Source organism: Triturus cristatus, chromosome 4_1 (genome assembly GCF_964204655.1).
Source record: "Triturus cristatus chromosome 4_1, aTriCri1.1, whole genome shotgun sequence".
NCBI classification, from domain to species: domain Eukaryota; kingdom Metazoa; phylum Chordata; class Amphibia; order Caudata; family Salamandridae; genus Triturus; species Triturus cristatus.
Window position 1 is genome coordinate 1,346,416,114 of NC_140585.1, and position 72,089 is coordinate 1,346,488,202.

A 72,089-nucleotide genomic window follows, 5' to 3' on the forward strand; every position below is an offset into this window, starting at 1 on the left:
AAGAAATCCTTTGAGGAAATCTCCTCCCTCTTGTCCTGCTGTGTCTTTGGAATCAATAATTCCTCTGCCATATCTGTTTCTATGATGATTTGAAGAGGCAGTGTATGTAGGGGGAAGAAGGAAAGCTAAATAGCATGTTCCAGAGAAACCAGTCGGCAACCACGTATAGGCTCTATCGTGGCAGATAAAATACGTGCCCTGAGATGGTACTAGCGGCGGCGAATTCTGAGATGAGTGGATGTATGTGTGGGAACAAAAGCGTTTTCTTTGTTCGGTGTCAGCAGTCTTGTCATTTATTTGCAAACAGAAATTGCCTTGATGAGGCACAGTCCATATTGCTGGAGATTTTCCCTGTTTAACCTTATCACTAAGGCTAGTGATGTAATGAGTGGCGTTCCAATCAGTATATGCTTTTCTCTCATCAACAGAAATTTTACTATTCTCCATGATTTTAGCCGTAGCTACCATTCCCTTTATCAACGAACTATGACTAAAATCTGGTCCACCAATATATGAATTGACAGGTCGTTTAAATCGGCTCTGATATGCGTTAGAGAATATTACAAAATAAGCCCAAGCGGAACCTTCATAAGAGAACGGAAGGACTAAATATGGCATCCCTTTATCTGTGGTATGAGGCATAAGTCCACACACCCAACAGTTGGTTGTATTGATTACTAATTGGTGCTGGTGCAATAACTGGACAAATGAATTATTGTAGTATTCGGTTCTTCTCATGAGTTCATGCTGAGGAAGTGTATGAAATAGATGTGGAGAGACAGTAGAATAAGAAGGCAAAGAGATAGAAGTAGGGACAACTTTTTGCTGCATAGCATGAACAATCCAACCTATACACGCCAATAAAATACACAATAATATAAACACACATAACGTTACACCACAACGACTGTACATTAGTTTACAATACTTTTCTCTCATCTCTTTCTTCTTATCTTTCTTTTCTAATTTAACATCCATCCTCTATAGGGGTTGCTCACGGCAATCTTCCTCACTCACTTGGCTGTGATTATTAGCCGTCCTATGACACTGCAAGTCCTGTGGGCCTAGCCACTATACAGGTCACAAACCAAGACTCCTACCGTGACCCTGCAACCTGGACAGATGATAAATGTAACAGAAGAGATGGGAATCTTAGGTGTCTTTAATCAGTCTAGGTCTTAAATTGTACCTAGTTTTATTTGGTATAGTTTGATCTTGAAACAGTGTCCGTGGCTCTGTAGTGTTCAAGCGGAGATGAGACGGTACAGCTTCTTGTAGAATGTCGTCATCTTCTTTCTCCGACCGAGTTCCATTCAGGCGTGCATCACTAAAAGGTATGAATCGGGGACCTTTTCGCCTTCAGAATCATCTATACCCTTACGGGCCCACTGATCAAAAGGCAAGGGCAAAGGTACTTTCTTGCAGTGCACACCGTGAATCTAGTTCTTTTTCCCTTCGACTTTCACTGCTGTACGTGTAGTTAGGAGCACCTGTCGAGGCGCCCTCCAACGAGGTTCCAAATTCTTTGTCCTCTGAAAATTCTTCACACAGGCCCAGTCCCCGGGTTGGATAGAATGACCTGGGTCTGTGGAGGCCTCTGGCAAAGTGTTTTGAACCTGTTGGTGAAGAACACGCAATTTAGTGGTGAGGTCATGTAAATAGTCAATCAACATTGGATACTGTATGTCAGAGTACTTTCTAGGACGAGGGACTCCCCATACATTAGCTGGGTGCCCGAAAACAACCTTGTATGGGCTGAGTCCCAAACGAGAATGCACAGCTGTTCTAGTGGACAGGAGAGCCAAAGGTAAAGCATCGGGCCAGGCAAGACCTGTGCTGGCTTGTATCTTTGCAAATTTAAGTTTGAGAGTGCCATTATAACATTCTACCAAACCCGCTGACTGTGGATGGTTTGCCGCATGGAACTTCTGCTTTATACCAAGACCTGCACAAACTTTTTGCATGACTTGGCCCACAAATTCACTCCCATTGTCACTCCAGACAATGCGCGGCAAACCAAACCTAGGAAAGAACTCTTTCAGAAGAACCTTGGCAGTGGACAAAGCAGTGTTGTCTTTCAGAGGGTAAGCCTCTATCCATCTGGAAAAGGCACATACCACCACTAGAACATATTTGAGATTGTTGCATCGCTCCATGTGAATATAGTCGATTTGCAACACCTCAAAAGGATATGTCGGGGGAGCAAAATGACCTGCCGGAGTTGGGGTTCCTTTTCCCGGATTGTACATCAAGCAAATGATACAATGCTTCACCACATTATCTGCACATTTTGGAATTCCTTCATTCAGCCACACTGGAGCCAGAAGTTTACATATTCCTTTCGCACTGATGTGGGCTGGACCATGCGCCACAGTAACTACAGGCAGTACATAGGCGTCTGGTAACAGCCAACGCTGGTGTTCTGACAATTCTATCCAACATTCTGTTTCGTCTAACATTCCTGTACTCTCTTTCCACTTTCCCAACTCTTTCTCTGTAGCATCTCCCTGAATCGATTTCACACTTTCTATTGTGTCCTCACACATCCCTCTTTCCCTGACTCAATTCGCAGGGCCCGCAACATACATGCGACTTGTAGCATCTCTGGCTGTACTTTTTGCTACCTCGTCCGCAAAAGCATTTCCGGGACCAACATCATCAGTAATCTTCTTATGCGCACTACATTTCACAATTGCTATCTGGGTAGGCAAGGCAAGTGACTCAAGAAGATCAGTTACCAATTGACCATGCTGTATTTTAGTACCGTGGGAGGTAAGGAATCCTCTTTCCTTCCACAAACGTCCGAAGCTATGCGCCACACCGAACGCATACTGGCTGTCGGTATACACATTCACTCTCTTTCCTTTAGATAACACACATGCTCTGGTCAAAGCTATCAGTTCGGCCGCCTGAGCTGAATTATGTCTAATGCGTGCTGTCTCCACAATTGTATGCAAGGTAGTAACAGCATAAGCTGAAGTTGTCTCACCATTCGGGAGTTTGAAACAAGACCCATCCACCCATAGGGTCCCATCTGGATCCACTAGCGGCGTATCTTTCAAATCAATTCTACCTTTTGTCTCCTCCTCAGTACGGAGAAAACAATCATGTTGTTCTTGAATACCTTTCCCTTCCGGAAGAGGTAACAAAGTGGCTGGATTTAATGTGTTACATCGTTTGATGTGCACATGACTAGCCAAGAGCGTCAGCTCATATCCAGACAAGCGAGCACTTGTAAGATGCTGCGTTTTCGTCCTATTTAGAAAGGTATCCACTGCATGTGGTACCATAACAATGAGAGTATTATCTAGCACCACTCCAGCAGACTGACGAATAGAAATCGCTGCTGCTGCTGTAGCTTTAAGACAACTAGGCAATGCCTTGGCTACTGGGTCTAATGTAGCTGAAAAATAGGCACATGGCCGCTGTTTATCTCCAAATCGTTGTGTTAAGACTGACAACGCACAACCCTCTCTTTCATGGACTTAGAGCGTAAAGGGCTTACTGTAATCCGGAGTACCCAACACAGGAGCAGAACACAGAGCAGCACGTAAATCAGTAAAACTCTTCTGACATTCGTCAGTCCAAGGAAGGGGTTGGGGTGTGTCTTTCAAAGTGAGTGCTAACAAAGGTTTAGCCAACAAAGAAAAATTTGGGATCCATTGCCTACAATAAGAGGTAATGCCCAAAAAGGCATGCACCTCTCTTTGTGTGGATGGCACAGACATTTGCGCAATTGCTTGAATTCGTTCTGGGGTTAATCGCCTTCCCTCCTTTGATAAGAGATGACCCAAATAGGTAACCTCTCGACGGACATATTGTAGTTTAGAAGGCGACACCTTATGATTAAGATCAGACAAGTGACGTAACAATGCAACAGTCACATTCCTGCAGACACCCTCTGAATCAGCAGCAATTAACAAATCATCCATATATTGAATAAGAGTAGCACCTGGGGGCAAAGGGAAAGCATCAAGCTGACATTTCAGAGCTTGACTATAAATGGAGTGGCTTTCACGATAGCCTTGGGGTGCGCGCTTGAACCGGAAACTTCGGCCTCCTAGAGAGAAACCAAAAATATCCCTACTCTCTTCGGCAATGGGAATGCTGAAGAAAGCATTTTTCAGATCAATAACAGAAAACCAAGCCGCTGAGGCAGGTATCATAGTTAACAGGGCAGTAATATCTGGGACAACAGGAAACTGTGGTACAACAATTCTATTAACCTCCCGAAGATCAATCACAAAACGATAAACAGAAGGCTGAGAAGGGTCAGTGCGTTTAAGAACAGGAAGAATAGGACTATTACATAAATTTCCTCTCGTTTCCTCAATCACACCCTTATGAACCAAATTATAAATGATATCCAAAAGCGCTCTTTCACCTTCATTGGAAATTCTGTATTGAGGAATGCGTGGCAATTTAACATTGGGCTTGAGAGTAACAACCTAAGGCGGGATCTCAAGACAACCAACATCATTTGGACCCGTAGCCCAAAGCGTTGCAGGAAGAGAGAGCAATTCAGGTGGGAATTGATCTTTAGACAAATACATTGGAGAAGTAAATTTCTGCCCCAAAGTAAGATGTACACCAGAAGGAGAACAATATATCGTTGCATGCATTCTTTTCAATAGATCCAAACCCAACAGATTCTCGCCGCAACCAGTTGTTAAAAGAAGAGGAGCTTCCAAATCATAAGGGCCAATTGAAATAGGCAGAGGGCTAGAGACCCGATTACGAACTGGGGCGTCAGAAAATCCTACTGATACATTCGTTGAGCCGGACCAAGGTGCCCCAGGGAGTTTAGAGTGAATGATAGAACTTCTCATCGCACCAGTATCTAAAAGAAATGGCTCTGAAACACCCATTGTGGTGACATTAACATAAGGTCCACTCTGATCTACTGGAATCGATACAACTCCCTCACTTTGTCTATGGCTGTCCTAGTTAGCGTGAAGGCTTTCATTTTCACCTTCAACATGATAATCATCATTGTAATACTGTGTAGACTGAGTATTTTGTTGATCAAAGTAGTTCATAGAATTTGGAGGGGGAAGGGAACGCTGTTCTTGGGTCAACACACCTCAACCTCTACCCCTGGGTGCTAACTGATAAATACCTCGACCTCGTGGAGCAGATAGTCCTTCACTACGCTGTAATAAAACCGGGCAACTATTCTTAAAATGACCCTCCTCTCTACAATAGGCACATTGGTTAGGACCTAATAAAGGTCGCGGAATAAAAGGCTCAGGCTTTTGATACACCCTCTGAAACTGTGGAGGCTGTTGAAACTGGCGCTGAGCAAGACGAGGAGGATAAGCCTGTTGCAGAAGAACCATCGTTTTTAATTATTTAGTCTTTTTCTCTTGCTTATCTTTCTCCTCTTTATCCCTGTTCTCATAATATTGAGCAGTAGCCAATATCTGAGCAGAGGAAGAAACAGCCCATGAACTTTCAGAGTCTTTCAACTTATGTGACAACTCGGGAAGCAAATTAAATACAAATTTATCTACAAATAATCGCTGTCCACCCTCCGTAGTCATATCCTGACCACTGTGATCAATAAACGTCTCCTCAAAACGAGTGAAGAAATCAGAGACACTCATCTTTCTTCTGTTTACACGCAGTTAGTTTATCCCAATTAACTCGCAAGGCGAGCATCATCGTTTTCATTAAAGTAATAATCCTACCAGGTAGTTCTGAAATCAAAGCATCAGGCTTAGCACCACCCACTGGGGCTCTATCTGCGGCAATTATAGCATTCCAATCACCACCTAATGCTTGGGCGTGATCCTCTCTCCGAATTCGAGCCCATAATGCTTGTGGGACTACATTCCCCATCAACATATCACTATCGGCTAAATTCATAATGCAGGCATCAACAGTCTGGGACAACTCTTTATAATAACCAACAGGGTTTTTACGGGGATCTGGTAGAGACTGTTTAAGAGCCAAAACTTCAGATCTTTTCCAGGGAACATGTACCCATATACGCTGGAAATGCGCGGGAACAGCTGGATTAGCACCTGCTGCTGCAACCGCTTCTCTCCACACTGGAGGAACCTCTCTCATTAGATAATGTTTCAATGTCAGCCTAACAGCAGGATCGGAGTCAAGGAAAGTCTGCGAGGAAAATAGGGATCTAAAAGTGACAAGTGTCTTTACGGCGTCCTCAACCTTAGGACCCACAATGAGTCCCTTATCGAAATTAGCCTGAACATCCAACAGACCCTGAGGAACTGAACCCAAATCCATATCCTCCCATCCTTTAACAAGAGTGTCACACATAATATTAAAAACATATCTCTGCGTGGCCGCTTCCCACTGATAAAAGGTGGCCATGATATCATTCACACTATACTGGGGACCCTTCTCGATCCATTTGCGAGCGAGAGAGTCCAATACCATCCGTTCATCGAAGGCTGGAAGCTGACTACTAGACTGTCTTCGAGAAAAAGCCGGAGACATATTAAGAGTCTCAAAGAAAGGAGACAGAAACCCAGAGACAGTATTTGTGATCCGTTTACGGACAGTAGGAGAATTGGACATGAGGACAGGGGACAAGGTATTGGGCGAACTAATAGGAGAAGAACTGGCAGTTATAAGAGGAGCCGAAGGCAAAGGAGATTGTGGTTCAAAAGATGGAGGTAAAGCAACCGGTGGCAAAGGAAGTGGGGGTGGCAATGCTTGAAGGGGCAAATGAGGAAGAACCGGAGCAGGCGGAGGCGCAACTAATGGCTGAACTGGTTGTAATAATGGGGGTGCATTAGCACCTTGTGCATAGGGAGGAGGCAATCTCAATAAGTGAGACATCAAAGGGTCTTCCTCCAGTTCCTTACTTTTATCAGAAGGGGAAATAGGCAACACCGGATAGCATTTATCTATCGCCATACGATGCGGTCTCTCTGAAATTTCCATTTCACAATCAATCTCATTATCTTTAAACTGCTGGGCAGCCTGTATAATCGTTATACCTTGTGCTTTTTTATCTCATTTTGCCTGCTTAATTTCTCTCTGTTTGGCTTCCTTACGCCAGAGGCGGAAAGAGTCAAACATTGCCGGCCGGGCTTTTCTTTTAAACAAAATTGCTTCCAAATTATCTAATATGTCAGGCTCAAAGCTACCATTCTGTGGCCACTGCAAAACACCATCGTTCTTTGTGTATCGGATCCATGCCTCATTAAAGGCAATGGGGCCAACACCATGTTTAGAATAAAGCTCATAAGTGGGAGTTCCAACCGAAGGAATTGGACAAGAGTCCTCCAGCCGGGAATCCCTATCACAATCAAAACAACAAAACTTCCTAAACTTAATCAGACCAGGCATCGTTATTTCAATGGACTGTTCACAAACATCAAGGGGTTAAATTAATTAACACAGCACAAATGTACTCACCTCGGCTTCGGCTTTTGCAATAGCCGAATCAAAGACCCAAAGACAAAACAAAATAGTGGGAGCTACCCACCACCAATACTTAACTAAGTGTCTTCTTACGCCAACAGAGGCCCGTCTAACGTCTCGCATTACCATACATCACCAAAAAAGGGCCAAAGCAAGGGGGCAGTCAGGGCAGCAGTCATCAGCAGCCGTCAGGAAGGAGAAACCACGCTGAAAAATGCCTTCGGACCACTTCGACATACAGGGGTCGCTTGACGTGGTTCGCGATTCCTCCAGAATTTACTTGCGGGGCTCCTCACGACCTTCAGGCAAAACCGCTACCTCTGAAGCCGCCTCACAGAGGGCACCAATTGAAGAACCTAGGCCACTTATGAGCCTGGCGGCGCAGGGTACGCCTTAATCTTCTGAGTTCACCCGCTTTGTTGAACAGAGACACAGGACACTCTGTTGGGCGTAGAAGATCAGGTTTATGAGCTGCAGCTAAGTAAAGTTGTCCCAGAAGTACACTCGGTATGTTCTTAGGAGACTGCCACTTCACTCCGTGGCGCACAATCTTTTATAGCACATAGATAGTATAAGATTAACAAAGAACACTCCCAATACATACATGTTTAGCCAATGGGAAGAGTTTAAAAACAAGATATAACCAATGAGAAAAGTTTAAAAACAAGATATCAAGTAACCCAAAGCCTCTCCTCTAACTGTGTGTGTCACCCCTCCCCACAAGTCAATCAATGATAGTGTATTTGCAGGTGGCAGGACACATTTGTATGCCTTGGAGAACAGTTGTGAAATGAGAGAATACAAGTAGAGAATAGCGAAGGCCAGAAGATAAGATAAAGTCAGGAAAGAATGGTGCCACTATGGTACCAGGCGCCAGCCACAGACATCCGCCCCAGCAAATAGTCCACCAACACAGGGATGCTGGTCCACCACCGGTGCGTGGTGTGAAGAAAGCCGTCGGACCGAGGCCTACCGCCGCCGGCGCCGTCTTCACGCGTATCCTCCCTCAGCAGCACCACACAGACCAGCGTATGCCTCCAATTGGGTGTCCATCCACGAGTCTCAGGGCAACTACGGTAGCCCCATCGCAGCCAGTCGCCACCCGGCCAGGAGTCGTCGCCCCGGACACCCCTGCTACCATCCAGGGGGGTCCCCCACCACCAACAGGTACACAGTAGCCGTACCCGCCTGCGGGCAAGCAGTGGAGTCCGGGGGGGCCCCCCAGCAGCTCGTCCGATCACAGCAGTTCTCCGGAGGCAGCCACCATGGGCCCCCACAGGGCACCCGGCCTACCGCCACCGAGCCGTGGTGCAAAGAGGCCCCCAGGACCAGAACACCACCAGGGCCACCGCGGGATCCCAGGTCAGCACGTTGACAGGGTGCTCAGCTCGCCCGGGGGCATATCGATCCAGGCGGCCAGGACAGGTCCGACGGTGCACCCCTGCAAGCTGAGGCCCCCGGGCGGGTGTAGGCGCATTGGACACTCCAGCCGGCACCCAGGACGCCACACCGGAGGATTGACGGTGAATCAGCAGGCGGGCGCAGAGTAGGCACACCACAGGGGCCCGAGGCCGTCTGGGTCCAATCGCCGGCCGTCACTCACCAGGCCGGAGTCCGGGAGCTCCAGTGCGGGCCGCCGCCGCACGTCGCCTCACGTCAGGGGGGTTCCGCCGCACCCCAGCCCCGTGGATGCAGATCGACACCGCACAGCCAGGCCCAGAGCGGCGCGAAGCTGGAAACAAAGCCGCAGCCAGCGACGGTGAGCAGCACAGCAGTCGCGTGAACATCGGGCCAACCCACAGGCCCCCAGTGGCAGCGTCCAGGATTTAGAAGCTGCCCCTGCCTCTAGAAGATCAGCCAAATACAGGATAATGGTGCCCCCGGCCTGGAGCTCGTCTGCCAGACGTCCACCATCTTCGGCTGCTAGCCACGCCCCCCCCACTGGTAATTTCTGATATGAAAGGGGGAGCGTGGCCATGTTTGGTATGTTTGGAGTAGTATTGATAAATCCTGCTTATTGGTGAAAGCAGTTTTGTTATTACTATTGCAACTTCTTTATTCCATAGTTCAAATAATAGGCTGACATGATGTCAGACACATAATAAGACACAATCTAGTTATACTGGGTCAATGATCACATATTGACTTACAGACTCTCACAACGTGGAAAGAGAGGATACATCTGACAATATCCCACACAATAGGCAACAGCAAATTGGGTCTCCATCATTAGCTGGAGCCATTTTGCCCACCTCACAAAAGGAATTCTATATCAAAGTAACAAATAAACAGACACATGTCAGTACAACAGTTTCTGACCACAGGGTCTTTTCAATTCAATGTTTGCATCTGGTGGAAGGTCACAAACAAATGATAGTGATGTGCTACAATCACTTTGGCCTACAATGAGGAGACACATTAACAGCTACATCCAGTTCATAGACAATGAGGAATTAACCAATGTGAAGGCTGGATAATATGATTTGGTCACAACACAACATTGTGTTAGATCACATGATGGCACACATATTGCATTAGGACTAAAGCAGCACAAAGAACAAGTGCATTGGAAGCCAGGTAAATTCCATCCTATCACTGTGCAAACTCTCTTGGTACCAGCATGTACATTCAAACTCCGTGACACAGATTCCCAGGAAGATTCCATGTCCACGTACGTCTGAACAACATCATATACCTGCTAATGCCACAACTCTGAAATGTCCGCATGAAGATGACTTGGTGAAAGTACCTCTCTCTCAAATTACTTTATTTGGAAACTTTATAAAGCATATCATAAAAGCAAAGATCATGATTTGTACAATTTAAAAACAACAAAGAACAGTTTATAGCACAATCATATCATATCGCAATTGATTTCCGCAATTTAAAAACATTTTTTAAAAAGGCAGTAATAGAGGCAATTATAAATTCACTATCCGGGAATTGTAGTGCCAAGTGTGCAGGATGACATTGCCTCAATCCTAGTTTTTTAGGCACTGGTGCAATCCATCTTTTTCTAGGACTAAGATAAAATTTGCAGAAAAACTAAATGTGTATAGAGGATTGTGCAGAAAGGTCATCGCACGGGCATTTACATAATGTTCTCGACCAGTCATTCAATTCTGGGAAACTTATTGACCTAAATATGATATTTAACCTGAAGCGAGTTAACAAAAATCTATCGTAGTTGCTAGTGACCATTAGGATATATGGCTTCATATGCTCAAAGGCCAAAGTGAGATGATGGTATTGAACTGTAATTTTATCCATTTCAATCAAGATTCTCTTCTTGCTCAATAATCTCATACAACCAGACTTTAGGTCATTTCTAGACACATTGCGTAAGGTATGGGGATCGTTGTAATATTCCTGGTGGCCTAACTGGCCTAAGAATAATTTAACATATTCTAACCATCTCATACTTTTTACTCCATCGAGCCCCATAGCATCTTTTAATATGTGGTTCAAACCCTATGCCAAAGGAGGACGGGCTGGATCTTAATCACGTCCTCCAGATAGGGTAAACCCAGTTCGGCATGACAGATGAAATTAGACGTACTGTCAGGTACAGACAAAAGGTATTTAAGAAACATATTTTCCATCGTTTGCAATAAGTTAACGTTGGAAAAAACCCAAATTCCTGCCCCATAGGTACCTAAAACAGACCAACACAGTGAGATTAGCCAAGAAAACATACATATGGCACACATCACATTGTCAACTTCTAGCCCCTTCCGTGCATATGATGGCCAGGAGCCGTCCTACATCACGGTCAGAGTGTGCATTGGACAGCTCCTGGCTGTCCTAGCACTCACCCACGGGGAAGCACTTGCGCTCCCACCAGGAAAGGCAGTGGAAGACATTCCGCTGCCCCCCGCTCCCTCACATCATCCAATGACGTCAGCGCGTACAGCCCGCCCCCATCATTAGATGCAACTGGACGTGGTGGAAGCCTGTCCAGTAGAGAGGAGGTAAGTTTCTCCTTGGGGTAGGGGGATTTAAAAAAAGAGGCATTGGAGGAAAGGTAAGGGATTCCTTTCCTTTGATGTCTCTTCTGAGCATTCCTGCTGTACAATCACACATGGGCACGATCGTGCAGCAGGAATGCCCACTAGACAACAGGGATTTAATTATTATTTTTTTTTTACTATTGTAATATTTGAAGGGAGCAGCCCCTTGGGCAAGAGTCGCTCCCTTTTGGGGAGCAATTTGAGTGGCCTTTTCTTCCCCCCTAGGGGCAGACCTGACAATTTTTTTAAAATATTGTGTGCCCCACTAGTCCACCAGGGATATTTTTTATTTAGGGATAGGTTTGCGGGGAGCGGGCAAGGGTCGCTCCCCTTTGGGGAGCATTTATTTTAACAGTTTCTGCCCCCCTTGGGGGCACATTGGCTAATTGTTTTTTAGTTTTGAGTGCCCCACTAGGCCACATGGGATTTTTCATGTTGGGGAGCAACTCCTTGGGCAAGGGCCGCTCCCCTTTATGGGGAGGTGAATATATTGGCCATTTCTGCCCCGGGGCAGATCAGCCTTATGTTTTTAGGCCCATCTGTCCTTAAAGGGAGGCAGAAGGCATTAGACACCAGGGATTTATTTTTAAATGATGTTGGGGAGCGGCCCCTTGGGCAAGGGTTGCTCCCCTTTACGGGGTGATTATTGTGGGCATTTCTGCCCTCTTTGGGGGCAGATTAGCCATATGTTTTTAGGTTCATCAGTCCCCAAGGGGGGGGGGGGGCAGAAGCCACTGGACACCAGGTTTTTTTAATGTTGGTATTGGGAAGTGATCCCATTTTACGGAGGTGAATATAAAGCCTTTGATTCTTGTTTGCTGTTTCGGCAGTGGTTGATCTGCAGTTTGCGTAGTTGCATGTATTTGGCCCAAAAAAAAATTGTTGTATTTACTCCAAATAAGTATTATTGTCATGCATGAATGAATTTTTGTAAGTGGTGTCCTAATAGCAGCATATTTAGTTTGTGTTTTGAGCGTAAACTTCTTATTGGATGTGAGCATGATGTTTTTTGTGTTGTCTTATGTGTCACTTTCTTTTCTTTTTTAGTGGGATATTGTTGGTCTTTGCTGTGTCTGTGCAGAGTAGGTGTGGTGTGTTTATCTGTTTCTGACAAGTGAGTGGTATCGTTTTGGAGTATATAGGTCTTTGTGATAAAGCCACATTTTGTTTATTACTTATTTTACAAATTGTTTGTTGTTGTTGACTTGTTTGACACGTTACTTTTATTAATAAGGATTATAGCTAGCTGCAGAATTACTGCTCAGCAGGTGGTTGGTATGCTTTTTGAATCTTCCTCTGACCATGATTATGAGACTGACAGTGAGTCTGAGGGAGAGAAGGAAGTGCAAGATTCTGCCAGTGGGTCTTCTGTCCATGAGGAATCATCTGATGATGAAACTACTCTCAGTGTGGATGAAACTACTCTTGGTGCAGATTAAGTGCCTGTTTTAGAGGAGGACACTGATGTGTCAATGGTGCAGCAAGAGGCCTCTAGATTGCAGCCTGGGGCTGCAAGTCTTCCCATTGGAAGCGCTGGACTCTGGGTTGATCCAAACATGGTGCAGCTGGTGTTGCCTGCCTGCAGTGGTGATGCAGGGTGTAGAGTGAATTGTTATTTTTTTTGCCTTATCAGTTTTCTCAGTTGCTTATGGATGATGTATTTGTGGCTGAGATTGTTGAGCAGACTAATTTGTATGCTGAACAGTATTTGAGGGACAACAGTGCCAACTTAGGCCCCGCTCTATAGCTGCCCGGTGGACTCCCATAAATCTGGATGAGATGAAGAAGTTTTTGGGTTTAACTTTTTTGATGTGCTTGATAAGGAGGCCATCACTGGCTTCATATTGGTCTACAAGTCCCTTGATCGCAAAGGCCATATTGCCTGTAATTATGAGTCGTGATCGGTATTTACTTTTGCTGCGGATGCTGCCTTTTGTTGATAATGCTTCTGCGTTACTTCGAGTTCACCGTGACCGTCTTTTTAAGATTCGGCCTGTCCTTGCTCACTTTGTAGATCGATTTTCAGGGATCTATACTCCAGGGAAAGAAATAGATGTTGATGAGTCGTTGGTCCTGTTCAAGAGATGTTTGGTTTTTAGGCAGTACATTCCTACCAAGTGGGCACGTTATGGAATTAAGATGTATATATTGTCTGAGAGTAGGACAGGATATGTCTATAAGTTCCGGGTGTATTCTGGTAGAGATTCCACTATTGACCCCCGTGGTTGATCGTCCACTTTAGGAGTTTCAGAGAAAATTGTGTGGAAACTTTCCAGAGGACTTTTTATCAAAGGTCACCATTTGTACCTAGAAGGGGAAATTGCAGTGCCTTCCGTAGTGATGAAGTGCTAGCTGTGAAGTTTGTAAACAGGAGGGCTGTGTACATGCTGACTACCATTCATGGTGAAAGCACTTCACTTGTGACTGTTTGGGGTCAGGTTGCTGAAGTGCACAAACCTGTGCACATTGTGGACTACAGTAAGCACATGGGTAGTGTTGATAGAGTAGATCAGAGGTTGGAACCTTACACTGCTGTTGTAAGGCTTACATTTGGTATAAGAAGTTGGCCATCCATGAATTCAATGTAGCAACTTTTAATGCTTTTGTTGTGCTCAAGGAGTGTTCTCTAGCGTCAAGGATGACTTTTGTTCAGTTTCACGAGTCTGTGATAGGCAGCCTTGTTGTAGTGGAACAGGCAAGTATTCCTGAAGTTGGAGTGGTGGAGGATGTGGCTAGATTGAAAGATCGCTACTTTCCCGAATTAATTACTCCTACACCTGCAAAAAACAATCCCTGTAAGAGATGTAGAGTCTGTTTGCGAAGAGGTATGCGGAAGGAGAGTTGTATGCACTGTGCTAATTGTCCTTCTAATCCTGGGCTGTGTGTGCCCACATGTTTCAGATTGTCTCACACTCTAATGAGTTTTTGGGAGCAACTGTGAGTCTAAAAGTGTACTGCCTGGACTGTATATTTTTATTATTTGTTGTTCAGCTTCACGGTGGGTAATTAAATGATGTGTTTTGTTACTGCTGTTGTGTTTGTAGTTATAGTTTGCATCTAGTCCAATTGGTTTGTGTTTTGTTTTAAAAAAGAAATTGATGCCGGTGTGCATGGACTGGAGCTTGGCTGACAGTGTGGGTGGACTGGAGCTCGTCTGGTAGTATGCGTGGACTGGTGCTTGGCTGGCGGTGTGGGTGGACTGAAATTTGGCTGGCAGTGTGCGTGGACTGGCGCTTGACTGGTGGTGTGCGTGGGCTGACATTTGGCTCGAGGTGAGGGAGCAGTGACTTGCTGCTGGTCATTACACACACTGATAGCCAAACGACACTGCACACACTATGTCAACTGCCACCCGGTGTGATTGCTGTGTTATTCATGTGGGTGTAGCAAAGTGATGGGCCCTTGAATGGCGCTGTCTCTTGGTATGAATGTTGTAATGTGCTGGACCCGTGGCTGGCGGTGTGAATGCTCTTGTGTGTGGCACCTATGAAAGGTGTGTGAATGGCCTGTAAAGAGGTTGGTGCCTTGCTGTGGCTTTACAGCTCACAAGCTGTGAATCATTGGTTCAGGTTTTTAAGCTTTTAATTACCAACAGTGCATTTCCTTTTTGTGAAATCTCTTGTTAGTAATTTTACGCTCTGAACCTTCACTCACTCTCATGCTAAATTAAACCAGTATGTGTGTGTACTTAAGGAATAGTTTGTTTTGAAGTAATATTTGTCTTTTATGTCTTTCTCTGCCAGGGTGTACATTTTCTCTTCATTATCTTTGATGTGACGTTCTAATGTGCCGGTCCCACAGCTAGTAGTGTCTTGTGTCTCCAGTTTGAAAGGTGTGTGAATGGCCTGCAAGAGATTTGTGCCTTGATGTGGCTTTACAGCACATCAAGTTTTTAACCTTTTAATTATTAACAGTGCATTTCCTTTTTGTGAAATGTCTTGTTAATAAAATATACATTTTGAACCTTTCACTCACACTCGTTCCAAATCCAACCAGTATGTGTGTGTTCTTGAGGAGCAGATGGCTAGGCAGTCATATTTGTCGTGTCTGTTTTTCTTTGCTAAGGTTTATTTTGTCTCTAGGTAAAATCTAACAACTCAAGATATTTTTGTAAACCCCAAAAAATGAGGAGTACTGGATGGTTTGCCTCCCATGGATCCCAACAACTTTTTTTACTCACCATGCCATGCAAACCTCAAAATGTGACTATAGTCACACATTTTCCTTGCATTGCTGTGTCATAATCTTCTGGTATTAGAAAAACAAAGCATTCCCCCATGGTCTCCCGATAAAAATGGTGACTCACTTGTGTGAGTGGGCCAAGTACCCGGCGACAGGCAAGGGCCCAAAACCTATTGTGGAGAGATCAAAATTACCTATCATAAAACTACCTGGTTTTGCAAGAAGGGGGTCACTTGGGTATTCAGCCCCGAGCTCAGCGGCCACCTAGGGAAACCTAACAAACCCACACATTTCTGAAAACTAGACACCTGGGGGAGTCCAGGGATATATGGCTTGCATGGACCCCCCAAAATTTTCCTACCCAAAATCCCCTGCAAACCTCAATTTTAGCTGATAAAAATCAAAGTTTTCTCAAACTACTATATGGAAAAGTTGTGAGATTACTAGGCTGATACAAATTTCCTACCACCCAGCATTCCCCCAGGTCTCCCAATTAAAACGGTACCTCACTCGTGTGGGTGGGCCAAGTACCTGCAACAGGCAAGGGCCCAAAACGTATTGTGGAGACATCAAAATTGCCTATCACAAACCAACCTGGTTTTGTAAGGGGGTCACCTTGGTGTTTGGCCCCGGGCTCAGCGGCCATCTAGGGAAACCTACCAAACAAACACATTTATGAAAACTAGACACCCAGGGGAGTCCAGGGAGGTATGGCTTGCTTGGACCCCTCAACGTGTTCCTACCCAAAATCCCCTGCAAACCTCAAATTTAGCTGAACAAATCACATTTTCCACACATTTCTTATGTGAGGGATCACTGTGCTGGCAAAAATGTCCTACCACCCAGCACTCCCCTGGGTCTCCCAAGTAAAATGATACCTCACTTGTATGTGTGTCCAAAGCAGAATCACCTAAAAACGTATTTAAAAAAAAGAATTGCTCTTAGACTTTGCTGTGCTATACCATTAACCCCCATGTTTTAGGTACTTCCCAGTCACAGGCCCTTTGCCCACCCATACCTTCCTGGACTCCCCCGGTATCTAGTTTTCAGAAATGTGTGGGTTTGGTAGGGTTCCCTAGATGGCCGCCAAGCCGAGGACAAAAATTCAGGTGACCCACTTGCAAAACCAGGTCATTTTGTGATAGGTAATTTTGATGTCTTCTCAATACGTTTTGGGTACTTCCCTGCTACAGGCGCTTTGCCCACCCACACAAGTGAGGTACCATTTTTATCAGGAAACATTGGAGAATGCGGGGTGGGTGGAAGTTTGTGGACTCACACAGATTACAGAACTTTCCATCACAAAAATGTGAGGAAAATGTGTTTTTGTTGCAAAGTTTGAGGTTTGCAAGGGATTCTGGGTAAGAGAACCTGGTGAGGGCCACAAAAGTCACCCCATCCTGGATGCCCATGAGTGTCTAGTTTTCAAAAATGTATCGGTTTGCTAGGTTCCCCTAGGTGCCGGCAGAGCTAGGGTTCAAAATCTAGCTAGGCACTTTGCATAAAAAGGGTCAGTTTTAACTGTAAAAATGTGGTGTACCCACATTGAGTTTTGGCCCGTTTCCTGCCGCAGGCACTACCCACATAAATGAGGCACCATTGTTATTGAGAGACTTTGAGAAAGGTGGGGTGGGTGGAAGATTGTGGATCCGTGAAGATTCCAGAACTTTCCGCACAGAAATGTGAGGAAAATTTGTATTTTGTTTACAAAGTTTGAGATATGCAAGTGATTCTTAGTAACAGAACCTGGTGAGAGCTCCACTAGTCACCTCATCCTGGATTCCCCTGGGTGTCTAGTTTTAAAAAATGTACAGGTTTGCTAGTTTCCTTAGGTACCAGCTGATCTAGGGTCCAAAATCCACAGCTAGGCAATGTGCAAAAAGAAGGTCAGTTTTCACTGGAAAAATGTGATGTGTCTACGTTGTGTTGTGGGCTGTTTCCAATTTGCGGGCACTAGGCCTAACCACTCAAGTGAGGAACCATTTTTATTGGGATACTTTGGGGAATGCGGAATGGGTGGAATTTTGTGAAGCAACGCAGATTCCAGATTACTGTCGGTGTCTAGTTTTCAAAAATGTATAGATTTGCTAGGTTTTCTCTGATGCCAGCTGAGCTAGGGTTCAAAATCCCCAGCCAGGCAATTTGCAAAACGAAGGTCAGTTTTTGCTAGAAAAATGTGATGTGTCAATGTGGCATTATGGGCTGTTTCCTGTCGCGGGCACTAACCTACCCACACAAGTGAGGTACCATTTTTATTGGGAGACTTTGAGGAATGCTGGGTGGGTAGAAGTTTGTGGCTGCACGCAGATTCAAGAACTTTCCATCACAGAAATGTAGAAAAATGTTGTTTTCATTTACAAAGTTTGAGATTTGCAAGCGATTCTAGGTAACAGAATCTAGTGAGAGCCACTCAAGTCATCCCATCCTGGCTTCCCATGGGTGTCAAGTTTTAAAACATTTAGAGGTTTGCTAGGTTTCCCTAGGTGCCGGCTGAGCTAGGGTTCAAAATCCACAGCTAGGCACATTGCAAAAAAAGGGTCAGTTTTGACTGGGAGAATTTGATGTGTCCATGTTGTATTTTGGGCTGTTTCCTGTCGTGTACACTAGGCCTATCCACACAAGTGAGTTAGCATTTTTATTGGGAGACTTGAGGGAACACAGAATAGTAGAACAAGTGTTATTACCAATTGACTTTCTTTGCATTTCTGCCTTCCAAATGTAGGACAATTTGTAAAAAAAAGAACTCATTTTGAAAAATGACCTCTAATTCACGTGCTTGTATGGGTACCCACAATTTTAGCGATGTGCAAAAAAACACACAGCTTATAAACTCTATATGTTGTTCCCATTTCAGAAAAATATTGGTTTACTTGGTACCGATTTTTTACTCTTTATATTTTTAACTAAATGAAATGCAGCTCAATTATTGGCTCTGGGTTCCTCGGGTTCTTGGTGAGCCTACAAGTCCTACATATCCCCACAACCTGAAATATACAGTGGATGTAATGGTATATTGCTTTAAAAAATCTGTCATACTTAGAAGAAGTTACAGGTAAAAATGCTGGCAAAATGGCTGTTTTTTTCAACTCAATTTCAATATTTTCTATTTTCAACCGTAAGTTTCAATTTAAAAAAAAAACCTTGATGGATCTACACAAATGATGTCTAGTTTTCAGAAATGTACAGCTTTCTGGGATCCATTATTGTTTTCGCAACCATTTCTACCACTAACTGGAAGGAGGTTGAAAGCACAAAAAATAGGAAAAATAGGCTATGTCCCAGTAAAATGCCAAAACTGTCAAAAAGAAAAAATGGTTTTCTGACAAAAGTCTGCTTGTCTCTGAAAGCTGAGAAGATAGTGATTTCAGCACCACAAACCCTTTGTTGATGCCATTTGCAGGGGGAAAAAAACAGACGCTTCATTCTGAAGCAATTGTTTCCCATTTAAAAAAAATAAAAATTGCTCTATTTTGGCTAATATCTGAGTCCCCCCCCCCCCCCCCCCCCCCCCCAGGGGAATACACAAATCCTGTGTACCTGTCTTCAAAGGGTTGGACAAAAGGGCGCAAATGTGACGTGAATACCTTATATGGAAAACAAGTTACAGAGGCCTAAGCACAAACTACCCCAAATAGCGAAAAACAAGCTTAGCATGGGGGGGAAAGGCCTAGCAGCGAAGGGGCTAGAGAAAACAATCAAAAACAACATTATATCTGAACAAAGCTACATTACTATACCAACAACTTTTCCCAGATCTTCCCTGAGCTATATAATAATAGTATGTAGCATTAACATCCTCCTCACAACATCACTACAACATTTGCAAGAATGTTCAAAGTCATCACATCTCACACCATACTTACACTCAGGAAAAGATGTTCTGGATGAGATCATGACGCAAGTTAGCTACTTTGTTGTTACCCTATTATCATCTTCATTTGGCAATTCAGGGCCTCCACCCGGTAGGTCTTCATGGCCTGCATTGTTTGCGAAGTAAGCGATGTTCCGTCGCAGGGCAATGTGGAGTATGCAGCAGGTCAAAGTGATCTTGCACACCTTACCCAGCGAGTAGAGGAGGGCTCCCCCAGTCTTGTCCAGAAATCGGAATCTGGCTTTCAGGAGCCCAAAAGCCTGCTCCACTGGCTGCCTTATTCTTCCAATGCTCTTCATCGAAGCTGTCTTCCCCTGGATTTGTAGGATTCCTCAGCGGTGCCAACAACCATGGCTGGTTAGAATATGCTAAGACTCTTAGATGGAAGATAGACAGAAGGGCAACATTTAGATACACAATTTCAAATCCGGCTACCTGAGATTTCTGACTTAAAGTTAGGACAGATCACACTTACCTACAAGCCTGGCCCTCTCCAGTAGTTGTTGTGACATCAGCTGGAGTATTGTGCTGTTCCACAGTATGATGGAATCATGTGCAGATCTTGGGAACAGGGCACAGATGTTACAAATCTGGTAAGCAGACAACTTGCACGCTGATAGAATGGAAGCTCTTCCCGTTGCAGTAGACTTGCACCGTTTTGTGTGGTGGTACTAAACCAATATGGGTGTCATCAATAGAGTATTAACAAATATTGAGAGGTACCCTTTCCAATGTAGGGGACAGGGTGCACTATAGTGAAATCAAGAAATTATCCCCCACAAACACATCTATAAACCTTATTTATATTTTCATACTAAAAGTCAGAAACCCACACACTCTTTGATTTCATAACACTGAACCCAAATATAAGCAAAAGTGTCAAATATTTATTATATCAATTCAATGTACATATACACAACAGTTGAATTTAAAAACAATTGAAAAATCCTTCTATTGATGTTACCTATACACATAGACTCCTATATCCTTTTCTTGTCAATGTATTCATACAGTGTCATAGGAAAATCACAATATAATTAAAAACACTTTTGTTTGAATTTTTACTTTTTATACACAGTTTGCACATAGGCAAGATGAAATGAAAAGAAATTTTTCAGATAAGGATATCACATAAATTTAAAATGCTAAACAGCATGTAGTTGTTGATGCTCTGTTTCGGTGGGAGAAAATCGATAAACCACCTCCTTCAGGACTTTAGTTAATCACAAAAATCATCTATAAAAAAATGTACATATAATATAATTACAAATCTGATATATACATAACAATTTTGCATAGACAGAGTTCAGTACGATCTATCACAATGAGGTCCAATGAGGCCCAAAGACATATCCTCCCATTCATCCAGGAGTCTAACCTGTCAAACATCTGCAGAGTTCAGTGTGATCAATCACACTAATGTCTAACAAGATATAATTTCGTTCACCCAGGAACCTCAACTATCAAACAACACTAATGTATATTTTCCTCTTGTTCACTAGGTCTCCATGTTTACATCAATACCCAAATTTATTGCAATCTTAGGAAAAAGACAATTGGTTACCTTCATCTGATTCTCCAAGACAGGCACTTATTAACGTTCATGCTTCTTGATTAAAATTTGTTCTATAACCAAAAGAAATCCCATTTAGTGTGCTGATTTATATATGGATGCCTCACTAGTGAGTGAAGTTCTTTATTGTTGATTAATAGAAATCATTACAAACAGAAATAAAGAAAGGAAAAAAAGATAAAAATCCTTTTGGTTTCGACAAAGCTTAATTGTACCAATTTAGTCTAGCTAAAATCATGTTTTGTTTTGCACATCATAACATATATAATGAATTAAGTTAAAAATAACAAGGAACATTATATTACAGTTCAATATTTCATGTAATTTACATAAGACAAGACTTCAACGTGGGAAGTCTCAATAGAACAACCTACACATCCCCAATTTATAAAATTCATATTGTAATTAAATTACAATACTTAAAGTGCACTAGTGCAATAACTTATATTTAGCAGAAATGGTTGCAGCCTACTTGGTTATATCAGTTTGTTACGTCTAATGTCAAATTCTTGACATCTAGTCGCAATTTTTAAAGTGCAATTGCGCGGTTGCTTACAACTAGCAGCAATATTCAAAGTGCACTTGTGCAATTCCTTAGGCAAGCACCTGATATCAAAATTCACATTCTGAAATTACTTTTTTCCTGCAATAAAGATAAACTTGACATATTCCCAGAAAGACAATTTCAAACTAATAATGTTAATGTTTTGCATCTAGCAGCAATTGTTTTTATGTGGTGAGAAATATGAATCTGTGCATTCTTTTGCGTCTAAATCTTTAGGCAAGCATCTGATATCAGGTATCACACTATGAGGAAAGCTTTTTACCTGCAACAAGGATGTACTTTACAAACCAAGTAGTCAGGCGAGGCGAGTTCCCCGAGAGACAAGTTATAATTGCTTGACGACATGTTCTCACCCCTAATTCGTTAAAGATGGACTTTAAAATGTGTTGCTCTCTTCTAGCAGTAGCGGACAAGTGGATATAATATGCATAAGGGATTCATTATAAAAGCTACATAACCAACAGAATTTTGTGGGCCAATTTAATTCCCATTTGGGAATTCCGTCCTTTGTGGGGTATCTCCCAAAGCGTAGCTGCATAAATCTATTTCTTAAAAATGGTCTTAAATGAGTTGTGAGATATGATTGTGGTTCCAATTTAATAAATGAGTTAATAAATGACCAAGAGTGTCTCTTTTTAGCGAACTCATCCTTATCCAGAAGAATCGATAAGAAATTAACTGAGCAATTTATTTTCTGTTTAAACACCACTTTACTCCTGGACTCTTCTTCAAAGGCGGAGACTTAAAATTGTTTAAACTCTCAGTTAAATAAGCTCTCCAACCCTTAGCATATTCATACCTCTTAATCTCCTGCCTACATTGATTCACGAGAGAGCCCTTCTCTGAACAGAAAAAAGAATATAATGACTTTAGAAAAGCAGACTGTCTTGTCAGAGTTTGTCTTTTAAGACCAAATTCCAATCTGACATTGGCATTCCCGATATGCTTTGGGACCTTAAAAACAGATTTTTAAAACTTTATTTGAAGGCTATCAAGAGATTTTGAGTCTTTACCTCGAAATATCACTAAGCCATAAGTTAAAGAGGGAATTAACTTTGCGTTCATAATCTTAAGTATAAATGCTCATGATTTGGACATGCCAACGTATCTCTCAGCTTTCTATAAGCAAAGGACAAGGCCGCCGCTTTTGCTTTTAGGTTAATAAAATGTTGTTTAAAATACAATCTGTCGTCAAATGTAATCCCCTAATATTTATAAAATGTCACAGTTTCAATATATAGCCCATTAATCTTCCATGCACATTTATCTAATTTTGAACCACCAATCGTCATTATTTTTGTCTTCTTAGTATTCATTTGTAAACCATTAACAGATATATAGGTATTAAATGAATCAACTAATCTTCCAAGGCCTATAGCAGTATGACTTAGCAGTACGGTATCATCTGCATACTGTAAGTATTTAATTTCTTGACCTGAGAAGATAGGTGAGTGTGCATTAACATCCTTAAAATGTGACGATAAGTCAGCCATAAAAAGATTAAAAAGACAAGGTGCCAAAACGCAACCCTGTTTAAGACCGCTACTAGTTTCAAGTCGACAAGTTGTACATCTACCATCTCCTACTTTAACCGGGGCCCATGTATTAGTATACAATAACTTTATAAATTTCAAGCAGCTGTTTCGGAATACCCCATGCAGATAACTTGGCCCAGAGTAAATTACGGGGGACAGATTCAAACGCCGCCTTAAGGTCAATGAAACAAATATATAACTTTTGCTTTTATGCTTTGTTCTTTCAGCTAGTAAAGTCAATACAGTCAAATTCGTAGTCTTTGTCTAGCCCCTTCGTAACCCAGTTTGGAATGTTGGGATAAGATGTTCCTTTGTGGCCCATTCTTCCAAGTCGCTCAATAGACAGCTAGAGAAGACTTTCGCCTCCACATCTGTTATCAGCCTATAATTTGCTGGATTGTCATGAGGACCACTTTTGCAGGTTGGCTGTATAATGCTTACCTGCCATGACTCGGGACCTTTTTAGTTTTAACGACATCATTAAACAAAGGTGTAGATCTTATCCTACTTATTGCCGATCTTACTTGGTCTATTTGCCATAACTCATTAACTTGTGGTTCAGATTTAATATGGTGTTGTTCATTCTGGAGTGTTCCGCCTGCATTAATGATCGAGGGGGATAACCTTTGAAAAGCAGAGTTGTTGTTAAAGGTTGTATCTGCAGAGACCTCATATAGGTTATAAATAAAAGATGCCCAGCATGATTCAGAGATATTGGCACTATTTGCTCTTTTATTACCATTTTCAAAATTATTTATTATGCCACAAAATTCCTTCAGATTTTTTGTTTTGCAGGCAAAATGCAACTTGGTCCAGACTCCCTCATAGTACGTATGTTTTGCTTTCCATACTTTGTTTTTATATGCACTTCTCAGACTTTTTAGTTTATGAAATTCCAGGTTTTTTTGGGCTCCATTTGCTTTTCTATAGGTAGCCCTTATTGCTTTGTTAGGTTCTCTCTTTTGTTGGAGCAACTTGTTTGTATACCATCCTGATCTTTTGGGCCTCATAATGGACCCTCTTGATGTGGTTGAATTAGGAAAGCGATCCAAAAGGGAAGCACAGAGACGATGCCAGATATCCACCATTGACTTCCCTTGCCCTTTCTCTGTTAGCGCTTTAGCACTAGCAGGTTCTAAAAATTCCCATTTGATTTCTCAAGTCCCCCACTAGCCTTTTCAGACTAAAGGCCATTGACTCTATTTCTATAGATTTTACATTGGGAAAGTGGGCAACTGATAAGACTAGGGAAATTGTTTTCGGATTGTGATCACTTTCTATCCTTGGGATCACGTGGTAATCATGAAGAGAGAATGCCAACTCCTTTGAAATGATGAAATAATCGATAATAGAGTTGACCCGACCTTTTGAATGTAGGCACACTCTTTCTGGAGTTTTGCACGTCTTCATGTAGTAGCCAGAGGTTATATTTGTTGAGCTGGTTACAGCACAACTGTATTTGCGCTCTACTGGGTTTGATAGCGCGAGTTTTGGCAAGCAGGTGCGTATTAAGGTCTCCCGAGATAATTAGCATAGTTGCTGCTGGATATTCGTGATACTAGGTTTTTACCACTTTCCAAAGTATAGTAAATTGGATTGTTTTAACCGTGGTTTTCGAACTGAGATAAACATTTACAAAAATGATTGGTTGCTTGAAATCTATTTTTATACACAGAAGCCATGTTAGCTGAAATTCAATTTCGTAATGTTTGATATCCAAGCTTGATGACACGTAGGTAGATAAACCACTGCTTGCGCGACCAAATGCAGATGTGCAAAGTGCGAAGTTTGAATACTCATAGTATCCAATGAGAGGTTCTCTGTTCACATTCCATGTTTCTTGAAACATGAAGACATCAAAATCCTTTATTTTTGGGAGCCAGGTCCAGTCATCGCTTAGTGTTGTATTTTTCATTAGTTTCTCGCAAACTTAGGCACCCGGGTTGCAGTTTGTCACTTTGATCCCAAATGACAAAGCCGGATTCAATGATGTATGTATTGCTTCTTTTAAAACCATGTATTGGCCTCCTGATGTAATAGATGTTGGAGCATTTGTTGTAAGGGTTTTTTGTTTTTTTGGCTTTGGAATCAATATAGTTGGATTATGGGTTTTCATAACATTTTAGTAGTGCGAGGCATGCTGTATACACTATACCGGCGAAGCTTCATTTAAGCTCCGCACACTCTCCGCCCATATTTTTGATTGGGTTACATTATAAATGCAGTGTTCTCATTTGTTTTCCCATTGTTAGTCCCTCCTCGTCACGGCCATGCAGTCATTTGCAGACTTCCGAGGCTATCAGCCCCTTTACTGTAATGCTATTTTTTCCTTGTGTTTCCCCCCGCCCCCTCCCACAGTCCGTCACTTTTCACCCCTCCCGCCCCCTCCCGTTCGTGCCTTTATCGACTCCCACATTTTTGTTTAAAATGCGTAGCTAGAGCTTGTGGCGCCCGGGGCTATCCTTCAGATTGCCGCCCCCTGGGTTGGGGGGGTGTTGGGGAAAAAGGACGGCGGGCACCTGAAAGAGGTCCGAGAGACACGTAGTATCGCCGCTAATAGTCAGGTGAAGCTCACAACTTCTCCTCCACAGGCAGCCCGCTGCTAAGCTGAGCTCTGGAATTGGGTGTGAAAGAACTTACTTAGGAAGAAACAAGCAAGAATGAATCACTTTCTGTGCTCGTCCTTGAAAAATATACAGTAGCTTGAGGCATGTTACCTACCTATGCCTTCCAAAGCTAGAAATGGAAAAATTGAAGAGCAGGCACCCTGTACCTGCTTGTTTCTGAGAAGTGCTGGAACTCTGTAATCAAACGTACTACATCACTCTTGAGAAGTGCTGGTACTCTCCAATTAAACATCTTGCGTCACTCTTGAGAAGTGCATGTACTCTCCGTCTCAATATAAAAAAGTTCAATCGCATCAGAAGCGCCAAACACCGCACTTCAAGTCCCCCAGCCAAACCACAAAAAATAAATGAAGCGGGTAGAAAGTACTCAGTACCTGCCCATTTAAAGCACTGATGCCTTCCTAAAACACAAGTGCTAAGCAAAGTGGGTGCACTCACGTCTACTTTAGTCTTCAATAATAGCATCGAATAGCAGCTCAGCTGCTTTGTTAGTCTGTCAGAAGTGGGGAGGAGTGAGAGACGCCTTATAAGCCTGACATGGTTTTATTCTGCTGTTTGTGGAGTAGCTGTTGTCCCTTTAATTGTATGGACTTGTCAAGCGAAATGTGAATAAAATTCTTACAAAAAAAGTACTTAACCTGTAGAATCTTTGAGTTTCTATCGAAGGATGGCCCTGCCTCTAGCGCCATTCAGTCAGTGCCAGTAAATAATATTATTGCCTCACCCTCTATGCAAGCTTTACCGAAGAGGTAAATTCCACTGAGAGAGCACTGAGATCTTTGGAAGCATTCTGCCTGTTGGGGCACTGTTTATGTCCCCGTCTGTTGTTCTGTCTGTTTAGTCTCTGCTCACCACCCCCATAGGCAGCCATCCCCAAAGAGGAACAGTGGAGGCTTCTGCTCTGGGGCAGTGAGGCCTGTGGTAGTTGTACAGAGGAGGAGCAGGGAGGGTGTCAAGCTCCTCATGGGGGCGTTCTGTTGTGCCGACACTCTCTCATCTGCAATAGAGAATTATTTGAAAAAGAGTTTGAGAGGATAACAAGATTTGATGTTCCCCAACTGTGCCCGAGAGACACTTGGGATGTGGAAGCAAAACTAGACATAGCATGGGACAAAGAAGGATGCGGTGTTCAAAAGAACCTAATGAGGGACGGTGTTGGCTACTGAAATCTGCGCCGCACCTCAATACTTTTCTTCATCATCTGTGAGTTCATCCCCTCTGTAATAGACAGAATGGCTTGAAAGTGACTCTCAAGCATGAAACAGAGGAAAATGTAGCTAATAGCTTCCACCAAATACTTTGATTCTAGGCAGAGTACTGTTCTAGCTCTAGCCACAGAACACTTTGGAGTTGAAAGGTTTGTAATACTTTTCATGTAAGTGAAGAAGGTATGCTGGGCACCTCTGCACAGCACAGGGAAGAAAGAACATCTTTCACTTTACTGCCTAAATCTTGCCCTTGAAAATAAGTTCTGACCCCCCCTTTCTTTTTATAGGACTTGTGATCTGCCACTCACCAAAGATCCTTTCCTTCCCTCTGAAACCCGTTTAAGCTCCCTCTTACCTCACTCAGCCTCCAGTACTCCACAGTGGTGGCAGCCAGGGTCTCTATGTAGGGGTTAGTTCTATTCTGCTGCAGCAGCAAATACCCCAGCACTGCCATTGGCACAGACTCAACTCCTCACGAGAGCGCATAGTGGTGGAGCGCGTGATGCGTCACTGCTGCGTTCTCTGCGCGAGGGCTGGCCAAAATTATGTCCAGGGCCGTCATTGATAGCGCTGGCGTGCTACATGAGTGACGTCCCTGGGAACCACATGCAAGGTTACGCCACGCATTGCACCACCACCACTATGCTAGGTGGTGCGTGGGTGCCCTGCAGCCGGTGCGCTTGCAGTTACATAACTGCACGTCACATGCGACAGACAGTCAGACGCACGTGTGGGGGTGATTCGGTGTGTGTCAGTGTACCCAAATAATAAACGCTGCCGCCACGTGCCACTAGGGCAAAGAAACAATTTGGATGCTGCGGAATCGATCAGGGACAATCGTTTTAACAATAAAGGAAACCTTAATTAATCCCTCAAAAGAGAAAATGTCTCCCTTAAAAAGCATGTATTCTTAGTATGGACGAACACACACCAGTCAATGAACTAGTTGTAAATCATCTTAAGTGTATTTGTCAACAGAAAACCAATTATCTGAATGTACAAACCGTAACATAATGCAAACAAATGATTTTTGTTATACATTGATACATACATTTAACATACGTAGACACAATATCACATGAACATAAACAAAACATAAAGAATCCTTATAGCCCTAATTTCTTAAGGGATTGTGAGGGAACACTTTCTTTTCATAAATTATGGTTCGCAACCCATTATAAAGAGATAGCCCTTAGTACAGCACCAATGGAGCGCATAATTAATCTGGCGCCCTATACACTATCGCAGGGTACTGTATTTTTCTTTTACTGAACAATTTAATCTCAGTGGGCTTCTGTTTTATAATGTCATCACGTTTCAGCCCTTTTCATCCAGGCCTCATCAGGACTTGGAGTGGAAAGGAAACCTAAAACACAATAACGTACAGATCTTCATATTTACATAAATGCACTTATATACAAATCTATACAAATTGATTCTTGTGGGAGATATAGCTAATCATAAAAACTGACCAGCAGAAAATTCATACCACGGAAAATACTCCTGTGGGCAACACAGAGCATGAAAAAGTGCAGAGCGTGTATAAAGACAGGCTGATATTCTAATTACTCATATATCGCCATGTCTGAATTCGCTCTGTAAAGCGACTAACCCATCAGGAAAAGCCTAAATAAAAAAAGATTCAAAGAAAGAGATTAGGACCGTGAAATTCCTAAGTACCACAACTCTTGCCGGAATAAAGTGTTTCTAAAATCATTAGGGTGAAAGAAAAGAGCAAGTTGAAATACAGAGTACTTCTGTATGTAGCTACCTCTAAAAATCGCTGATTGTACTGTTAAGAGTATGCAAATACGGGAAGGTTCTAGGGGCACGACACAACTAGAGAGGTGCTCTTCTGAAAAGCAATAAAGGCAACTCATGAAGGCATGGGCATAAGTAATTGAAAAAGAATGAAATTTAAAGCAAAAAGGGTCTTTGATAACCTCCGTATATACCTACTTATTTTACAACAAAGGAAAAATTCATTCACTTGTCCCGAGTGAAAACATTCACTGGCTGGCCCATTTTAATTGCTCCACTAATCACAAGCATGGAAGGTGTACTTGCTCCCCGTGTTAATTATTCAGAACCTGGTTATCTGAAAAGGGAAACTGAATAAGCCGGGGGGGGGTCACGGGTCAGAGTTAAAACGGCCCAACTTCTATCTGTCAAAAGTCACACAAAATGATGTAAACAGCGGCCCTACCGGGAGATTAATTCAATGGCTGCATAACCTCGACATCCGTGGAGACTGACGCCAGCAATGCGTAACGCGTAAATAAACGTGCTGCATAAAGAGTAACCTACGTGATGGCCATAAACAACAGATCACGGACAATATATCTATCAGGTGGAAAAATTCTCCAAGGTGAGAACAGACTCGGACCCGTCTGTCTAATTAATGGTAATTTCGGGACGGCTGAATTAAGCCGGGGACAGCAAATAAAATAAAGTCTACTGAATAAATCGAAATGATAAAATAGAAAAGAACCACTAGGGTCGCGCAAGCCCTGGCAGCTACCGCCCCCAAAATAGTGCCGCCTGGGGTGGGCCGCCCCCACCTAGCTACGCCACTGAATAGGGCTTGTGTTAATACGAGTCCTATTGCATTTATAAATGCTTTTTTCCCTGGGATTGGCTGACTCAAATTCGCTCTACTTTGCCTGACCTGTCCAGCATACATGCGCAATGTAAACGTTACCGGAAGCAGAAGCGCGGCTGTAACAGGGTCAATAGCAGCAGTAGCAGCATGGTGGCTGTAATTTCTCTTCACGATGCACTGTAGGAGTGAGACTTATTATTTTATCATGCAAAGTTAACATATTACTCCACAGATGGTTTGGCACCTCTGTGTATAAAAAACAAAATTAATATTCTCGTGTTTCCTTGCAGTAGTCGCTTCAGCAGTGACAGTTTCTGTTTACTTCTACCGATTTCCAGCAGAGTGCACTGCGCCATTATGTGATATGAAATTCACAAAGACAACATGGCTTTCAGCAATTTACTGCAGTTGACCCAGATTCCATCTCTGCTAAGAATATGCCTGAACGTCCTTTGCAAACACATTTCAGCACAGAAAACGTAAACTTCCATCACACATCTCTGTTTACTAACACACACAAACAAGAGGCAAAATACAACACACACGTATTTATCAAAAATCGACGAAGTCCCCACCTGGATCCCGATTATGAATTTATTAACTGTGCCATTTTACGAAACAGAGTTGAATGGGGTTTTCAAAAATGCAAACAATTAATTCTTCGAAGTCCGGGGTCTCTGAAAAGCCCATGGAACAGTGGCGTAGCATCACTGGGGAGCCCAGCACGCCACCGTGCCACATTACTTCTCAATTTCCAATACCGCTGGACTATCACAACACTGGCGATTTGCTCACAGTGCGCCCGCCTCTGCTGTGGATGGATTTCAGAGGGACGCCGGTGCCAGGGCAAGGGAAGGGTCCCGCAATAATGAGCGACAAGGAAGACCAGCAGACACACATAGGAAGGAAAGCTGAGATGAGTAGCTAGAAGAGAGAAATACAGAATAAAAATACTGAAAGCCGAGAGAGATAAAATAGAAAGAGGGGCCAGAATTTTGCGAAAAACAGACTTTTGCTACGAAAAGCTGCAGGAGAGACAGGCAATGAATATGGGGTGGTAGGCTGGGTGCACTTTTGTGGTTAAAGAAGATGTGTACTGATGTCTCAAAGATATGCTGCAGGAGGGCCCCGGCCAAGGTTCTGAAAAGTGAGGACTATCTAACGTTTTCGGTCTCTTGTACAGACAGCTTTTAACTTTCTGCTGTTGAAAACAATACCAAAAGATATGGCGGACTTGGCCACCATGTTGCTTTTCATTGGTTCGCTTTTATGTCAATCTCATTTGGTTGCTTCTTATTTGATGCAATCTGTAGTGTAGCGCTCTAGTGTTCCTGCCGCGTCACGGCAGAGAATGCTGGGAGCGCCAGTGCTTGGGGCGAGCGCACGTCGTTCCCGGCTCTCCGGAAATATAGTAATAAACCATTTATAAACATACGTGGTGTCCGCCTTATGTGTACCCAGAGCCTCCTACAAATTGGCGACGAGGCGGACACACCCACTTCTGGCCCCGTTACGTGACGCGCTGTATGCGCGGACAGCGGGAGCCAGCAAATCGGAGCGTGGCAGAGGAGCGGCTGCGGGAAGCTCATTCTTCGAGGGGGGCAGCATACAACGAAACTCAGTGGCGGACAGGCGACACCGGGTGGCCAAAGACAGGCGGTGCACCCATCCAGCCCTACAACCAGAAAGCATCTGAGCCACAGTGAGTGCAGCTGCACCCCACCCATACCGCGCAGAGTGAGGCACCAAGGCAGGAGCACGAGCTCCTGGAGACAGTGAGAGAGGGGTGGGGAGGTCCCAGTCCCACGAGGCCTTCCTGCTATACCCCGACCGGCCAGCCCTGCCCCGGCACCAAACAGCAACTACCCCAGGAGTGCAGCAGCGTCCCTCTCCGGAGGGGAAACACACGCGGGCACTGAGAGGCCGAATCACAAGCCGCATCACTGGCTCACGTTTCAAGGCAGTGACAGTCAGTCCAAGCACCAGAGGCAGCGCAGAGGAGTGCATAGTAGTAACAGGGCCTCCCACCCTAGAACATTTCAAGGACTGCCCCAGGGGCCACACGCCACACGCTGCACGCTACAAGTGCCAGTACCAGGGAGTGAGTCAGGCCCTGTGGGTGAACTGATCTTGGCGCAACAAGGACAGGTCAAGGGGGGAGAGGACCGTGCGCTTCCGAGGAGGGCGTTCAGCTCTCGCGAGCCCAGTGCACCAGGGAGTGCCCCACCCAGGACGGACGAACAGCCACTGCAACGGCGATCGGCCATGTGCGCCCAAACCTTCTCCCTCACAAATCCGGTTCCCTTCCTGCCGAAACCGGGAGAACCGGCCATGAAATGGGAAGACTGGAAAGAATACTTCCTGAACTATCTGTCGGCGCTGGAGGACGAAGGGGACGAGGTCTTTCCGAGTAAGCGTAAAAAGAAGATTCTGCTACACAATTTAGGTCCAGAGGGCATCAGGGTGTACATGAACCTAGTAAAAAAGACAAGGACCGCGGACGATGACGATGTACTCCAACACGCCATAAAAGACCTGGACAGCCACTATCAACCAGTGGTGTGCACGGCGATCGATCGCTTCAACTTCTTCCAACGGAAACAGAATGTGGGGGAGTCAGTTGATGACTACGTAGCGGCACTGAAGAGGTTGGCGACCACATGTAAGTTCGGAGGACTCCACAATGAGGGGGTGAAGAAGAGGAGGACTGTGTGCTGTGCATCGATGATCAAGTGCTGGGCATCGATGGGGTCAGGACACGCAAGCCGCTGTGTGAACTTTCCATAGGCGGGATCCAAGTCTCTATGGTTGCCGACTCGGGGTCCCCGTACACCATCATACAACGCAGCATTTGGGACAGAGACTTTGCAAGGATCATAGATACGCATCTTCTCCCTCCGGACATCCATCCGGTCACCTTCACGGGGGAACCCATTCCCATGGTGGGGTATTGCTGGCTACAGTTTGAATTCAAAGGACGCACAGCAGAAGGAAAGCTATATGTGGCGGAGAAGGGACCCTCTGTGCTCGGATGGGTGGATCAAGGTGAATTAGGGATCCAACTAAACACAGGAGGCATAACGCAAGTGCTGATGACGGATCACGCATGAACGGACGAAGCCAACACGTGGAAGACAGGTTTCCCAACAGTCTTTGGAGGCACCATCGGCAAGTTGACAAAGTTCATTCACAAGATATGCCTCAAGGAGGGGGCCCAGCCAGTGAGCCACAAGGTGAGGAACATACCATTTAACTGCAGGGACGCAGTACAAAAAGAATTGCAACGCCTGGAGGACAATGGTGTGATAGAGCCAATAGAGAGTGCGGAGTGGCTGGCTCCCCTGGTGGTAGCCCGGAAACCCAACGGGAAGGTATGCCTATGCAATGACCTGAGGGAGCTCAACAAGAACATAATAGTCGACAAGTTCCCACTGCCCCAGATAAATGAAATACTGGCCTTGACGAAAGGCATTAAATGGCTCTCCACCATAGACTTGACCTTGGCATACCGCCAAATAGCACTACACCCTACATGCAAGAAATTAACCTCGTTCATCACGCCGTTTGGGTGCTACCGGTTCCGGCGGATGCCATTCGGCCTAGCTTCAGCGGCGGCGGTATTCCAAACGTTGATGCATAAGCTCTTCAAGGATACGGAAGGGGTGCAATACTTCCAAGACGATATCCTGGTCATGGGGAGAACCAAATCGGACCATGATGATAAGCTGACCAAAGTCCTGCACATTCTGGAGCGTAATGGTCTCACGGCGGAGTGGGACGAGTGCAAGTTCGAAGTGACATCAGTCACGTACCTGGGCCACGAGATTAGTGACAAAGGAGTCACACCCAAAAAAGCGAATGCCAAGGCTATAAAGGATGCTCCTACGCCCAGAAGCAAGGATGATGTCCGTTCATTCCTCGGAATGGCGGAATTTTATAGCAAATTTTGCCACCAAAACGCACAACCTGCATCAGCTGCTGAAGGAAAAGACGGCCTTTGCATGGTCGGAGGCGTCCCAAGAAGAATTTCAACAAATTAAGGAGGACATCTGTGAAACTGTACCTCTGCATGGCTTTGACCAACATGCTCAGTCCATCCTCACCACAGATGCGAGTGATAGAGGGCTGGGGGCAGTCCTTATGCAAAGGTCCGAGGAAGGCGAGCTGTCGACGGTCAGCTTTGCGTCCCGTACCCTAAGCCCGAGCGAAGAAAAGTAAAAGGAGATGCTGGTAGCAATCTGGGCAATGGAAAGATTTTGCCAATTCCTTTGGGGCTCCAGGTTCCTACTCAGGACGGATCACAAGCCACTCGTGAAGGTGCTCACATCCAGCGGACATGCAAGTGCCACGCCTCGCAGGCATACGACAACGACGCAAGTCTCACAACACTTAAACGATTCATAATTACAGGATGGCCAGAAAAAAGACATCTGGAGCTAGAACACCACAAATTCTATGAAGTTCGAGAAGAACTGTCAGTTGGGGACAGCGATGTATTCATACTGCGAGGAGACAAAGTAGTTCCACCAAGTCAAATGATAAAAAGACTATTATCAATACTGCATGAAGGACATCTAGGCATTGTGAAAACAAAGCAGAGAGCCAAGCAAGCATACTGGTGGCCAGCTCTAGACAATCAGGTGGAGAAGCACGTCAGGGATTGTGCCTTGTGCAGCAATTCAGACAAGACGCAGACCACTTTGCGTCCTCCATTGGTGAAGTTTGCCCAGGCAGTAAATCCATGGGAAGAATTGGCAGTGGACATCTTAGGTCCCATACTGGTATGAACAGAGTATACCCAAATATGCAATTGTACTGGTAGACAGGTACTCTAAATGGCCGGAAGTGGAGGTGTGTGAAAATGTTGACACTGACGCCATACTGACATTCCTCACGGCCACATTTCTAAGAGAAGGAATACCAAGAGTTATAACCTGTGATAATGGGCCGCAATTCACGTCAGATAAATGGAATGCGTTCATGGAGCGGAACGGAATAAGTATCAATCACACCTTAGTATATCATCCTGACGGAAATGGCCTAGCAGAAAGATTTAATAGAGTGATCATGGGGTCAGTACAGGCAGCGATCAATGCCGGGAAAAATTGGGAGGCTGAACTTAAAAGTACGGTATGGGCGTACCGGATCACGCCTACCAAGACTGGATATAGTCCATTCAAAATACTGAGAGGACGTGACCCCTTTACAAGAGACAATGTAGCATGGTCGGAGGCGTCCCAAGAAGAATTTCAACAAATTAAGGAGGACATCTGTGAAACTGTACCTCTGCATGGCTTTGACCAACATGCTCAGTCCATCCTCACCACAGATGCGAGTGATAGAGGGCTGGGGGCAGTCCTTATGCAAAGGTCCGAGGAAGGCGAGCTGTCGACGGTCAGCTTTGCGTCCCGTACCCTAAGCCCGAGCGAAGAAAAGTAAAAGGAGATGCTGGTAGCAATCTGGGCAATGGAAAGATTTTGCCAATTCCTTTGGGGCTCCAGGTTCCTACTCAGGACGGATCACAAGCCACTCGTGAAGGTGCTCACATCCAGCGGACATACAAGTGCCTCGCCTCGCATAGCAAGAATGACACTGAGGTTACTAGACTATGTGTACGATGTAGAGTATATTCCGGGCTCCAAGAACAAGGTGGCGGACTACCTCAGCAGGGCTGCGGTGATGGAGGAGGCGCCAAAACCGACAGGCGAGGATGAGAACACCATAGCCTTCATGGATGACCAGGAAGCTGTCATAAGCGCACAGGAATGGAGAGAGGCATACGACAACGACGCGAGTCTCACAACACTTAAACGATTCATAATTACAGGATGGCCAGAAAAAAGACATCTGGAGCTAGAACACCACAAATTCTATGAAGTTCGAGAACTGTTATTTGGGGACAACGATGTATTCATACTGCGAGGAGACAAAGTAGTTCCACCAAGTCAAATGATAAAAAGACTATTATCAATACTGCATGAAGGACATCTAGGCATTGTGAAAACAAAGCAGAGAGCCAAGCAAGCATACTGGTGGCCAGCTCTAGACAATCAGGTGGAGAAGCACGTCAGGGATTGTGCCTTGTGCAGCAATTCAGACAAGACGCAGACCACTTTGCGTCCTCCATTGGTGAAGTTTGCCCAGGCAGTAAATCCATGGGAAGAATTGGCAGTGGACATCTTAGGTCCCATACTGGATGAACAGAGTATACCCAAATATGCAATTGTACTGGTAGACAGGTACTCTAAATGGCTGGAAGTGGAGGTGTGTGAAAATGTTGACACTGACGCCATACTGACATTCCTCATGGCCACATTTCTAAGAGAAGGAATACCAAGAGTTATAACCTGTGATAATGGGCCGCAATTCACGTCAGATAAATGGAATGCGTTCATGGAGCGGAACGGAATACGTATCAATCACACCTTAGTATATCATCCTGACGGAAATGGCCTAGCAGAAAGATTTAATAGAGTGATCATGGGGTCAGTACAGGCAGCGATCAATGCCGGGAAAAATTGGGAGGCTGAACTTAAAAGTACGGTATGGGCGTACCGGATCACGCCTACCAAGACTGGATATAGTCCATTCAAAATACTGAGAGGACGTGACCCCTTTACAAGAGACAATGTAGCATGGAAAAGACGAACGGTACAGAGTAAATGGTCTCCGTGAGTAGTGAGTAGCAATTTGGAAAGATCACAAGAGATTTACACAGACCATTACAACAGGCGACACAATGTCAAGGAGGCGGCACTGGAAAAGGGAGAATGGGTCAGAGTGAAGTTGGCCCAGCTGATAAGGAAGGGCGACAGCAAGTATAGCACTCCGATGCAAGTACGTGAAGTATACCCAAGATCAGCCCGTTTAAGTGATGGGAAGGTATGGTCCAAGGATAGAATGTCAAGGTGCAACAAGGTGCTGAATTGGACAAGGATAGGAGACACACAACAGGGAAAAGAAGACGAAGAAAACCCGGATGGGGGAGAACCTGCTACGGAAATGGAAGCAACCGGTATTGACAAGGGGAGCATCTATACGGAAGAGACGAACACCGATAGTGTTAAAAAACAGACGGAAGACAGAGGTACACAGGAACAAGGGGAAGTTCAAGGAGCGAGTGCAATGCCAAAGGGAAGCAATACACCAGAGACACAAAACCGGGTCCAACCCAGTAGTGGCAGATACCCCCGGGCAGGCACGTCGGTGAGATACACCCGCACCGGCAGGACAGTGGTACTGCCCAAAAGATATTGAGAATTCGACATGGAAACATAACCTCCTTATGCAGGAACTATTGTTGGACACTGTACAGCTTGTTTGTAGTTTGTTGCAGTGTCAAATAAAAAGGGGGAGGTATGTCGTGTAGCGCTCTAGTGTTCCTGCCGCATCACGGAGCGCCAGTGGCCATGTTGGCCAGTGTGTGAAGCAGTGCTTGCGGCGAGCGCACGTCGTTCCCGGCGCTCCGGAAATATAGTAATAAACCATTTATAAACATACGTGGTGTCCGTCTTATGTGTACCCAGAGCCTCCTACACAATCATTTCTCTTTTAGTGTTTGTCTCTCCCAGAAGTATAATTTTTTTCCTATCCTTTTGACTGACAGGCTAGTATTCATCCAATGTTTACATTATCGGAAATACTTTTTCAATTAGCACACTGTGTGGGTGCTCGTGTCCCTCATGTGCAGCTTCCTCACTGAAATCCTATCCTTGTTAGGCCGAGAATTCGAGACCTCTTGTATATACTTTAGTATATACTTATTATATACTTACAGGGCTTTAAGTGGGCCGGGTCTGTCCGGTGCTGAGCACCGGCAGATTTTTAAGGAGGCCTCGAAACGGGTCTCTATCGGGCTCTATTTTCGGGCCTCGCACAGACGGTCTGTTTTTTTCTGGACTGCAGTGAAAGCATGCACATCGATATGCGCATGCTGATTTCGCTCACTTCTGAGTAGTGGAGGTGACGGCATGACGTTATGCCAGGTGAGCGTAGTAGGAGGAAGGGAAATCCTTTAAAGAAAGCCATTTTCTCTCAGGATTTGCCTTCTCTTCTTTGCAGAGCAGGAGCAATATCGTCGCCATGGTACACCAAAACTGCTTGTATCACTTGATGCTCACTTAACATGTAAATATCATTGTTATTTTTTACCTTCATGTAGACTAATTGCGTACTAAATTGGAAAGTGTTTGGCAGCTGATTATTATCCCTTAGTGTGAGGTTGGGGCAAGGATTCCCTAAACTGACACTTGCATTTCTCCATCCTCTTTCTGCAAGGATGTTCATCCAATGACTGCTGTAATCAAACACTCTAACCAAGAGCCTTGAGAGGCAGAGGCTGACGCCCTTATTAAAACCTGATCGATTTGGTAATCAGTCAAATAAGTTCACTCTAGTTTTTCCTCGTTCACCAGAGTTTCTATTTTTTTGCGCTCTTCATCTGCTTCATTTTTATTGTTCACCTAAGAAAAAAACTGATGAGGTGGAGGAAAAAGCCAAATATAAACTTGGCAAATGAAGAGGTTCATTGTTAGAAAAAAAACATAATGATTTGCTACAATGCCCTTTGGTATGTGGTTTTTTATCGGACCTTTGCAAATTCACTGGGTCCGTGGTATGGAGGAGCGTCGGAAGAGGGGGTGATGCTGATCTTCCTGTGCAGAAGGGTCAAAGCAAGCTCATAGTTTTCAAAGAAGGGTACAATTCTACGTAAAAGCGTAGGAAAGGAAGGTCAGATAAGAAAGCAAACTAACTCATCCAAAATAAATTGACTTTTATATCATTTACTAAAAGTAATAGCTTTATTGACAGTCTTCTTCTAGCACAAAGAGGGAGCTGTGAAAGAGACACGATCACTGAGAAGCACTTACTTTACGACCGGGTCTAAAATAACATTAATAATGTCTCTCTCTGGAGATTCAAGAACCAGATCAAAGAAAGGATACATGGCCACAAAAGCATTGCTTCTATTCTTGGTTTACTCCACCTTAACTTAGACCTGTCAAAATATTTTCACAGTGAGGTTGCAAAACATCTGATGGTCCTCATCTAAGCAAAGCCTTCACACACAGTGGGGCTGGTATCTTGTTAAAGGCTCATGGAAATTGAAAGGAGTCTCTTGATTTAGACCACGCCCCCTACTTGGATAGGCCACACCCCTTTACGAGGTTTGCCAAGCCCCGTTTAGAGCACCCCCAGGTTTTTTTCCCCACGTAAAGCCCTGTATACTTATATGTATATGTACTTTGTGGGCTCTGGCCCAAGGACTTGTCTGCTTCCACGTAGGGACTTTTTTTCTGTTTAACTGCCTCTATTAAGCTGTCTTGATAGAAAACGACCAGCAGAGGTCAATAAAATACCAGAATTATTTTCTGCTGAAGAACTTTCTTTTTATTTTTTCTGGCAACTGCGTCTATTTAACTTTCTTGATAGAAAATGACCAGCAGAGGTCAGTAAAATACCAGAATTACTTTAGCATTCTCTAGATTTCAGTCCATAGAAATGGTCTTCCATGAGCCCCCGTAGACAATAAAAAAAATTTCAAATCAATTCAGTGATATGACCACCAAAGGCCCTGATTTTATATTAAAAACAAAGCTTTGGAATATACCATTTCCCACTTAAAGGCAATATTTCTCTCCATGTGTTCCCATACCTGGTGTTTCACGCAGTTTGGTGCTTACTTTCCCTCCATGTTAAAGAACAGTAGATGTTTCAGCACCCAGGCTAATGTGCTGCATAGCTAAATACATATAACGTCGCAAAGGCGAGACCGATTGCATTGCAAATGCTTGTTCAAATAGTGAGCTATTATCTAGAATTTTAGAAACAGCCTTACCACATTGCCATGTTGTTAGACCTGGCACTTTGGCATGAGTCTCCCTTCCACTTTTTGTCGCTGTGCCTCATGTGTTTTTATGGTGTTGGCCGCTCAGAGCACTGTGCCACTGCCAACCAGTGCCACAGTGCAAGTGCTCCCTATGTAAAATGTATATGTTGGTTGGATTCCATGAATGGCTTATTTGGTTTACTGTCAGACCCCCGTAAAGTGCACCACGAGTGCCAGGGCGTGCAAATACAAATGCCGCTGGTGGGCTTGCAGCACTGGTTGTGCCACCCACAGAAGCGGCCTGGTTAAATGTGTCTAGGTCTGCCATTGCAGAACCTGCGTGCAGTCTGGTACTGACATGCTGACTGGCAAGTGCACCCACTTGCCAGTCCCTAAACCTTCCCTTAACTTCATGTTAGTCACCCCTATGGTAGGCCCAAGGGCAGGGTGCATTGTAGCATAAGGTAGGACAAGCCCTGATGTGTGTGGCATGTCCTAATAGTGAATTACAGCCATTTTTGTTTTTCACTATTGTAAGGCTACCCTGTTCTCATAGGCCAGAATGGGCTGTTAAGATTGTTACATCCTATGATCCTAACAGACCCAGGGAACATGGTAGACAATCGAGTTTAGTATGCCTGAACTCAGAATAATAAGGTACATCTTTTCGTAAGGTTTATTTTAATATTCAGCGTTTGCAAATGCCACTTTTAGAAAGTTGGCCTTTGCTTGCCTAACCATTTCAGCCCGCCTCTGCGTGACGTGTATCTGCTGTCTGGCTTGTGTGAGTGACAGGGCTGGGGAAACCCAGATGGGCAGGGCTAGGTATCCTGGTGGTGAATAGAAAGATTGACCTGTAGATGGGTGGGAGGAGTACACCTTGACTCTGAATAGGGCTGTGCTCTGCCACCACAATGCTGGCTCCGCCCCCTGTGGAGCGTCTGATGGCTCTGCCCTGCACCCTGAAAGAAGAAGCCTGCATCGCATCAACAAAGTGCTCCAGAACTGGACTGAACTAGGCAAGGGCCTCCCTGGCCTGGAAGAACAAAAGAAATGGTGTATACAAGAAGGAGCCCTGCTCCTAAGAAATCAGATCTGCTTTGAACCAAGAAGAATCTCTGCCTGAGGAGGAGGCACCAGGAAAGCTGTACGGAGGAAGACTGTCCCTATCCTGGGGGACTGGCCTGCAGTGGTGACCTTGCTGCCAAAGGAGAGAAGAAGAACCCTTTACTAAGACTTGCTCCATTTTTATTTCAAAAACCTTGTGCTTTCAAAACGATCTCCAAGGGCCTGGAAGCGAGCTTGCCCCCTGAACTGAGCCCCAGGACCATTGGGCTCATCCTGACCTTCACCCGCCTACTGCTGGACTGTGGTGTTCCTTCCCTCGCCGGAGCCGTGACCCTGGTGCTCTTCAGCCCCTCCTTGGGCCGTGACCGGGCTGCTTGGCCGCCCCTGCCTTGAGAAGAGCCTCGCTCGACCCGAGCCGCTCTCTCTACGCTGTGCTGGGCTGCCCCTAACACCTCGCCTGCTGGAGGCCCGCTGTGCACCTTCACCCCTCCCGCCGGAATCTGCGCTGTGAGCACTCCAAAAGCCTCGGATGGCCTGGACGTGGAAAATTTACCCGGCTGCCCCGCTCTGCTCACCTGCCCACCTGGCCACACTACTCCCCCTGTAAGCCTGAAGGACCAGATCCCCCCGTAAAGCTTGGGAGCCCCGGCCGCTGCCTCACCCTTCTGAAGAGCCGCTGGATGCCCCGCACCCGCCTTTACAAAGAAACAAGTTACTATGACACACAAACTCGACCGCGAGCTCGCATCGGATCCAGGGTCCGCAACGCTTGTTTTCCCTGTCGTCCACCAGGTCGCCTCACCAGCGCGAAGCGCACCAAGACCCACAGTTCACCTTGTTGCCCCGCACTAAAAGAACTTTCCACAGTATTAGATATTGTGGCCCAACCTTTCAAACGTTACTGGGTCGTGTAATAAGTCTGCATAAAAGATATATATATATAAAAGCCTTATTTTTATATAAAACCTGCCTGGTGTCCGTTTGTGGTGCATGCAATGTATCTGCTGTGTGTATGATTGCAAATGCTTAACCGTGTATGCCTTGAAGTTTAGCCTTGATTGCTCGCGCTGCGCACCTAGAGGGTGTACAGGGGTTATTCTAAAGAGCCATCATTCGCCCTGACTAGAAGTAAAGGGTCCCTGCTTGTCGCTGGTACTTACCTGCACCAACCAGAGCCCCCTCATTTCTAACACATGTTGTAAAGGATACCTCTTTAGTGGGATTGTTGGGGCCTTGTTTGAATTCAACCAAATCTAAGTTGTCCGATGTTAAGTCTTTAAGCTCTGGGATTGAGTTCAGCAATTCCAGAATATTACCACGGTTCAAAATATCGTGAGGACCCCTTGAGGTGTACCGTGCAAAAAAAATAATTTCATGGGGGAAACGGAGTGTTTATTATTTGCTGGTTTTCCATTTTTTATTGCATACCTTGGATGATCCTGTCACCTAGCCCAGTTTCTTCCTTATCGAGTGAACCTAAGGATACTGGAAACTTAATATTGCTTAAAATGTTTTCATATGGAGTAACACTGTTGGCCTGCTTCGCTCTAACCACATTTTGTACTACACTCTGCTTGTCGCCACTCCTTCGTTCTGCTATACCTTGCCCTAGAGCCTGAAAATGAGATGGTTCCATTGGAGGCATTACAGGCTCTTGAGCTGCAGCATCAGGAAAACATTATGCAGCTAATCCGTTTGTTCAGCCATTATTCCACAAGGATGAGATTCCAAAGATTTAAAAATCGGATACATTTCTTTTGGGTTAGTCTTAATTATCGGACTAACATTTGTAGATTTCTTTAGTTTCTCCGTATTATTATGGGCTTTTCTTAGTCTTTTCCTAGCTATTTTAGTTAGTCCTTCATGTATTGAATTAGAAGTTGTAGCCAGGTTAGAGGTAACTTGGGAGTGATTGATATCTGGAATGGATGATTGCTCAATAGGTTCGTTTCCCTTCGTAAAATCCTGAGGTTGAATAGGCTTAGCCTTAGCTAATAGATTTTCATTTTCTTTCTCCTTCCTTACAGTTAGGGATGTGTTCTGTTGCTGATTTTTACGGCGATGTGAGCCTTTTGTGTTTTTTATAAGTTTTATGCTAGAACCATTTTTTCCCCGTGAATTCCCAGTTTCACTTGGAGTTCTGACTATTGAAGCTTTAGAGTCTGGTTGGAGACCATGATCTTGTTCAGTTAAGCCGGTTTTGCCTTCTACAATTCTGTCCTACATTGTATTGACCTCCGCCACCACAGACCTTAATATGGATGGTAGATTTGATATTTTATCAATAATATGTGCACAAGTGCAACAGATCAGTTGGTTATGTTTGTCTGTTTGAGCCTTATCTACTAAGTTCGAAAGGTGGAGTAGCTTGGTATCTTTTCCAGCTACATAAAGAGCCAGAGTGTTTAACAGATCCACCTGGATGTTCAGTTTAACTGAATAGTAATTAAGAGCATTGGAATCAAGCGCGCTCACCGCTCTCTGGCAGGCAAGCCTCCCCCCGGGGCTCCACCACCATCGGAGGTGTTCCTGAGAACCCAATGCTCCTTCTTTGCTTGTTATGGGTTCGACAGGGTCTGGCACTCCGGTTTCACAAGAGGCTCCCGGGGGGTGGCTATACTGACTCGGCGAGGTCTTCCCTTCACCCCAATACATGTGACGACCAACACACAAGGCTGCAATGTGACCCTCTCTGGTAGGCTTGAGGGACAGGTCTTCAACTTCCTTTCAACGCATATCCCTCCAGCCACGCTCCCCTCTACTCTCCATCACCTTACGGAGGAAATCTCTGTCCTGCGCCAAGGCCAAGCAATAATTGGGGGTGACTTCAACACGGTAATGCAGCAGACCCTCAACGCAACGGGTGATCTCTCCTCAACACGCCTCACCTGTTCAAAAAGGCTATCAGACTGGTCATCTGCCCTTGGTCTATGTGATGCAAGGAGGATTTGGCACCCCGTGGGAAACAATACACTCACACTACAGCAGCCCATCATACCCACTCCCGTATTGACCTGATCCTTCTCCCCGCCACCAACTGCCAACTGGTCTCCGGTGTTTCTACTCTCCCACGTGGAATCTCAGACCACTCCACCATTTCCCTCTGGTTGGGAAATGCCACTGGAGGGGTGCGTTCGGTTTGGCGGTTTAAAGCATGGTTTTTGCATGATACGGAGATCAAGGACGCGCTCACAGTAGAATCGAAACATTATTTTCTTGCCAACAAGGGCTCGGTTCCCTCTGCAGGCACACTGTGGGAAGACGGTAAGGCCACCTTACATGGGGTGACCAGGGGTCTGGTCCACACGAAATGGGCGGAACAGACTGCTCGCTTGTCTCAGCTTGAGGCACAAGTCGCGCAGCTGGAGTTGACCTCTGGTGACACAGATCCTGCTGGACAACTTGCGATGCTCTGTGAAGAGATCCGCCAGATTTCCCTAGACTCGGTCAAGACGCTGCGGCACTCCTCTGTAGCTATTGCCCAAGCCTCCGCGGGTTAATATGCTCAGCTCTACTCAGCCCGCCCCCCCTGGGGCCTCTTTGGCTGATCTACTGGACCGAGCGGAGGTCCAACTCCCTTGCCTAGCCGAGACCGATTCGATGGACCTTGACCTTCCCTTTACTCCAGAGGAGATCCAGGGTGCTATCTCCCTAATGCACTCCGGGAAGACGCCAGGGCCTGACGGATTTCCGCAGGAATATTATGCAACATACCGAGACTTATTGGTTCCTCACCTGGTCGATCTCTTCTAACACATGGTCAAGACGAGCTCCTTCCCTTTAGAGATTGGTGTGGCCACTATCATGGTCATTTCGAAGACCCAGCCCCCTTCTCTTTGTTGCACAGACTACCGCCCGATTTCTGTCATCAACACCGAAATGAAAATCTTTGCTACTGCCCTGGCTCAATGTCTTCGCCCCTTGTTGCATGATTTGATCCACCCATATCAATGTGGCTTAATGCCTGCTCGCAGCACTCGGCACTGTATACAGCTCCTCCTTCTTGCCCTGGCCCATCGCCATCTGCTCACCCCGTATTTGGCCCTGCTGCACATCGATTTTGAGAAAGCCTTTGATACGGTTGATTGGTGCTACTTGGAGGACATTCTTGCCACTATGGGCTTCGGCCCCCACTTTCCAAGGCAAGGGTCCTGAACAACGGCGCCTTCTCGGAGGCGTTCCCCATCCAAAGAGGCACCCGTCAGGGGTGTCCTCTTTCACCGCTTTTATTCGCACTGGCGATGGAGCCACTGGCATGCCTCATACGCAACGATCCCAAAATCCAAGGGTAGTCCTGGGACCCCCATCAGATCGTCAAAATTGCCCTATATGCGGATGACGTTCTGCTTTTCCTGGCCGACCCGGAGAGCTCCGGCCCATGCTGTCTGGAGGTGCTTCAGACCTTCGAGAATGTCTCGGGCCTACGGCTCAACCCAGCAAAGTCCACTTTGGTCCCCCTCCATCCCTCGAGAGCCTGCTTTGATTGGCAGTGTACTATCCCCCTACAGAGATAATTGTTTAATTATTTGGGGATCTGGATAACCTTGCTTCCTGAGCTGGAGTGGGCTCTAACCTCACACCCCTGGTTATGAAAGCCAAAGCCGACCTTAAGCTTTGGCAGTCCCTCCCACTTAACCCCCTTGGAAGAGGGCCACTTTTAAAATGATGATTCTCCCCCGTTTTTTATACATTCTTCAAAACATCAATTTTCATCTCCCGGGTAGTTGGTTCCGCGAGTTCGATGGGGTAATTACCAGGTTTATGTGGGGGAGTGGGAGACCATGTATGGCCTTGGCCCGCTGCCGGACACCTCCCTTTGACGGAGGCATCGGGATGACCAACCTCCACCTTTACTACTTGGCCACCCGACTCATTGTCGTCCACAACTGGTTTGCTGAGGCTGGTCTTATCCGGCATACCGGACCAAGCTCAGAACTATGAATTTCTCACGGAATTATGCTTACCTGTACGGGGCCCCCATTCCGCAGAATACTCTGCCTATCACCAGAGCGGTCCTAACGGCTTGGCGCTCTGCTCTGCGCTACACACAATGGGATAAGATGCTTACCCAACATACGCCTCTGTGGCATGGCACATGACTACTTGAGGTATTGGCTCTCCGAGGGTTTCAACAATGGGATCGGCCAAGCCCCGGATGATTTTTACCACATGGTCTGGCAATGCCCTGGTCTCGCCTCCTTCTGGGCGGGTGTAGAGTCGGAGCTCACACATACTCTGGGGTGGCAGATCCCTCACGATCCCATACGCCTTCTCCTAGGGGAATTTGATGGCCTGGACAGCTCATGAGCCGACAAGCATTTCCTGGCCACAGCGGTGGCCAAGTGAGATACCGCGGCGGCCTGTTCACAGGCAAAGCCTCCTACTGTACGCAAGTGGTGCCGGGGGGTGGATTGGTGCGCGGCCCAAGAGGAACCCCTCTTCGAGGCCCGAGGATGTCCTGAAAAATTTGAGAAGGTTTGGGGCAAATGGCTAAATCTGCTGTTTGAATTCTATGCTTGTTTTCCTCTTGTATCGCTGCTTTCTTTCTCCACATGAGATGGCTTGTTCATGGGCCTTATATTTAGGCCGGGTCTCCTGCTGTCTGCTGACGATGGACTTCGATGTATTGTGCACTCCTATGCTGTCTGTATATGTTTTGTTTCTACAAATGCTAATAAAATTGATTATGAAAGAAAAGAGCATTGGAGATGGTGTCCATTGAACTAAGCAGACTACCCCATATTCCATTTTCTGGCTCTTTTTGTTTCTCATCTGCAGCACCTGTGCCATCCCAAATGGTTTCATCATATTTGCTAATAGTGATAGGTCTACCGAATTGAGAGGCTTAATCAAGGAGTCAGCTTGCTCGATCTTACTTTGACCGTATGAAATGTACGCATTCTCTATGGGGAGTTTGTTTGGGGCCAAAGCCTGCTAATGGTTGTTATTAATAAGCCCAGTTTCCAGGTTTAAGATGAAAGTATCCGTTTAAATTGTATCCGTACAGGCTTTTGGGCTTGAAGAGGCTTCGAGTCCCATATTTTGGCAGCCGCCAAAAGTGCCTAGAGTGGGAAAAACAAGAGAGGGTATCCGGAAAGAAGAAAACATAAAAACCTCGTCACTTGAATTGTGGTGAGGACCGGATGATATATTAATCACAGAATTGTTCAAATTATGACTGATGGCCTGATGTAGTCGAGAGGTTAAACCTGCTTTGTGAGCGGATGCTGGCTTTATCTCCAAAATTGATGAAGATGAAGGATCGAGACTCATTACGCCTTCATGTCCACTGCGTGAACTTGTTTGCTGTGATCCACCTATATTGGAGCTCGGGACATGAACCTGGGCTTTCACCAAAAGTGGGTCGTTAATGCTTACTGTTGCTGTTGAAAGGACTACATTGATGCTTGTAGGTAAAATGCAGGGACTATTATCAGCTAGTGAGCGTTTACTGTTCACTTCCTTATTTCCTGAGAAGGATAGATCAATATCAGGAGTATACCCTAGATTAGATCTAGAACTTTGTGATATTACGGCTTTATTTGGAGATGCTTGGGCTCCAACTGATCCAACGACTTTAGTACCTTTTTCATGATCTTTAAATGCAGTTTCTGTTTTTAAAAAAAACATCATGTAATGGTTGGTTGGCTACTCCCAATACGATTACTGTGATATTGGGCATGCTCAAGGGAAGTTAGAGATAATGCTGCTGGATTGTCTAGCTCTGGTTCTGAATCTCCTGCAGGAATGCTTAGGCTACTATGAAGGGTGCCTTCTCCATTAACTCCGTTCTTTTTCCGCCGCTTTACTTGGGGTCGAGGCAATGTCCCACGCGTCCGGCCTGACCTCATTATATTGAGTGCTCGGACGGTTTTATAGTTTAAACAGCATTACTAAACCAATGAAGGTTTAAAGGCGAGTGCAACAGCAAAACAAATATATATATATATGAAATAATAAAAAATAATATATTTCGGGAATAGGAGTGGACCAATCTGAGTGCACAAGCTGCACTGGCCTAACACCAGCCGCCTCCGCATGGACAGAGGGGACCGTGGTTCTAGCCACCGCTCACCCACTGGGCTATAGACTAAAGTCTGGAGGAGTGTAGAACTGAAGGCGAGCGAACACATAGAAGCACTGAAGCACTGAACACAGCGCCAACACGAACACCACAGCAGTCAGGAGAGTCAGGACAGCACTGGACCACAGCACTCAGTGCTGCACTCCCGGGGGGTGGTCAACGCCACCTGAGCACCGTGAATCACAGCACCAGCTCAGCACAGCACAGCAGCAGTGGTCAAAAACGGTTGGGTGGTGCGGGCTCCTGCTGACCTGCCGCGGGGCTGGGCTCCCGCTGACCTCCTGCGGCTTAATCCACGGCTTAATCCACGTTGAATCGCTCCCCAAAGCCCAGGCCTCACACTCAAAACGCCAAATGCCAAACCGGGCGCTGAGCTCCGCAGCTGCCTGCGCTGCTCCACTGCTCCTCTGCTCCGCCTCCTTGTTGCACCTGAAACGCGATTATTCCGTTCTCTGAGCTACAGTATATTTGATGCCTCACTAATTTATCATATAATAATTTGTTATACCTCCTAATTAGTGTGAGAAGTTTGCCTGGCATATGCTGGTCACTAGTTATAGTGGCCACCTTGCACCAGTCCAATTCGACTCTTATGGTAGATAGGTTTAAGACAACCTTTTAAAGAAAGCTATCCTAGTGGTAGCTGTGGAGAGCAGCCTTCAGGCTAAGTCTCTGAGGAATGTAAAGCAGCTTGTTTTACCTTATAATCTCTTGAATTACCAAATGAAAGGACACCACACAGGTATATATATCAAATATATATGAATTTATTTCTAGACACACTCTACTAATCTGAGATTAGAAGCCAGGAACACATTCAAATATCAACGTTTCACAATAAGTTAAGCACAAATATGACTGGGGCCCTAGGGGCGGAACCAGACCATATACTAAAAAAGAGGTTTAGGAAAGTCGACTTGCAGAATGACCAGGCCTAGGGCCTGTAGAATCGCTGGGGCTTCACTAATGCAGTAAAAGCAGGTAAGTAACAGACCCACGGGAGACGCATGCAGTGTGAGAACACAGCTGCGGGTTCCCTATTGAGTACAATGGAGCAAGTCGCGGTTGGAATTTTAAAGTTTTAGGGTACTTCGAGGAAGTCTACAAGCAAGCCACTTACAAGGTAAGTAATTCGAGTGGCCAACACACACTAGGGCACCGGAGTGCACGAGTTACCTCACCCAGGGAAGCCGGGTGCATAGGTGTCTTTTGATGTAGGGTGTAGGGTCGCGTCTCTGTTTTCTATGGAAGCCAAAGAAGATTTGCTGCTTGCGAAGACTGAAGAAGTGTCCGGTGGAATCCAAGGCTGGATTCAAGATGCAGATGACCTGAAAATTGAAGCAACAGTGTTCACAGTCACTTGCCAGTGACCCGGGGCCAGGAAGATGGATGCCCACAGATGTCGGGTGATTTCAGGTGATCAAGGGTGTTTTGAGTCTTTGCTCACGAGGTCCAGGAGAGATCGACGATGACCAGCGGCTGGATGCGGAGTGTCCCACAACGTCTGCAGCTGACGGAGGTGTCGGCAACCGGATTGGAGCTAACAAGCCTTGGCAACAGCAAGTCTTGTGGAAAGTGACTTTAGTCAATGGTGCAGACCAGCAAGGTCTGAGGGACTCACCCAGTGAGGGTAAGTGAGGGCAGGCTTGGAGCAACCAGGGGAGCCCTTTGAGTTGATAAGAAAGTCTTCGGGGGACCCACAAGCCAATGGGCAAGGGATCACAAAGACGCCTCTTGAGGAAATGCTTCACAGGAGCCCACTGTCACTGGGGACGGGGTAGGATTCCGATTTTCGCTGCAAAACCTGCTGGATGCTTAGGCCACAAATGGTCCAAAGCACAAGTTCGTAGAACGTCATGAAGGGGTTGCACTCGACAATAGTGCACGCAGTGCTTAATTTGAGCTGGAGCTTTCCGGTGCTGAGCACCGGCACTTAATTGGTTTCTGGTGCTCGGCACCGGCACCTAATTGTCAACACCACACTTAGGGCAGCCTGCCACAAGGTGGAGCTGCTCGTGTAATTTAGAGATGAGCAGTATAACAGTTGTTTAGGAAAACAATGTACATAAAAAACATAACTAATTCCTGCCTCCCCAGCAATTCCTTTAGCTTTGGGGACCTGGAATAATCTGAGCTGTCGCATTTTCATGCGCGAGAGATGGTTAGAAGTTGTTTTGGCAGCAATGACAGGGACGATGAGTGGTGCAAAGTGCAGTGGCCTCCTGGTCAGAGCCCTGGCACTTAATATTTTACAAATTAAGCACTGAGTGCACTGTTCCCAGGTATTGCGGTTCCTTGTCACTCGTGGGGTCCACTCGACTCAGCTCTGCTGGGGACTCACAATGGCTGTCGAGAAGTAAGGAAATCCACTTCCGGGGCTGCAGGGACTTCGGAATTCCAAAGTTAGCATTAACCGGGAGGTTATAATGCACTTAAGAGTATATGGTTTAACCGTATCCACAAACAGCCACAGGGAATAGACCCTGCCAGCTGCAGAGGGGCCCTGCTCAGGCAGAGGCACCCCCTCACAATGTAAACCAAGCATCCTGCACTCAGGATTGATAGGGCCTGCTATAGGGGTGTCTGATAGGTTTATATGTGTGTGTATGGTGAGATATAGGAACCTATACCTCTGTGAGGAGTGCTAACACTACCTTACCCAGGCTGCAGTAGCAGGCCTGGGGTGTCAGATTTAGTCTGCTTCCCAGGGGTGGAATAATACATGCTTCAGCCCCTGGTAGGCCTGTAAAGTACCTCTGCCCTTGGTACCTAAGGTACCATATACTAGGGGCTCATAAGGCACCACAGTAACCAATCACTAGTGCATCTAATATGCACTTCAAGTCGTTTAGAGAGAACAGAGAGACTGGGGCCCTGATTAGCAGGGACCCAGCCTGACTATAGCCAGAAACCAGTGTTAACATCAGAAAAAAAAAGTGGGGGCAACATAAGTGCAGATCCTACTCTCCTACAATTAGTATTTATGTAAATATACAATAGAGTCAATTACATGTGAGATGTCACCTAATCCACAAAAAGCTACCTTCACAGAGGCTAAATCCTGACGTCTGAGGAACTGGATGTTGCTGCCCACGTGTCCATAAGTGCAGATAGCACCTCAGTGAGGACCTGGCTGACCATAGGTTGTACAAAAGGGGGTGGTGATGAACGGAGCATCAGAATCAATCAAACACTCACACCCAGTCAACAGATCTGGGTTTGATCCATCACCGTTCTTTAGCCCACTCTGCCACCCCAGTTCAGACATGGCCATATGCAAATCAGTCTGACCCTGTGCCTCATGGGAACAGTCCAGCCCGAACTGCCAAGCCATGCCTTCCCTGGACCGGAAACAAGCTTCCTAGGACAGGTTTCTGGCATTTCAGCCGTCTTCAGAACATAGGTTGTGACATTCCACCTGAAATTGCAACAGTGAATTGAATAGAGCCTGTAGCCAAAAAATGACATGAGTTTAACTAGTTGTGGTATTGATATAGGATTATTGAGGTGAGGTAGAAGGTCAGGCTCACATTGATGACATAGATCCACGATTGTTTGCCTATTTAAATGTAACTTTGTGATGATGAGTCATTCTTCCATGTTGTGTAGGTCTGGAAATAGGCCGTACACAGGAGGCTGGCATCTCCTCCCTCTCCCAGGGTACCTATGAAAGGAATAACACAAAAATGTATGTTGGTCACATTGTGCAGAGTAACATGTATGAAAAGTCATGTGTCTGAACAGCAATGCTTCATGAGGCAGAACACATTTCACATCATCATTGGTAGATCTTGAACATTCACCTTTAATCCCCCAAGCTGGCCTTCACAGGTCTGTAACAGAACTGTGCTCATTATCAAATAAAATATTTCTGATTCCCACTACAGTGAGTGTAGCATAACATGTACTACTGCCAACAACCATGTACAGTGTGCTGCACACGTATTATCCATGCGCACAGTAATGCACTACATAGATGAAGGTTCATACTGGACATGACATGAGTAAAGATCATTTCTAAACTTAACGTGTTTGTGGTGGTGGTGATGCACTTTACTGTCACAAATACAGCCTCAGTGACCGATAAAATACATTCACAAACACTGTCTATAAAACCTGGTGGAAGCCTGACTTTGAATATGGGACAAATGCAGGTTCTGCTGATGGAGCAGGGTTTTTACTTTAAAACCATATGCCTGTTTCATTTTCGCATGTTATAATTAAAAGTACTACTGATTAATTATTAATCACTAAAGATTTGTCGAGTCTTATCTAATCAACCTTATTAACAGAAGAATTACACGTGGGAATGCTATTGCATGGCTAAAATAATAAGTGAACTAAGTTGGTGAGCAAACTAACAGAAATAGATGTTGCTTATGTGATGTTATTTTGTTTTGCGCTTATAATAAATATGCATTAATGGCTTTTGATGTCGCAAATGGATAGATAAATACATACACATAAGGGTATTAGCAGGGGAACACTGTATAATCATTTTCGTGCAGTAATTATGTTTTGTGTCTCTTTTTACTTAAGTTGACCATTGTGACCTGCTAAGAAAATGGCCACCACCCGCAGCCTGTATTTGAGTAGATGGAAAATTTGCAAGGAGGCTTCGCGCTGACTGTGACCTTGCCCTCCTGACGAACTGAAAAGCCATGATCATGATGACAAATCCGGGAGAGATGCCAAATACCCCTGAATATGAAATTTGTTGCCAAAATAAATACTGACTTTATGAACTTGTAATGATCCCACGAATGGGATACAATTTATCCAAAAGAGACATCCGTAGAAGTAACGAATTAGTTATGAACTCCTTATTTCTATTCATTATTTGAGACGATCAATGTGTGTGAAAAACGACCAATGTATCCCAATGTACCAAGACGACATAATTTCCGCCATTCATCCGTTTTGTACGATATGATTGCAACATTTTGGAATGTAAAATTGGTATAAATATTAGTAGACTAGAGAGGTCTAGCGCCACTTCTTCCCGAACTGATGATCAGAGGTCCCGATGCTGACGGAGAGGACGGTGACTCTACATGACGGCTAGAAACTCTAACTATTTTGCTGAGGACCGGTTCTGACTTAGGATCTGACTTTTAGCCAGAATAGGTAAATATGAGAGAAATGAAATTGCATTTTAATTGGCTTTTCTTAAAATTTTAGATAAACAATATTCTGTTTGAATTACTGTGTCGGGTGGTTATTTCTTGGTCATGTTATTGAATTTATTTGCGTATCTGAAATGTTTTCACCAGATCTATAGCAACTAGTTGATGCCATTGACCTCAGAATACATGCAGATTGGTTAGGTATCAAGAAAGTGTTTCCCCTTATACATGGCACGGATAGAGTGGTAGGATGAATGTTGGTGTAATGGGCCCCACCAGCGTGTGATGTGTGTGTGCGCGTGTGACTGTGAAATCACTCCGTCAGTGGAAGTAGAGGGGATTCGGAAGCTCCGATCTGCACCAGTTTCTTGGTAGCAGAATGATGGTTAACTATTGTCTTGATCTGGCGACTTTGCGTGTATATAGGCTTGTTGATTATTGATTGATATTGATGTTTGTACTAACACTGTATGTTGAAGTCGTATTGAGTTTTGTGTAGTGTGTACAGCTTCTGGGACGTAGGAAGTCGGTGACAGTTCCGTAGTGGGGCAGAGGGAGTGCTGCTCTCGGAAAAAGGCCGGATTGTTGGCCCTGTATGTAGACAGGGGAAAACGTGTGACAATTGAAGTTGCGCGTCGCATTGTCTGGGTTCGATGATGTAGCATCGCCGTGTGTTGCCATTAGAAACTTATTTTCTGTGTGAGAGAAGTGTATATGATAGCGAAGGTTATCTGTGAAGTTCTGGTCTTAGGTATCAGGGATCCTTATGGCATTCCGTTAACGCTTATCACTGGGAAGGTAATAGGTATTCTCTGAGCTTGTTAGAAGGACAGAGCAGAGGTAAGCGCTGCTTTGTTAACGTATGATATAATTCTGTAGTAGGACAGACTGTTCGCTGTTCTCGGGAAAGACAGAATTCTGTGTGAATGTACTACATTTTCTGGTGTGAAAGTGCGTGAATGAGAAGGCATTCTGGTTAATTGTGAAACTCTTAGGAGCATTCCGGAGAAAACAGTTAATTAGTGCTTGTTAGAAGGGTAGAGTAGAGGGATGTGCTACTTTATCAACGGAAGTAACGATTCCGTAGTAGGGCAGAGGTAAGCGCTGCTCTCGGTAAAGGCGGATTTCTCGTGGGAAAGGTCTTTAGCTGTTCTGTGGCTAGCGAAGCAGACAATGGAGATGTTTGTATGTTGTAACTAACAGACTCGTAGAAGTTGAAACAAAGTCTACCAAGTAGTCTTGTAAAGGAGGGGTAGACGAGAGAGACCGGAGACAGGAGCAGAAGCTGCTGCAGCGACTGCTGACGTCAGAAAGACCGCGCTGTGATTGGACAGTGGGTTAGAACGGTGGAAGCACGGTGATTGGTGTGCTAGTGTACGCCGCGCAAGGATTGGGAGACACATAGGGTGACGTAGACGCTTCAGGATTGGTGCGTTGGTGTGAGTCGCGCTGGGATTTGTGGACTGAGTTAGTGACGTAGACGCTCCAAAATTGGTGCGTTAGTGTGAGTCGCGCTGCAATTGGACAGGAGATCGTACAGTTGTAGAAAGACAAAAGGGTTGCGGAAAATAAGAAAATGTATTACCACGCTGAGGAAAAGAAAAATAAATCCTTGTTTAGTAAGGTTAAGAACTGGTTTGACAAGGATAAGGATATTGTGACTAGGGAAGGACAGTTACTTCCCCCGATATGAACCCCCGCATCCTTCATGGTTACGAAATATGGGTATCATACCTGTATTTGGTTGGACAACTGGGTGAAGTATACAAAAGAGGATGGAGTTTTAGCTTTCCCAGAACATGGCTCATTTAATCTGGCCATACTGAGGAACTTACGGGAGCGGATGATGAGTCTAGAGCCTCGGCCTAGGCCAACGCAATTTGAGGCATTAACTGAATGGGAAGATGAAATGCATGAGCGAGAAAAGCAGAGGAGTGGAGGGAATTGCCGGTATATGTTTGGGCGAAAGTATGATCGCGAAACCCATCATGACCGGATGAGAAGATGGCGTGATGCCAGTATGACTGAGGGATTATATCCTATGAGAACAGCAGAAGAGACAGAAGGAAGAAAGTGTACAGAGAAAGAACATAATGTAGAAACAAGGAGGTATGGGGCGAATGAGTCTGATGACGATGTCCTAGAGGACATGCTCTACTAAAGACCACCCCCGTATAGACGAGAACCAGAGGTAGGAACAGCAGTTACCCCAATGAGAGACACCCTGCGGATTATAAAGACGGAAGTCATGACTCCTGAGTTGAAAAGCAGTAATTCCTTTGAAAGAGAGAGAGAGAGAGAGAGAGAGAGAGAGAGAGAGAAAGGGAGAATGAAGTTGAGGATGAAAAGACCAGAGAACTAGCAAGAACTACCTTTGAATTGACTGAGAAAATCAGAGAACTGACTAAAAATCTTGAGGCAGTTACAGTGCCTGTGACAATAGGTCCGGTTATGCCGATTTTTGTCAAGCAGAGGACTGGTGAAAGTGGTTTGACAGTTCCATATGTGGGCAATAGATTGATTGTTCCACCAGAGCAGGCAGAAATGAGAACAGGAGAAAATCAGTGGAGAACGGGAGAAAATCAGTGGAGACATACCATATGTGGAGGAGAGTTGAATGTGCAGACTAACTCAGGTTTGAACTCTGGATGTGTGGAAGGGAACTGAGGATCGATCTTAGAACCACAAAGAGTGACAGAACCAGGGGGTGCAGAAAAATCCATAGGAATAACTGCTGAAGATTTGAATGATTGGCTGAAGGCCTTGCAGAGGAAAGAAAAAGAATCCCAGGGAATTGATGTAGCTAGGCTACGTATGTAGATGGAGGAGCTGATTGTAGGAACAATCCCTACAGAAACGCTGAAAAATTATCAGGAAGGGGAGATTCTATTTCTATGTAAAAGTATCACATGGAGAGCAAAGAACATACATGACAGGTTGAAAGGAATAGCCAGTGAAATGGGGGTTGACATCGATAAGGTAAAAGCTTTACAAAAGCCTTACTAAGTGGATTTTACAGATAAGGACATTGAGAATCTGAACAATGCAGGCCGAACAGGGCAGATTAAGGAGATGATTGCTTTGCTGAGAAAATGGGGAGATGTGGAGAGATGGAAAGACAGATGGTATAGAAAACGAGAGGATGCAGCAAACAGAACTTACTCAACATTCCCCCTGAAAGAAAAGGAGAAAGCAGTGACAGCTTACCCCATGAGGGAGATTCCAGGAGGTGGGTACGTACATGTCCCATGGACCAGACAGGATATTTTGTCATTTACAAATGATTTCCCTCGACTAAGGGAGAAGCCCGTCGAGTGGTATAGACAGGTCAACAGATTTGTGAAGTTGTCAAAAGTGCTATGGATCGACCTGAATAGTCTGTTTGATATAATTGTACCAGCAGACCTGTGGGCTGAATGTAAAATAGTCATAGACTGGCCCACTAAAGAGTACCCGAGAGATCCAAAGACAGGAGCTCCAGATCCGGAGGTCATGAAAAAGTATGAGCAGGTTATGGCCTTCTTGAAAAATAAGGTACCCCCCAAGGAGACAGACTGGGTTAAAATAGATCGAACACATCAAGAAGTGAAAGAATCAGTCCATGCTTATTATGAAAGACTAATACTGGCTTTCAAACAGTTCAGTGGAGATGAACATCTGGGTGACAAGGATCTGAGCCATTTTGTATATAGATTTGTGTATGGCTTGCGACCTGAAATCAGTGAAATGATAAGGCAGCATACAGTAGACTGGCAGAGCAAAAAGATTGATGAGATCCTGAGACATGCAAAATACTTCAGTGATGAGATTGAGGCGAAACAAAGGAAACTGAAAGAAAAGGCAATGTGGGCACAGGTGAAAGTTGCAGAAAGACAGGAAGCTCAGTTGTTTGAACAAGCAAATAACCCAGGAAATACATCCAGGTTTGGTCCAGGAAAAGGGAAAGGCAATATAGAGGAAGCCAAGAAGAAATTTCCATGCCACAACTGTGGAAAATTAGGGCACTGGAAATCCGAGTGTAAGAATCCACCGTCTACTAATGATGACAATCCATCATTGAATTCACAGGTGCAGAGTGAGGGGTGTGGTCAGCATCAGCAACAGCAGAAGGCTGTTAAGCAGCAGAATCAGGTGCCAAAACCACCCTTGCCACAAAGAAGAGGATCCCAGAAGTACAGCCAAGATTCGGGGTTCTACGATGAAGAGCAGGTAAATAAGCCAAAACGCGCAAGCGCTGTGTCACAATATTGGCTAAGGAATGAGGGAAGTGATTCCGAGGGAGAATTCTGACGGTGCCGAAAAGAGGAAGAAGAGTGCGTACTTGGCGCAACTCTAGAAATAGACCAGGCAGGACCATTTGTAGATGGGAAAATCAATGGTGAAAGTGTTACTTTTCAAGTTGACACAGGAGCTACAAGATCAACTGTCAGGTCAGCTGATATAAAGAATCTTCCTCTCTCGGATGAAGCAATCCAAGTAGTTGGTGTGTCCAACACACAGATAAAAACTCATCTTACTGAACCAGTAAGAGTTAGAATAGGGAAATTCTCAGACATGCACCGATTTGTGGTGTGTGACACTAGTCCCGTGAACTTGCTAGGCAGGGACCTGCTGTACAAGATGAATTGCACTATTTTCTGTACTCCAGATGGAATAACCTTTGAAACACCAGATGAGGATGTCCTATACAGAATGACTATGGATAACAGGGAATGTGAGGCTTTGGGAACATATGCTGTGTTTAATCCAGATGCATTACCCCCAGAATTAAAACAGACAGTGAAAGCAGCAGTTTGGGATTTTACTGGAGAAGATGTGGGCCTGATGAGAAATGTAGATCCAGTAAAGATTACTGTAAAAGAGGGAGTGGTTTACCCAAACATTCCACAATACAGACTGACACCTGAAAAAATTGAAGGAATAACACCCATGATTGAGAAAATGATCCAGCAGGGGGTGTTAAGAGAAATACTGAGCAGCCCATGTAATTCACCAATAATGGGACTGAAGAAACCTAATGGAAAGTTCAGAATAGTACAGGATTTGAGGAAAATTAACAAGATTGTTGTGTCATGCTGTCCCATTGTGCCAAATCCATCAGTGATTTTGTATCAGATTCCCCATGATGCAGAATGGTATACAGTAATTGATTTGTGCCATGCTTTCTTTTCAATCCCATTGCATCATGACAGCCAGCCAATTTTTTCATTTAGATTTGGAGAGCGAATTTTGGCATGGTGCCGAATTCCACAAGGGTATACAGAGAGCCCTTCGATATTTAATCAATTGCTGAAGAAATCTCTGGAGAGTCTAACAATGCCTGAAAATTCAGTTTTGGTCCAATATATTGATGACCTGCTTGTGGCATCAAAAACACGTGAAGCCTGTGAAGTAGACACCATTGCTTTACTGAATCACTTGGCAGATGGAGGATTAAAGGTATCTCCAGCCAAATTGCAATTCTGCAAAAAAGAAGTCCAGTATCTGGGACATAACATTGAGAAAGGCCTGAGAAAAGTGACCATTCACAGAATTAAAATCATTAGAGGAATGAGAGATCCAATGACACAAAGAGAAGTGAGAATGCTCCTGGGAATGGGGGGTTACTGTCGTCAGTAGATAAGTAACTTTTCCTTGATTGCCAAGCCATTGATTAAATTGACAAAAAGTGAGGTGAAAGACCCATTGGAATTAAACCCAGAGTAAATGGCAGCATTTAAAGAGTTAAAGAACAGGCTATGTGAAGCTCCTGCCCTAGGAATGCCAGATTATGAAAAATAATTTGAGCTGTACTGTAGTGAGAGAAATGGATGTGCACTTTCGGTGTTAATCCAGAAACATGGACGTCTGAGAAGGCCAATTGCATACTTCTCATCAACACTTGACCCAGTAGCTGTGGGTTTACCAGGTTGCCTGAAAGCAGTAGCTGCTACATGCAGAAGTCTGGAACAAAGTGAGGGAATCATAATGGGATATCCTGTACGGGTATTCGTACCTCATGATGTGGCAATCCTTTTAACAAGGAGCCGGACACAGTTCATGTCTCATAGTCGGCTGACTAAATATGAGAAAGTCATTCTTGGTGCAACAAATGTGAGCCTTGAGAGATGTGTGAATGTGAATCCAGCAACACTGTTGCCTGATGCTGAATGTGTGGGAGTGAGGAATGAAGTTGATCATGACTGCCTGGATGTGCTTGATTACTGTACAAAACCAAGACCAGACATAAGAGATTTGCCACTGCCTGAGAGTGATCATGTGTTGTTTGTGGATGGATCTTGCTTGAGAACGGATGAAGGAACACTGAGTGCCGCATATGCTGTGTGTACGGTTTCAGGAGTTGTGGAAGCATCACCTTTGAAAGGAGTTAAATCCGCTCAGGTGGCACAATTGGTGGCACTAACAAAAGCCTGCAAGATTGGAAGGAATGTGAGAGTGACTGTGATGACTGACAGCCAGTATGGCTTCGGAGTTGTCCATGATTTTGGCCAGCTATGGCTACAAAGAGGTTTCCTGACCTCAAGTGGAACTCCCATAAAGAATGCTGAAGTGGTTGGAAAATTGCTAGAGGCGATACAGCTGCCTAAAGAACTAGCAGTTGTAAAATGTGCTGCTCATGGTCAAGGTGATGATTTTGTCACCGTTGGGAACAAATTTCCAATGACATAGCACAATACTGTGCAAGGAATAATCATTCCATTAATCGGAGTAAAGAAAGAGAAATGTCTTCTTGTTCCTTAATGTTTACTAATGCGGTGGGAACATGGGAGGAAGTGAAGCAGTTGCAGGATGAGGCAGGAGATGAGGAAATGAAAGATTGGGTGAAAGCAGGTTGTGCACCAAGGGAAAAAGACCATGTGTGGGTCTATAGGGATGGAAGACCAGTCATGCCAAATAGCATGATATCAACAATGGCAAGAATGTATCATGGCCAAGGACACCTGGGGAGGGATGCTATGATAAGGGCCTTTAAGCAGACCTGGTATAGTCCAAAATTCAGGCTGATAGCAGAGAGTCTCTGTCAGAGATGTCGATATGTCAGCAATTCAATCCTGGAAAGAGAACAGTGGTGAGCCTAGGAACAATAGGCAGAGAGGGAGGACCCTTCACAAGAATGCAGATAGATTTCATCGAAATGCCCCAAGTCAACAGATTGAGGTATGTGCTGGTGGTGGTCTGTTTGTTCTCCAGGTGGGTGGAGGCATATCCAACAAGAAGAAATGATGGGATAACAGTGGCTAAGCTACTGTTAAGAAAATTCATCCCAAGGTATGGGTTCCCAGTGACCATTGAATCAGACAGAGGAGGACATTTTTATAATGAAATCATGGGTCTGATCTGTGAAGCATTGAGTGTACAGCAGAAGCTACATTGTGCTTACCAACCAGAGGCTTCTGGTGTGGTTGAACAAATGAATGGTACCATCAAAAACAGAATTGGCAAAATGTACCTAGCCACAGGAATGAAATGGCCCGATGTCTTGCCTCTAGTTCTGATGACCATTAGGTCTACTCCAGACAGAACAACAGGTTTGAGTCCACATGAAATTATCATGGGACGTGCTATGAGACATGCATTTGTACCAGTCAACTAGCTGATGACTATAACTGATGACATGATTTTGGATTACTGTAAAGGCCTGGCTGACGCAGTTCATTCTGTGTTTCACCAGGTTGGAGAAGACGCCACCACACTTGAAAAGAAACCAGCCCATGATCTGAGCCCAGGGGACTGGGTGAGGATAAAAGTCCACAGAAGAAGGAATTGCCTGGTTCCAAGGTGGGGAAGGCCAAGACAAGTCATTCTGACCACAACGACTGCTGTGAAGTGTGCTGGGTTGAAAAATTGGATACATGCAAGTCACACACTGAGAGTTCCAAATCCAAGAGACGGCACTGGAAAAGAATACTTTGAAGAATCAGATTCCAATGATGATGCAGACAGTGAGACAGTAAAGAGAAAAAAGAATCCTGAAAGTGGGGAAAGTGAGTCAAGAGAAATTTTCATCCCACCAGAAGAAGTTCTGAAAAGAACCTTGCAAACTTCTGAGCCAAGTCCAGATTCTGAAGAAGTGCCAGAAGTTCCAACTGACAGCGACAAACACAAAAAGAAAGAAAGAAAACAAAAGAACATTCCAACAGACACCTGAGACAAATAAGGAAATTGGACAAGTTCCACCTGAGATAATTTTTGAAGAAGAAGGGGCAGAAAAAGAAAGAGAGGGACAGATTGCGGAAAAACCCTGAGGAGGTGTAGGGAACATCAACAACAAGCTAGGTGAAGGGACAAGTAGACAGCAAGAAGATTGCGTGTCGGAGACCCGAGGAGGGACAGAAGTAGGGAAATCTCAATTGGTGGAAAAAGAGACTGTTGGAGAAAAGGAAGAGGCAACTGAGACAGAATCTGATGAAAGTGACAATGAGATACATGGAGGACGAGTTCTGAGAAAGAGAACTTGGATTGGAGAAAGAAACAATAAAGAAGGAAGACAAAAGAGAAATGCTAAAGGAGATCTTTGGCCCAACAAGATAAAGAGACTGAGGTATCGGCTGACACGAGTTAACTCTTCAAAAGCTGAACAGGTGAACGAAGTGTCAAGTCAAAATCCAACGAAAGAAGAAGAGACAAAGATATCTGAAGGAACTAAAAGAATCAGAAAACCAAACCAGAAGTATAAGTCACCAGAATGGACGTATGTGGCACTGCCTGAACAAGGAGAAGAGGCAGACAGTCAACGAAGTCCAGAGGAGGCTTTGCTGAAAGTGGTTGATGAAGAAGAAGCAGTGGGAATCCTGAGAGTTATCTTGTCCGACATTGGAGAAGAGACGGATGTTCAGGACCTAATACAGTTTGATGATGATGAAGAAACAGTGAAAAGTGATGAAAATCCAAATTGAATAAATCCAAAGAAATCATTTGGAGAGGAAAGGGAAAAGAAGTCAAACTAAAACTAGTAGATTGTAATAATCTGTTGGGTACTTGCTGCCCTAAAGTTCGGTAGTGGAGTAGAAGAGGCTAAGTCAAAAGACACGGTCAAAATTAACAAGATGGCTAACACTGAGAATAATAAAAGTAGATGTACCTTCTTGAAAAGATGGTGCAAGATGTACTGCTGCTGTACAGGATTATTAATGCTGCTTTGGAGCGTGCTTGCTCTACTGATCTCTTTTAGAGTAACTATAGACACTTTAGAAGGACATACTGAGAACAAGACTAATATAGGGAAGAGTTCACAGAAGATAGTTCCGATTAGAACAAGCAATGTACATACACATAAGGATAGGTCTATTAATGATTTTTCTAGCAATGTATTTTCAAAATTGTTTTATGAATACGTAAAGACAATGGATGTAAGGGATTGCTACGTCTGTATGCAATTACCTGCTTCTGTTTCGGAAGGAGTGACTTATCATCATCTTCCGGCTACGTATGGCATTTCCTGTAGTGTGTTGATTAGTATATTTTATCAATTAGGGAAATTAGATTATAATATGTCTAACATAGATAATATTCTTGGGCAACTGCCTATGAATAAAGAACTGAATCCTGCAAAAGAAGCTAACACTTTAGGTGAGATTTTTTTAGAAACCAGAGAATTAACATTAGAATATGTTTTTAGAAATAATTTAACTTGCAGTTTGAAAGAAGAAGAGAAAACGTTTCTAGACATGGTTGAGAGAAGAAGGTTGAACATGCACAAGAAAGCAGAAGGGCATAAAATGGGTGAAACGATGTGGGATATTGAGAAAGAAAAAGAATTGAAAAATGGAGCCAGTCCAACTATGGCTATAGATGCACCACAGAAAGGCAAATTATGCATTACCAGGAAGAGATCCCAGTATGATTATTATTTCATAGGGACTAGTGAATGCCATGATACGTACTTTATTGCAACCGGATGGGGATTTAGAGGAGGAGAAGATCCAGTTTTTCCGGGAGTGTATTATATTTGTGGGAACAAGGCTTATTACCGTTTGCCTGACCATTGGTTTGGCACATGTTATGTTGGCCTGGTCTTTCCAAAGATTTTTCACATGGATAGAGTAGACGATGCTGAACATACTAATCCTTTAACACGCTATAGAAGAGAAACATGGACAGAAATTGTAGGAGATATTTTTGGAGCTTTAATACCAGCAGTGGGAATTTCTTTGAATGCATTTGGCATTCGGAAGCTGTCAACAGTGGTAGATCGCTTGTCAACAAGCACCGATGGAGGCTTTCTTTTGGTAAATACTGAAATGGTTGCATTACGCGCTATGGCGATGCAAAATCGACTTGCCCTTGACATTCTTTTGGCAAAAGAGGGTGGAGTCTGTGGAATGCTGAAAGTTCAACATTGTTGCACTTACATTCCTGACGAAAGCAAAGATCTAAAAGTCTATATCAAAAATATTACTGATTTGCATGAAGAATTAGTACCACTGGAAGCTGCAAGTATCTGGACTAAAATGGCTAATAAGATGATTGCTATTAAGAATTTTGTAGCTAAAATAGGTAGTACCATTTTTGGTAAGATATTATTTCCATTAACATGTGTAATTGTTGCATTATTGATTCTTAGATTAGGGTGTATGTGTTGTAGATATAGAAGAAATAAAAAGAAAACAACACAAGAAAATGTTAAAAAGAGACAAAAGAAACCAGAAAGAGATCCACAAGAAATAGAATTAGAAGAGCTAAGAGAAAGCATGTATATAGAAACCAAGAAAGAAGATGAGATGGAAACAAGGGTTTGAAAAATGAACAAGAAGATATTTTGAATTTCTTCAAAAGGGGAAATTAAATTGATTTTTGGGGTTTTGATTTTTGTGGTGATAAGATATCACCAAAGGGGGGATTGATGGAGCAGGGTTTTTACTTTAAAACCAAATACCTGTTTCATTTTCGCATGTTATAATTAAAAGTACTACTGATTAATTATTAATCACTAAAGATTTGTCGAGTCTTATCTAATCAACCTTATTAACAGAATGATTACACGTGGGAATGCTATTGCATGGCTAAAATAATAAGTGAACTAAGTTGGTGAGCAAACTAACAGAAATAGATGTTGCTTATGTGATGTTATTTTGTTTTGCGCTTATAATAAATATGCATTAATGGCTTTTGATGTCGCAAATGGCTAGATAAATACATATACATAAGGGTATTAGCAGGGGAACACTGTATAATCATTTCCGTGCAGTAATTATGTTTTGTGTCTCTTTTTACTTAAGTTGACCATTGTGGCCTGCTAAGAAAATGGCCACCACCCGCAGCCTGTATTTGAGTAGATGGAAAATTTGCAAGGAGGCTTCGCGCTGACTGTGACCTTGCCCTCCTGACGAACTGAAAAGCCATGATCATGACGACAAATCCGGGAGAGATGTCAAATACCCCTGAATATGAAATTTGTTGCCAAAATAAATACTGACTTTATGAACTTGTAATGATCCCACGAATGGGATACAATTTATCCAAAAGAGACATCCGTAGAAGTAACGAATTAGTTATGAACTCCTTATTTCTATTCATTATTTGAGACGATCAATGTGTGTGAAAAACGACCAATGTATCCCAATGTACCAAGACGACATAATTTCCGCCATTCATCCGTTTTGTACGATATGATTGCAACATTTTGGAATGTAAAATTGGTATAAATATTAGTAGACTAGAGAGGTCTAGCGCCACTTCTTCCCGAACTGATGATCAGAGGTCCCGATGCTGACGGAGAGGACGGTGACTCTACATGACGGCTAGAAACTCTAACTATTTTGCTGAGGACCGGTTCTGACTTAGGATCTGACTTTTAGCCAGAATAGGTAAATATGAGAGAAATGAAATTGCATTTTAATTGGCTTTTCTTAAAATTTTAGATAATCAATATTCTGTTTGAATTACTGTGTCGGGTGGTTATTTCTTGGTCATGTTATTGAATTTATTTGCGTATCTGAAATGTTTTCACCAGATCTATAGCAACTAGTTGATGCCATTGACCTCAGAGTACATGCAGATTGGTTAGGTATCAAGAAAGTGTTTCCCCTTATACATGGCACGGATAGAGTGGTAGGATGAATGTTGGTGTAATGGGCCCCACCAGCGTGTGATGTTGTGTGCGCGTGTGACTGTGAAATCACTCCGTCCGTGGAAGTAGAGGGGATTCGGAAGCTCCGATCTGCACCACTGCTGCCGGCGGTCATCGGCCGCGCGTTGGGTGGTTCACTCCACGGCGGACACAACAATAGGCTAACTTTGGCGAATGTGACCTCCGCAGCCCAATGGCTGTGTGCATCTATGCTCATGACGGCGTATGCGGCATACATGTATGTTGCAATTTGAAAAACTCACTTGCCTATGACACTGCTGGAATTAATACCTCGAATCCTTACAATGTCCCTAGGCTACTGTGTACCTCTGAGTCCCAGCGTGAAATCACAGACACTTTTCTTAGGATGCAGATTGAACAAGATCTGCATGTGAACCCATAATAGGTTACATTACACTTTAGCAAGCAGTTAAATGTGCATGGAACAGGGTAGGATATAGGGCTACTCCCACATCACCATGGAGTTTTTTAACAACAAATTACAAGCACCATGAGCCAACACATTATTGACCGAAATAGGGACAACACAAGTAAAGTTTCTGTGGTTTCACTCTGGGACTCAGAGGCACATAGTAGCCTAGGAACATTGGAAGGATGAGCTTACATATGTCTTCATGTAGGTTCTTCCGGTGTGCCATAGAGCTGGTCATACTGGGAAAGGACTTATCCAACTAGTGTCTCCAGCTCATCTAGTGTGAAGACAGGGGCCCACTCACCTGCTTGGCCTACCATGGTTGCTCCCAGAGGTGGCACAAAGCAGCTGATGTAGAGGAGCGTCATGTCATGGCATGGCATGGCATGTCATGTCATGGCATGGCATAGCTGGGCTGGGCTGGGGTGTTAAATACCCCATTCCTTCCTTTGAAGGAAGCCCACACACACCAAGGTTCTGTATAGAGGAGTACTGCAGGCAATTTGGAACACTGCTAAATGAGGGTGACATCCCCATGTGTAACCTTCAAGTGGCAAAATCCTCAGCCTACGATAGTTAAGCCACTTTTAAATTCTGCTGAAGACCGTATGTAGGAGGCGGCATCACGGTTCAAGCTGGCAGCCGTCTCAGAAGAAAGTAAGCATTGGAATACATTATTTGCATCGGACATCCCTCTTCTTAGTCCCATTATGGTACTGCAGTTGCAGTGTAGCATTATTAGAGGGCAGCAGTATGAACATAAATGCACATAGAAGTTTTCATCTGCTTGCTGACATACCTCTAGTTCATGTTGGTATATGCTGAGCCTGCTGAGTTGAGGACTGCGATAACTGAGTGAATGAGTAAAGAGCAATGGCTGGCCTGCGTTTGTGAAGAAGAGGAATGTTTGGAAAGAAAACAGCAAGATGAAAGTATCAAAGCTTACATGTTTGCTGAGTGATTGAGTGAATGTGTCACCTTTCTCTTTGACATGATATGTGAGAGAGGAACAGCAGCTCCATATTGCTCAGAGGAGAGAGGAAGCACAGAAGAATATTTACCCTAAATGAAAATACGTACACTACCTCAAAGCTGACAGGTGTGATGTGATGCTTTGGAGGTTGAAGTATTTGCCATGTTTAGTACATAAATATGCATGGTTAATGAGGCTTTTCCCAGAATCTAAATAGCATAACCTTAAGGGGTATCCTTAGGCCAGACGTGTCAGGCACACCTTTGGGAGTATGAGGCCAATAAAAACTTTGGGATGCTTTCTCCAGTCATCTGCAGGATAGAAAGACACAGGAAAAATTACAGAGGGAGCCAGGCTGTACAGCATTTAGTAGGGATCTTTGACCCCCCTCACTGTGGGACTAGGATCCCCATACCTCTGCATCTATGATACCTTTTTGACCTCACGATACCACCATCTCTTTAACCCACAAATGTTCCTTCCTGGTAACCCACCTTTGGTAGTGCACCAACCACATTTCAATTCTTTGGTTCCCACAAACACCCTTTCTATGTGCCCTCCATTGGCATTCTGTCAGTAACCCTGTTGCTTCTGTCACTGTTCCGTCTCACTTGCCCAGTTGGATGCACATTGCTCGGGTATCCAGGTATTTACCAGTCTGTTCAGCCACTCTCAGAGTACCCAGACTACAGTTCTTTAAATCATAAATACATGTTTAGCCTAACAATAAGGCCTGGTCTTCCGTCTGTGGATCATACCAAATTGAAGGAGAGAAAACCAATTGACTAGCACACCAACCTCTCTGCAGACACTGCCAATCCATGCACTGCTGCCTACTTGCATGCCATGATTACTCTCAAGGACCCATTCAACCGATTGCCATAGGTACCCTCTCCTTGCATCATTTGTATGCTCGACCGCCCCCCCCTTTATTTAGCAAATGTTATTGCGCTCAGATTTCTTGACGGGAACCTCTATACTATCTGTTTTCAATAGAACTTTACCAAGGGTCCCTATAACATGCCCAGTGGTGGGGGAGGCAGTAAAATCAAGGGGATCCCTGCAAAAATTCACGCTCCTTGTTTAACCTTTCAATACATAAACAGCAGTAGGATTGTATTGTGCCCCCTTGTGGTTGGTAATAGTAACTGTCACAACCCTGATTTCCCCCTAGCCCCCCAGTTGCCCCAATTCTTTGAGGTACACCTCACAATGGAGGGAGGGAAGAATAAAAACTAGCCCCCAAAAATGACCAAGAAGTCATGTCATTCTGTGCGCCCTATCACCCTTCATAATGCACCCCCAAACCCCTTTTAATACTGCCCCCCATATTTGTTGCTTATAAGCTCTACTGCAACAGTGTAGACTCCAAGGAGCAATAGTTTAAAGGTAAGTCTTCTGCCTCTGGTGGAAACTGCTCTGACAGGACGAAGGTTTGAATCCTGCCAATACGGTCAATATGGTGCAAATGATTAAACAGTGCTTTTTTTTATTTGCGAATATTATTTTCATTTGGAAAAACAAAGTAGAAATGTGGCCACTCTTTTTGGCTAGTGTGCGGCAAAATTACAAATCTTGTCCCTCATGACCATCTGCCAACCCCCTTTTTATGTCGATCATTCGAGACCTCTTGTATATACTTTAGTATATACTTTAGTGTATAAACTTTAGTATATACTTTAGTATATACTTATATGTGAATGTACTTTGTGGGCTCTGGAGATCAGCCCTAGGACTTTTCTGCTTCCGCTTAGGGACTTTTTTTTCTGTTCAACTGCCTCTATTTAACTGTCTTGATAGAAAATGACCAGCAGAGGTCAGTAAAATACCAGAATTGTTTTCGGCTGCGGGATTTTAATTTTTAAATTTTTCTGGCAACTGCCTCTATTTAACTTTCTTGATAGAAAACGACCAGCAGAGGTTAGTAAAATACCAGAATCACTTTAGCATTCTCTAGATTCCAGTCCATAGAAATTGTCTTCTTCGAACACCCGCAGACAATAATATTTTTTCAAATCTTGTAATTTCAGTGATATGACCACCGAAGGCCCTGCTTTCATATTAAAAACAGAGCTAAGGACTATACCATTTCCCGCTGAAAGGCAATATTTCTCTCCATGTGTTCCCATACCTGGCGTGTCACGCAGTTTGGTGCTTACTTTCCCTCCATGTTAAAGAACAGTAGATGTTTCAGCACCCAGGCTAATGTGCCGCATAGCTAAATACATATAAGGTCCCAAAAACGAGACCGAATGCATTGCAAATGCTTGTTCCTCAAGTAGGTGCAATAGGGACAAAGCCTTATCTTCATTTATCAATGTCTTACTTTTTTCCCCCCTTAATTCAGTGTATTGTGGAGTGAAATGAGGCCTGGGGTATTGTAACTGAGCGCAAGAATGCGAGGAAGGTGCTTCACTGACAGTAAAACAGGTTGGATGGATGGTGGTGATTTTTCATTTTGGTGTGAGCTGATCTCTCAAATCAGGGGGATGGTGCATGTGAGGTTGGCTAAGAAACAAAATACAAAAAACAAAAAACAAATACATTGATAAATGAAGATAAGGCTTTGTCCCTATTGCACCTACTTGAAGAAAAAGAAGGTTGGCGGATTGTCATGAGGGACAAGATTTGTAATTTTGGCGCACACTAGCCAATAAGAGTGGCCATATTTCTCCTCTGTTTTTCCAAATGAAAATAATATTAGCAATTTAAAAAAGCACTGTTTAATATATTACCAGCGTAGGATACTTTAACATCATTGGTGGGATATGAACCTCAACAACCTATCAGAGCATTTGCCACCAGAGGCAGAAGAATTACAATTGAGTTATAGCTCCTTGATTGTCTATACTCTTGCAGTAGAACCTATAAGCAACATACAGGCCCTGGTGTCAGCACCTGCGGCTTCCATTGCATATGAAAAGGATGGCCAGGATATAGGGAAGATTTGACAAGCTACTGACATGGAACCACGTGTGGTGCAATCGGTAAGTTCCTGACTTCCAGCCAGACAATCAGCATTCAAATCCCAGGGTCGGCACCAGGTGACTGAAGGTGGTGAAGCTGTGTTGTGTAGTTCTTACAAATCTATATAGGATTTGCATGTTTAGACCACATCAACTAAGGGATTGGTTTCCAGACACTCCCAAAGGATATGTGAGTCTGTAGACCAGCTAGCTCACAGTGCCACTATGAGCCCCTCTTACTGAGGAGCTAATAGCTTCTTGCAACTATCGAATATGACAACCCTGATCCCTCACGGATTGTGGAAACAGTAAAGTGCTTTTCGCTCAGTCATTCATGCTCACTTTGTCTTGAGAGATACACAGAATAAACAATGGGGAAGTTTTCAATATGGATTCATTGAACCAGCATCATTCTAGTATAAAATAAGTGTGCGGCAACAACCATGAGACAGAAACAAATATGTGGTTATAATCAGCAGTAGAGTAAAGAAAAGGTAGCATTCTACCATAGTGGTATAACAATTAATATCTGCAGGCATATAAATAGATGACAGTAATAATGTGTACTTATACAATGCAACCCTAACTAGATGTACCTAAGTGTACCTAACATATATGTAGGTGTAGAGCCAAGAATCCCCCTAGGATAGAGCCAACACTATTACCTGATGTGGAAGAGGGAAGGACCTCGTCTTGGTCTCAAGATGGACACCCCGCGATGGATGTCAGACCACTGTGTGCTGCAGTGCCTGCGTGCAGGAACCTCTGCGACTCGTGTCAGTGTATCAGCATGGAAGCCTTATTCTCCTCTGATTTGCCCAACGAAGATGTAATGCTTATATACCCGAAAGGTACCCTCAGGGATTCTACCTAGAAGTATACTATGGGCATGTCAGGCAAGGATGGCGATAGAGGTGACCCTTATACAGAGTTATCATACAGAAGATAGTAATCGTGCTGTAATACTGAGAATCCTTATGCATAATAGGTGAGGCTAGTTTTCAGAGGAAATCACACGACAGTCATGTTGCACCTAACTAGGTAAAAGGTCAGTTTCAGACCCATTATGTAGAACAATGGTAGGACAGATGTAGGTCAAAGGTTGTGTAACTACCTAAGCCTATATTGCGGTACATTGGGGTGCATAACAGCAGAGGCAAGTTGGGGGTGGGCCAGCCTGGTCAATTAGTAAGTAAAACGTTTGTGGATGGGTGTGTGTGGAAAGAGCAAGGGTTAGAAAATGCATAGAGGGCAACATTTTTTATATTGCACCTCTATGCGCTCTGATTTGGGGCCTGCAGTCTATCAATTGTGTGTCTTTTGCTTCCTTGCCCTAAGTGCGCCAGGTATGCCCAGACGTAGGTCCCGGGCTCACTGTGCCACTGGATTCACGCTATCCAGGCTGGTGAGGGGTGAAACCCCGAAACTGGTCCTAGAATGCTTGTTTCCATTCCAGGGAGGACCTGGCTTGGCAGTTCGGGCTGAACTGTTTCCATGAGGCACAGGGTCAAAACTGATTTGCATATGGCCAGGTCTAAACTGGGTTGACATGGTGAGCAAAAGAATGATGGATTTAACCCAGATCTCTTGACTGGGGGTGAATGTTTTGATTTGTTCTGCATTCTGCCCATCAATTGTGTGTCTTCTGCTTCCTCGCCCTAAGTGCGCCAGGTATGCCCAGACATGGGTCCCGGGCTCAATGTGCCACTGGATTCAAGCTATCCTGGCTGATGAGGGGTGAAACTCCAAAACCAGTCCTAGGATGCTTATTTCCGGTCCAGGGAGGACCTGGCTTGGCAGTTCGAGCTGGACTGTTCCCATGAGGCACAGGGTCAAGACTGATTTGCATATGACCATGTCTAAACTGGGGTGGTGTGGTGAGCAAAAGAATGATGGATTTAACCCAGATCTCTTGACTGGGGGTGAATGTTTTGATTTGTTCTGCATTCCGTCCATCAATTGTGTGTCTTTTGTCAAATCTGGGGGAGAAGTATTCAAAAGGGGTTTGGTGGTGTATTATGAAGGGTCATGGGGGGCACAGAATGACATGGCTTCTGGTTAATTTTTGGGGGGCTATTCATAGTTTTTATTGTTCCCCTCCTCCATTGTAAGGTGTACCCCCAAACAGATAGGGGCAACAGGGGGTGCTAGGAGGAGATCAGGGTTGTGACAGTTACTATTACCAACCACAAGGGAGCACCATACAGTCCTAATGCGTTTATGATATTGAAAGGTACAACAAGGAGTGTGTGGTGGGATTTTTGTGGAGCTCCCCTTGATGAACAGAGACAGGAAACAATTAAAAAGAGTTCTCCCAAACAACACATAAACAATCGAAGCTTAAGGAAACTGTACTTGGCGGGTGCTCCCAGTTAAGAACAAAAGTGACGTATCGGCTGTGCGAACCAGTTAGGAGGCAACAAAGAAGAGCAACACTGGAGTCAACTTATAGTAAGAAGCAAGCAGGATCAAAGTCCTTTGCGCAGCTGCAGCGTCATTTTTCAGATGCTGTGGCAGCTTTTTTTTTTGCGCCATATTTTCAAAGTGATGCTGGAGGCCTTTAGCATCACTTTTTCAACTCCTGTGCCTTTTTTTCCTGGCTCCAAATCTGAATGCAGCAGTAAGAGATAATGATATGCAAGATAGGCGTTCCCTCTGAAAAAGCTACGAAAAACTGATGCAGATGTATTTACAACAAAAAGGGAAAATGACGCTAGTTTGGCAACAGACGAGCCGAGGCCCAATAGCGGAAGAATTACACCGCGACGTTGCATGTCCACTCGAATAAAAGCAGAACATACCCAAATTGCTCTGGAAAGTTCAATGGCACCAAAGACCTACTCCTACTGCACCTCTGAGCAGCAAGAAGACCACCACCATTTACACAATCATCATGAGGAGGCGCAGGAAAAGGGAGCGGACGAAGCTCTAGAGGATCACCCTCATTGACTGTTATGGGTCAGTAG

General features: G+C 44.5%; 1 long non-coding RNA gene across 1 annotated transcript; it reads right to left on the reverse strand.

Moving 5' to 3' along the window:
* Positions 1-20,417: 20,417 nt before the first annotated feature.
* LOC146856655 (uncharacterized) lies at positions 20,418-29,257 on the reverse strand. The gene is made up of 3 exons (XR_014980975.1): positions 29,179-29,257; positions 21,029-21,090; positions 20,418-20,700 (listed from the first exon to the last, which is right to left on the reverse strand). It is a non-coding gene; the product is annotated as an uncharacterized LOC146856655 (long non-coding RNA).
* Between the last annotated feature and the right edge of the window lie 42,832 nt (positions 29,258-72,089).